This window comes from Equus przewalskii, chromosome 15 (genome assembly GCF_037783145.1).
Source record: "Equus przewalskii isolate Varuska chromosome 15, EquPr2, whole genome shotgun sequence".
NCBI classification, from domain to species: Eukaryota; Metazoa; Chordata; class Mammalia; order Perissodactyla; family Equidae; genus Equus; species Equus przewalskii.
In genome coordinates this window covers 64,921,696-64,993,784 of record NC_091845.1, presented here as the reverse complement: position 1 = coordinate 64,993,784, position 72,089 = coordinate 64,921,696, and the positions used below count along the sequence as shown (strand labels likewise).

General features: G+C 39.0%; 1 long non-coding RNA gene across 1 annotated transcript; it reads right to left on the bottom strand.

Annotated features, from left to right (window-relative positions):
- Positions 1-39,698: 39,698 nt before the first annotated feature.
- On the bottom strand, positions 39,699-50,597 carry LOC139076050 (uncharacterized). Its single transcript, XR_011527281.1, has 3 exons — positions 50,480-50,597; positions 41,187-41,378; positions 39,699-39,858 (listed from the first exon to the last, which is right to left on the bottom strand). It is a non-coding gene; the product is annotated as an uncharacterized lncRNA (long non-coding RNA).
- Positions 50,598-72,089: the final 21,492 nt, after the last annotated feature.

Below are 72,089 nucleotides of genomic sequence, written 5' to 3'. Positions count from 1 at the left end.
TGAAAGGTGAAATGATACAGGTTGTACGTTAGGAATACAGAACTGCTATAGTCCAAGTCTTGTATAGTTTGATACTATCGATTGAATGATGGGAAAATGACTTACTACTTTGCTTTGCTGTATTTAACAATACGACATTTCTTTTTGGTCTGTATGGGAGAGATTAAAACATTATGGGGGAAAATATCAGAGAATGGGAAGGAAAGTTTCAACATCATAACGGGCTAGGAATTCACATATTTAAAAGCCAAAATGCTTTATCCTTCAAGATCCTTTATGATCTTGCCAGTCTATTTTCCCAGCTGTATCCCATATTATTTTCTTTTGCATATAATTTAATCCAAACAAACCAAATGATTTACTATTCTTCAAATGCTTTATTTGTTTTTCTACCTCTAAATCTATTCTCATGCTGCTTTTTCCACCTGACATCCTCTGTTCCAAGGCTTTGGTTGTTTAAATTTGACTTAGTTTGGGTTCCCTGAGACTCAGACACTAAGATGTGCTGTTAAACCTAAGCGGGTTGTTAGAAGGTAAAAGCGGGCGGATGGGCAAGTGAAATAAGGAAGGAAAGTTTATTCTCAAAGAGTATGTTATCAAGGCAGCTTCCAGCTCCGGCAAACAACTAAAACATAATCCTACTGGGAAAGCTCTGGAAGCTCAGATAAGTTATTCCACTTTAGAGTTATCTCACCCATGGGATAAGGGAGCTACAGCATTTATACTCCAACATTCCTCAGATATTGCTTGAGAGTTGATCCTGGAAGCATGAATTCTAGAAAATTCACGCCTATTGAACAGGTGGCAAAGTGAGTTCCATCAGTGAAAGGATACCTCAACAAAGAACTGCCGGTGCTAGGAGTTGGATGTTGGGCCAAGTGGAAACAAGTGCTAACAGGGAGGTAATATGGGAGGCACTGACACCATTTGCTACGAAACTGTGCCTGAGGGTAAAGACGAAACATTCAGGACAAATGAGTATTTATTTAAAAATTTAAAAATAATACCTGATCTCTTATGTCTGTTAGGATAGGGTTGGTTATGCCACAGTTAAAAAGCAACCAAGTAGTAGTGGTTCAATGCCACAAAAGTTTGTTTTTCACTTATAGTTGACAGGGAACCCCTGTGGATTGTACTAACTCAAAGACCCAGCTGGCTGAATGGCCATCATCTCAAACATGGCCGATGCTGCATCCGAGGGAAAAGTGAGATCTTACGTTCATAATTAAATAGTCTGACTTGTAGTGACCTGTGCCACTTGCACTCACCAATGGTTACCCAGAACTAGTTACATGGCCCCAATCCACCACAAGGAATGTACATACCATTTACCATGTATCTAGAAGAAAGAAACAAATGACTAATGACTACCACATCGAAAGACTAACAGTAATTTCAGATGGATCAATGACTGAAATGAAAAAGTGGCCTTAAAGGAGTAGAAGAAAACATGAATGAGTTTTGCATAAATTTCAAGTGAATTTTAAGTAACTTACAAGCCTAGAAATTACAAGGTAAAGAGACTGACAAATTTAAATGCATAAAACTTTTTAAAGGTTTGATATGACAAAAATACCATAAAAAAGTAGAGTCAAAAGTCTAAAAACAATATGTTAACATAGAAGATTAGGTGCTAATTTTCTTGATATACTAAGAACTCCATAAGAGAAATTCAGTACCCAGAAAAAAAATGAGTGTGGAAACAGGCAATTCACAGATAATGGCATTCATTTGGCCCATAAACATATGACATGCAAAATAAAATATAAATTCTGCTTTTTCATCATCACCTGAGCAAAACTGCACAGGTATAATGAGACCCAGGTATTCTTACCCCGTGAATGGGAGTGCAAAGAGGTTCAACCTCTAATTTTATTTGTATTTTTGGAAGTATCCGAGAACGTTTTAAATGCACATCCTCTTCAACCTAGTAATTTAATGTGTAGGATTTTAATCTAGAGATAAACTTGAACAAATGCATCTGGATTTATGTACAAGTATTTTCAGTTAAGCATTATTTGTAATGGCAACACTACCCTCAAACAAGCAAACGTCCATAAATAGAGGATTAGTTAAATAAATTACAATACATACTTATAATGGAATACTATATAGTCATTGAAAAGCATGAGATAGATTTCTGTGGACTACTATGGAAAGTCTAGGAGAAGTATTAATGAAAAATAGAATAGCAAAAAAATGTCTATAGTGTGATCCTTTTTGTGTGTGTCTTTTTACGCCTGGAAAATTTGTGAAAGAGTACTTGAGAACTGTTAAGAGTGACGACATGTGGGCAAGGCTAATAGGGGCCCAGGGAAGTAAATAAGGGTTGTAGTGACATTAGTTATTTTTTGGCCAAGAACACTTACTCTTCCTTCTTTTATAAAATCATACCGTTCTCTCTCTTTCAAGTCACATGCTTTGCAGGGAGGTGCTTCATCACTGGATATTATGAGTTCCAAGCTGGCCCAATCAGAGTAAATCTGGGGACTTATTTGTGAGCTCCTGAGAATAGAAACTCTTTTCTTCTGAATGTGAGTCTGGACGAATGTACACTGGAGCTGCTGCAGCATCTGAATATTATAAACAATGAAACAAAGCACGAGGAAGAAGCCAAGCTTACATGTTCAGAGCGAGATCCATGGACATTTCAGTCAAATAAGAAAGGAACTAATACATAGATAAATCAACCAAACAAGCCTCTCTTTTTTCCTTAAGCAACTTTGAATTAGGACCCATCTAAGTTCTTTTCTTTTCCTTTAATATCCTTACATTCAGTTTGAATAAACATATGTTACTTTTGTAATTAAATGTATTTTATAAATAATAAGACTCTATTCATTTTATAATCATACTTTTCAAAGACATGTATAATAGGAGCCTTGTTTATATAAACCAAGACATTTCTAAATGTACTACAAAACAATTGTTAAAAAAAATAATGAGGTTAATCTATATGTATTCATATGGAAAGATGCTCCGAAAGCAGAAGAAAAATTCAGGTTCCCGAAAACCACATAGAGTACATTTCCATTTATGTAAAAGAGAAACTATTTTTATGTGCATCGAAATCTTGAAAGCTATACAGCAAATTAAATAATTGTTTCCAAAGTATTGAGTTATGGGAGGAAAATTCACTTCCTATTTTATATGCTAATGTTTGGAAATATTTTATCCCCGTCCTTAGGTGATAAAGTCCTAAGTATAAAGTCCTTCAGACATGTCATGTTTGAAGATGATCTCACTTTGCTCATATTAGGTAATAAATAAATGCTTGTAGAGTGAACGAATACAACAAAAAAACGGAAAAAATAAAATGAATTAAGAAGGGGATTTATCTCATAGAATAAGAAATGTTCAGCAGGTAGTCTGTGTTTGTTAGAGACAAATTTCAAATCTCACCAGCTCCATAGGCTTTCAAGAATTAATCAGTCACAAGACCCCTGTCCCCAGCACGGTTCTACTCTGTCCTTTGCAGACGAAGTTATTCTGAGAACAAGAAACATTTTATGTTTTGTTCCCGGAGATGTTTTTCACAGGGGTGGTTATCAGTTAGGATAAATTAAGGTTATGCTGCAGTAACAACTTCAAAATCTCAGTGACTTAAAACAACAAGATTTTTTTTTCTTGTGCATGCTGCGTTTCCAAAGCAAATTAGCAATGGGACCCTGTTCATTATGGTCACTCAGTAACCCAGGTATGGAGGCTGTAACTCAAAATGTGAATCCACCATCACAGTGAAAAGACAGATGACTCATGGCAAATTGTTTAATGGTTCGTCAAGCTGCCACCTGGAAGTGACACATATCCTTGTGTTTCATTGGCCTGTGCAAGTCACATGACCAGATCTCACTTCAAGGAGGCAGGGAAGTTCACTCTTAGCTCGTGCATACTCTGAGGAATGGTGGACAGGACTTATTTCTATGTAAAATCATCCATATTTATATATTTTTCAACATCTCCGTTTGGTCTTCCTTCTCTTGAAGCCTGTTTCTTATGCCCATATCGTAACCCCTTACCCACAAATTGCTTCCCAGAACACATTCTTCGTCTCACTCCATACCCACCATTGAGAGAGAGAGAGAGACTGCCCGCAGCTAAGCTGCCACTTATCTATTTTCTTATTCGTATTCTCATCTTAACATAGGAGCAAATAATTACAGTGCAAGTGAATTCTACTACTCTTAGGTGATCATACCTGAGGGTCTATTGGTTTCTTCACCTTAGGGCTATAAAGAGATCACCTTTTACATATTAGCAGTGGGTTAACAAGTTTCTTTAAAATGCTAATTCTCTTGACTTTTTAATTGCCATTTTCAGCAAATACAAAGCAAATTGGTACATTGCCATGTTCCCTTGGTGAGTAGGGGGCTCAATAAATATTAAGTAATGAGAATAGTTGCCCTGATTGTAATTATAAAGTAAATGCCTACATTTGAAAAAGTGGATCTTGTTTCATAAGCTCTGAGTAATAAGAGCTCTAATTTCTTTGAATTATCATACATGATGTAAAATATATAATTTATTGTGAAATTGGCTGCCCTAAATAGGCTCTGTTGTTATCTTTACTGCCTAATTTGAACTCTAGCATATATAAACTCCACCCTTATTTTTGGCATTATTCTAATATTCTTTATTTTTAAAAGAATATTTTTTGTTTGTTTTGTTTATAGCAGAGATGTCCTTCTACATATTTTCTGTTCAAGTGTCACTTATTTATAATAAAGCCACTTAAAGTTTCATTGGTAAATTCACACCTTTGGTAGGAATAAATTTGAAGCAACCTTGGTAAACACAAATGGAAGTCAAAAAACACTGTGTTATATTCTCCAAGAATAAATTTAACACTGTGTATACCAATAAAAGACTACATTCAACCATGGCAAGAATGACTACTGCTTCACTTGGATAGCAAGCTAATCCTTTGCAATGTTGTTTAATTGAAAGGAATCTATTTGTCTAACAGCATGAGAATGACTAATTAAATTATGATGTCATTATAAAGAGAATATTAGTATATTTACAAATAATTTAAATTACGGGACGGTGGAAAAGGCAAGAAAATGTATAAATTGTCAATTTGAAACTATTTAAAACATCATGCCTAGGAGAGAAATACAACAAATTGGGAACAGGATTATCTCTGAGTGCTGGGATTTGAAGTGATTTCTATTATTTTATATTATTCTTTTTCTTGTAAGTTTATTAATTATTTCAAACATTTTGAAACAGTAAAATCCATTAGTTTTATAATTAGCAAATTTTAAACTTTCTCTGTCTCCATCCCGATTCTTTTTGTTGTTGTCGGTTGGTTTTACCTGCACTAGGTCAGATATTTATGGATTCAGTTCTGGGCTTTTGAACCAAAAGAAGATCTTCAGAACAAGAAAGAAGATAATAGAAGAGAAACATGAAGATGACTGGCAGTTTGAGAAATATGAATCAAGATTAAGACTGAGCAGAGAGTTGGCTGGATGGCATTTAAGCAGATGATGGATTCCTACACAGAGCGCGATGGTGATCCAGGACATAATGGTCCCTCCATCATCATTTCTTAAAGGATTTTTAAAAATAAGTGAACGAATGGCCAATTATTATACATCTTCCAATAAGAAAAAATATTAAAGCTATAGAAAGAGCAATCTACATTTGGTATAAGGTGACTTAAGTTTACTTAAAAGATGGAAGGTATTGTATTGGCACCTTCCAGAAAGGGTTAGGGAGGGGTTAGAAAGTGAAAGGGACAATTGGGGTGCAAATTAAGCGTGACCGCAGAAAGACTTAAATTCTGAGGTTCTTTAAGAAATAGCCACAAAGACCCAACTCCAAGTAGTAAGGTTCCGAAGCCTGGCAAACTGAATGCATAGCAATAAGAGGATTGGTTTCTGAACTCTGGGATATTAGTTTTTGTATAAAATTGTTGTTTCACAAAGTAAGCATCACCTATGCAAAGCACTTTAGCTAGTCTAGAGAATGTCTGAAGTTAAATGATTATAATTTATTAATACCTCTGGAGAGAAATAGAGGCTTGGTTAAATTCCTTTGATCTACTAATGTTGGATCAAAAATTACTGATTATCAAATGTATTCTGAGTATCCACAGCTAATTTTCTTTCTACAGGTGTATCAGCAATATTTCCATCTTCATGGAGCGTACTATATCCACTGTGTACACAAGCACAGAATTGATCCTCACTATTTGTGGATTCTATGTTTGCAAATTTGCGTACTTCATAAAATTTATCTCTAGCCCCCAAAATCAGTACTTACAGCACTTTCAAGGTCATTCATGGACATGCAATATCTTGTCACCAGACACGCATGTGCCTGACTAAAGTTTAACATAGCAACGTTCTGCTTTCTTGTTTCAGCTCTCATACCGTATCATTTTCGTGGTCTATTTAGTGCCACATTTTTTGCAATTTTTTGCTTTTGGTGATTTTGCTGTTCAAAATAGCCCCCAAACACAGTGCCAAAGCACTGAAGTGCTGTCTAGTGTTCCCCAAAACAAGTAGTGACGTGTCTTAGAAAGAAAATTATGTATTAGATAAGCTTCATTCAGGCATGACTTATAGTACTGTTGGCCATGAGTTCAATGTTAATGAATCAACAGTGTATATTAAATAAGGTGTCTTTAAGGAGAAACACACATAAAACAAGGTTATGTATTACCTGGTTGATGAAAACGTTAGGACTAGAGGTTTGCAAGGACTTAACCCCATATTTTACCTACTAAAGCTTGTAATCCAACCATGTTCTCTGGTTGCATTCTTATCCTCTGCGTCTTTATCTTCTGAACCCCGAATCCTTTCAGTTTTGTTGCCTCCTTTCAGCTCTTGGGGCTCAGAAAATCTTGGCTCTTCTCTTTGTACCAGGCTCGACTACATAGGGCTTCATCAAGTTGACTGTGGGAACACACCTGTAGATCAGTTCTTGTTATTCTACAAGGTCTGAGAATTCCCTAACTCCGCCCTAGTTATCAGGACACTAATCTGCTCTGAAATCTGTAAGCAATAGATTGACATAAATAAAAAAGAATGACAATACCAAGTGCTGACAAGGATGAAAAGCAACTGGAATTCTAATGCTTTGCTGGTGGGAATGCAAAACGGTTTGGTCACATTGGAAAATGGTTTGGCAGATTTTCATTAAATTAAACACACTTATCATATGATCCAGACCTTCCAGTTCTGTTTGTCCAAGACAAATGAAAATAGTTATCTACCAAAGACTCATAGGCAAATGTTCATGGCAGCTTTATTCACAATTGCCCCAAAGTGGAAATAACTCATTTGCCCATCCACTGTTGAATGGATAAACAAATTGTGGTATATTTATACAATGGCATAGTACTCAGCAATAAAAAGGAATGACATACTGACACAAGCAACAGTATAGACGAATCTCCAAAACATTAGGTTGTGCAAAAGTAGTCAGATCCAAAAGATTATATACTGAATGATTCCATTTATACAAAAGTAGAAAAGACAAATCTAATTTGAATGGACAGAAGGCAGATCAATGGTTGTTGAGGCTAGGGATGTTGGTGGGGTTGGCTGGGAAGGAGGCAAGAGAACTTGCTGGGGTGATACAAATGTTCTATATCTTTGTTGTGATAGTGGTTGCATGGGTTAGTAAATCAGCCAAAACTCATCAAAATGTACACTTAAAATGAGTACATTTTAGTGTAAGTCAAGTATGCATCAGTAAAGTTGATTTAAAAGTAAACAAAGTAGAAGCTCAATTTACTTCTTTAGTCTCTTTGGGCTTTTGGTCCTCCCATTCCCAGGAAAAATGCATGGATGCCTTTGGTTTCTGGAATGGGAGCAGGGTTGAGAACTACAAAGGAAAACTTAATTAATATCTTCAAATTTCATAATCTTTATTCTGATGAAAGAGAGAGGTAATATGAGGAGAGATCCCTTTTTAAATGTAAGATATAAGATAATAGGTACAAATAGAGACACACATTAATCATCCAAGATCATTAATCATCCAAGATGATTAATGTGCCAAGATGTGACAAGTCATGTTAGGTGTTGGCAGTGCATTGGAGAGTAAGACATCTGACTGCAAACATCATGAGTGTAAGGACTTGCTTGTCTCTTCAGTGCTGTATTCCTGGTACCTAGCACTATATGCTTAATATATGCTTATTGAATACGTTGAATGAAGACATATTTCCTCTTATGATGGATATTGAAGTCTAGTGCAAGAAGAAGGCATAGATTCATGTTATTTTAATAGACAAATATTTGTGAGATTATGACACATTCAGTTCTATGGATGTAGAAAGGAGGAACAATTAGCCCAAACTGGAGTTTCTAGAAAGGCTTTATGGAGGGGATGATGTCTATGCTGAGAAAAATGAATACAAGCAAAACAGAAGAGAAAGAGTCGAATATGCCAGGCAGAAAAAAATAGACTATGCAGGGGCACAGGATTCACTCATTCATTCAAGAAGTATTTACTGAGCAGCTATTGTGTGCTAGGTACTGTTATAGTCACAGAGGACCAAGATGAACAGGACAGGAAACAATGACTGTCCTCTTAGAGCTTATATTCTGGTGGGGAAGACAGATAATTTAAAAAACACAGTCCTACTTAAATATAGAATGGCTTTCATAAGAGAGAAATAAAGGTAATGAAAATAGAGCAGAGTATGGGCCACAGAAAGTGATGGGGAAGGTTGATGTTTTAGTTTGTGTAAGGTTGTCACAGAAGGACTCTTTCCTGAGGGCTCTGAAGGAAGTTAGACAGTAAGCCATGTGGCTATGGGGAGGAGGAGCTTTCAAGGCAGATGGAACAGCATGTGAAAAAGCCATGAGCGAGGGCATGCCAGGCATGGGCAAGGAAGAGCAGGGAGGCCAGTGCAGCTGGAGAAGAGTGAGCAAAGAGGAGAGTGAGAGGAGACGAGATCAGAGATGTAGTGAGGTCAGGGTAGCACATCATCGAAGACATTACGAACCATGATAAAGAATCTGGATTATACTTAAGCAAAATGGGAAAACATTGCATAAAAGGCATGATATGAGTACATTTAATAACTATTACTCTTGCTTCTTGGGGGAGAAGAGACTGCAGGGACTAAGGGTGGAAGCAGGGACACAATTAGGAGGCTACTGCAAGAATCTAGCTGTGAGACAAAGAATTTCTGGAAGAGATTGATTGCAGTGAAGACAGTGTAAAGTGGTAAGATTGAGAAAAGTTCCAAAGGTAGAGTTGATAGGACTTCCTGATGGATTGGACACAGTGGTATGAAAAGAATAGAAGTGCCAAGGATCATTCCAAGGACACAGAAAACAGTATGGGGTATGAGCAAATGCAAGAAATCTGTTGTTGGTAATACCTAAAGGGTAAGGCAGAGTTGTGGTGGGATTATGCTAAAAAAAATGGGTAGAGACCAGTCACTCAGAGCCTTGTGTGCATAGTAGGAGGCTTGAACATTTTGTTGAAAATGGGGACTAAGTGAAAAGATTTCAGCAATGGAATGGTGTGTGTAAATAGCAGTTTTCAATGAGTCTCTCCAACATTAGTGTGTAGATAGGATTCAGGGACAATAAAACTGAAAGTGAAGAAACTAATTAGAAGGTTATTACAATGGTCTAGTGAAAGGTGAGGGACCAAACTTCAACAGAGGTTATGAAACTGCAGAGAGAGGAATGGATTGGGGGGAATATTTAAAAGGTATAAAACTGGGAGTATCTGCGAGTTGATTGAATGTGGAGGATGAGGAACATGAGAGAGTCTAAACTGACTCCTAGATTCTGCATGAGTGACTGAAAGTACAATCATGGAATTAAAACATAAATCAGAAATATAAGAGGAATATGTGGTTAGTTTTGTGGAGGAGAGTGATGAGCTCAGTTTTAGATCTGTTGAGTTTGCATTTCCCACGTATATCAAAGTGGATAGACCAAGAAGGATGTTGGGTACATGAACCCAAAGCTCAGGGGAGAGTTCATGGCTGGTGTCAAAGCAATGGAGGTCTAAGACTCACAGAAAACAGAGTAAGATTTGCTCTTTTGACTTCCATGTTATAAGTGGAAATGACCAGTAGTAACCTTTCTAAATAACTTATAATTATTATAGGACTATTCATCATTATAGAAATATCCCAATATAAAATTATTCCATCTATCTAGACTAAATTTCCGTATTCCTTTGGGGTAGGGGTATAAAGGTATATTATCTTAACCACTGCGTGAGTGCCTACAATAGTCCATTAGACATCTTGTAAGAATGGATGGTCTCCCTGTCCTTGGAAGCTTGACCTTCGAGCAAGTTAGAAGAGATGAGGGAAGTTGTGCACCCTGCCATGGGAGAAGTGCCATAGAGGTATAACAGCTCCATATTAGGAAATTTCTTTTGTCATGATTGGTTTCCCTGTGAGTGATATTATTCCTAGCCTTGATATGGTGTGCTATATACAACTCTTATATGTTGATCCTAGATATAATTACCACAAATGACGACTCTATTACCCCCACTCACCTGGCTGTAGTTTATACAGATGACGCAACTTAGGCAATTCTCATGTGTTGACATTGAAATGGTTCTGTGGCCATCTTTGGGGCTCAAGAGTCATAATTAATACATTATACAACTGGACATAAAGACTTTGAAGTTTTCATCAAATGGTTGATGATAACCTGGCAAAAGCCTAGAAGGGAAAGAATAGAGGCAAGATTGAAATCTGGGCAACACCATTATATGAGAACAGGAATAGCTCATGAAGGAGATTCACACGGAAGGATCTGAAAGAGAAGAGGAGAATCAGAGAGAGTTGTGACAGGGTCTACAAGGTCTAAAAAGGGCTGGCCCCTTTGTACCTCTCCAGACCCTTTATCAACTCCCTTCTGGATCGCTTGGCTTAAGACACACTGGTCTTCTTGCCATGAGTCGCAGTTAATCCTGTCTCTGAGTCTTTGCACTTGCTATTGCCTTTTCTCCTAGATCTTTACAAGTCTGATTCATTCCAATCAGTAAAGTCTCAGCTCATAAGTCACCTCTTCAGAGAAATATTTCCCGATAACCCTAAACAAAAATAGCTCTTCCATATTATTCTGTTATGGTATTCTGCTTTATTTTCTTCATATTTATTTTTTTTACTGTCTCTTTTTTTCTGCACTGGAACGTTGACTAAATGAGACCCAAAATCTTGTCTTTCTTGTTTATAGAAGTATTTCCATGGCCTAGGACAGTATCTGCCACATAGCAGGTGGTCAGTAACTATTTACTGAGGGTCAAATGTTTCCAGTCAAGGAGCAAAGTGCAAAGAGAGATTTAGGAAGAGTAAATGGGCAACAATGTCAAATACAGGAGAAAGATCTAATAAAATTAGAAGGTATCCATTGGATTTGACACAATCTTTGTCCTCAAAGGCTTTTGTTTATATGGCACAAAGCACAGACCCTGGAAATGTACAAGCCATGTAAAAGCAGCATATCACAATAAGATTAAATGGTACATGAGTGTTGAGGCATCAAATGAGTGACATTATAAATACTTTTTAATTTACCCCCAGCATAAAAGCTCAGAGGTTTACTCTGCTCTGGTCCTAAGCCACCCACTCATTGCTCTGGGAGCAGGGAGAATGGTGCTATTATTGAGCATTGTTTGAAGTGATGCCTTTGGTGCCTGTTGGCTTGCAAATAATTCAGTCATGTCTCTGTTTTCAAGAGGGTGAAGTGTGACTGTTTCAGCTTTTATTAAACTAATGTGGTGACTGTTGATCATATTTGTCAGTTGTAAAATTTTGATCAGCTTCATTTTAGAAAGAGATCTCTCACAGAATTTGTGATCATCAATATGAAAGAGAAGTTTTTGCATTAGAAACAGTTACTTGAATATTATTATTCAGCTAGATAATGGGTTTTGATTACGTAAATATGTCAGTTTTTTATAGAGCTCAACACATACTCCATCTGCCTTTGTAAATTATTTAATGTTAAAGATCTTGTATCATGGGTGACTATGAATGGGCAGGGATGGGGACAGGCAAAATCTGGTGTTCAATGTCATTTGCCCATGTAGGCACCTTTGAAGACACCCTTTGCCTTATCTGATCCTCAATGAACTCTATCCACAATGGCTGCCACATTCGTTGTCTCATTTGGACCTCAGCTGTTAGTCTACTTGGGTCACCATGGAAATATGTCTTCTACCATGAAGAAGTGATGAGTATGCACCATCACTTCAGGGCCAGGGATTCTTCTGCTATCTCTGAGACACACTTACCAAAGTCAATCATCTTTCCTCTCATCTGCCACACTACAGAGTGGGAAATTCTGATATTGTCTAAGGTTCTACGTGCCTAAACATACTCAGCCGTATTTTTTTCTCGTAAGTTTCACCTTCTTTGGTTCAACTTAGATTCCACAAACTTCTCCGGGGTTTTGTCCCCTGCTATGGGCTTAGACTGGGAGTATGGACAGTGACTTTCCCTTGGGAGATCACTGAAGGCTGCTTGCATTGCATTTCTTTTGCTCCTACTTCTATAACATTCAGGGAACATGGTTTTCTAAATTGTCCATGGGGACCTAGGGAAAGCTGTGTACTTTGTCATGATATTTTACCCTAAGTCTTCTGCTAGATTGTGACTGCCTTCTACTCCTCTATCTCATTGTTTAGGCTTTTGAATCCAAAAGCCAAGATGCAACTACTTTTTTCTTTGTTTTCTGCTGTCACATGCCTTCTCTGAAACAATTAGATGGGAACAGCCTAGCTGACTGAACCGTCAGTAAGCCAAAGATGTGGTAAGAGACCACTTGGGGTGCGTGGGTGGGATCATGCTGGCTAATATTTTAACATTATTATTCCATCACTCAATTAAACGTCAACATTTTATTTAAAAATAAGAGTTCTATGTAGTCAAATCATATAATTCCCTTTTCAATGAATCATGCTCTCCATGCATTAACAGAGAATTTAGTAAGAATTTAAAGGGAAAATTAAGGTAGTAAGGTAGAAGGATAGAGAACCTTTGATTCTTGGATTCTTCTTTGATTCTGTTACTGAGGTATTCTTTGCGTCCTTGATATGTGAATATTTGCAGAACGAATCTAATCTACCACCCAACCCCTGAAGAAATAATAAAGAAGTGCATAAGTAAATAAGGATCCTTATTTGGTGAATTTCATTTCATTCTCAGCCTCTTCTGGCCTCTGCCCTCTTTCAAAGCTCTGAAATCTCAACCCCCAATACGTACACACACTCACACAAACGTATATATGTACACATATACACATACACACACACACAGACACACGTATGCTGGAGAGTCATTTGGATTAACAAACTCCTTTTTTGGAGTACAAAAGCAACTCTGATCAATAGTATTTGTTTCCAAAGGAGTCTGGATTTGGAGGTTGAAGGGAAGACAAAACCAAGAGGAAAAAGAAAAAATAGAGATTTGCATCAACATGGATCCAATTTCTGCTCTCCTGTGTCCATTCTTCCATCTCCTCCTTCTCTATCTTTAGTAGGAGAAGTAGATTATGTTTCGTTTGAATAACTGAAACTGAGCTGTAAACAGTTTGGAGAGTCGGAGAGATGGCGGAGAGTTAGAGAGTGATGGAGAGTTAAAGAATATGAAGGAATTGGAGAATGAGGAAAAGTTGGAGAATGGTGGAGAATTGGAGAACAGCGGAGGTTGTTTCAGTTTTCAGAGAACGACTTGTTTCAACAGAGAAGTCATGAGGTCTGTGGTTGAGTTTGGAGAAGACCCTGAACCTCTGAGATTAACCTCTGAGATTGAAGTTGGTGGCTCTTGGGAGCCATAGGAGAAAAGCCTCTGAGATTTTAGAATAAATTAGTAATTACTACGCTGCTTATTAAGGCCTGAGTACTGAGGTATCATTTTCGTTATTAAATTATGGCGTGTTTCTTTGTAATGGACTGAAATCATCTCTGGAATCTGTGTTTTATGTTCTTGATTAGATGTTCCGTGAGGGCAGTGGTTGTACTATTTATTTCTTACAGTCCTACAAAACGTCACATGATGTTTGACTCACACAAAGCACTCAAGGCATGCCAATTAATACTTTTTTCCATGGAAGCTTAAGTGATTTTTCCCCTGAGTTATTTTTCAATGTATTTTGCTTTGTCTCTCTGAGTAGATTTTAAGCTTATTGAAGGCAGGGACCAGACTTTCTACTTCTTTGCATTTTCCTATCATGTCTAGTAGAGTGATAGGCCCAGATGTGGGGCTCATTTAATATTTGTAGATAGATTGAGTGATTGACTAGAAATTTCCTTGAGGTTCTGATTCAGGGAAATTAAAGCTTAGGTTGCCTAATAAAACAAACAAAAAACTGTCTATAGAGTAGTAAAGTGTCTAGATTTCTTAATTGTCTGACAATTTCACCAACAAGGATCTTTCATTTAGCAGACTGACTTGCTTGGTTGCTAGCAACAGAAACTTTATTCAAATTGGTTTTCACAAAAGGAATAAGTGAATTAATAAATTTAATAAAACCAAATTAACTCACTCACATAACTGACAAGTCCAGGATCTTGCTGATTTGATGCACATCTGTATCCAGGGGATCCAATGATGTCAACTCAATCAGTTCTGTCCTCTTTGCTGGTCTCTGCTTTCCTCTGCAATGCCCTCGTATTGACACACACATTTTTCTCATCGTGGTCCTACTGGCTTAAGTTTCCTTCTTATCCCTCTAGGTAAGGCCCAGTGCTGACTCTTAATCATTCTAATAGCCTGATAGAGTCATCTTCAAGACCTGAACCAATCATTCTGGCTAGGGGATGTGACAGAATTATCTGGGTCTGGGTCACATGTTCATCCCAGAGCCAGGTGGTGGGCTCAACTAGAGTCAGGTTGACACTAGGGGACGGATCCTTTCCCCACACAAAATTAGAACATTATTTCTGAAATAAAGAGAACAGATGCTATACAGGTAAAAGCCACAGTTATCTATTAGAGATCCTCTTTTTAGTTTTTCCCAAATGGAACCCATAGCTGGAGATATTTGTCTACTAAAAAATGCTTTCTTATGTAGTAATTTCTTAATTTCCTATTCCTCAAAGAAATTAATCTTTTTCTTGACACAATATTGAACCAATATAATTATAGACCAAAAAACCCTGAATGTTGCAGGTTGCACATGTGGTTTCTCTTGGATTTTTTTATAAATTGGAAATAGCTTTACAACCTTTACTCCTGTCCTTCCCTCCTCTAGCATCTTAGAAGACTGGGTTGGACACAGCTGCTAAAGTTTATTTTAATACAGTTTTTCAGACCTAACTGTGCATGAGAATCATTGGGAGTTATTAGGTAATCTGATGCCAAAGGTTCTTATTTAGTGAGCCTAGAGAAGGAATCAGGCTTTGGAGGGTTTTCTTGCAAACACTCTAGCGAGTCTAATGTGTAGCTAGAAATGGAGACCTCTGCAAAATTTGCTGCTTTTGAAGTGACTTTAAGGGGCTCTGTAAATCAGGAATGACAAACAGTGAACACAGTTGTACCTGCCATAGTTGCAGCCTGCAACTACCAACAGCTGCGCCATTCGCACCAGGTGTATCTTTCCCTCTGTCCATCACACCTCTGCAAAACCCAGCAAACACAACTGTAGTCAGCGGAGAGAAGTTCACAGAAAGGTTGACACCAATGTTGTGTTTTCCCTTCTGCTCATGTGCTAATTTTCTTTCCACATTTATAAACAGTGACTGGTTTACATTTTTGGCAGGGTTCTGCTTCTGAGTTAATACGCATTGTGAGTGCCAGTCAAACAAAGTTTTCCCAAGAACTTCAGCGTTGTTTGTGGTTTAGAGGTCACTCAGAATGGCTTAAAGAGTTTATCTGGGGTGTTGATCTTGGATTTTTTGCTTTTCCTGCAGAATACTATGACTTTTTCTTAGTTAGTTAAATACGTTTCTCCAAGAAGGTACAGGCTGTGCAATGCACAACTTTGTCATCTGATTTAATCTGTACGTGTTTACACTTTAAAGAAATTTAGGAAGAAATAAACAATGAAGCAGGGCCCACCAATATCAGTACTGAAAAGGGGGGCAGTAAGGTGATCTAGGGCAGAATCCACAGAAAATTTAGAAAACCATCAAATACATGTGATGTTTAAACTTGGGTGTCTCAATGATGCATCATCAAATGTGTTTCTGCTATGGTATGAGGAGAACATTAGGTATGACTATAGCTTTAGGATATGTATGATCTGAGCATCTAGGAAAAATTGGATTTAAAATATCTGTTCCATTATTTCCATAAATTGTTAGAATATTGTGGAAGTTTCATTATTCTGGCATCGAAGCCACACATCTCAGATTGTTTTCCTCTTAGCTACCCCTAAAATATTTGATTTGGGGTTTGGAAAATCAGAATAACACAAAAATAGAGCAGATAAGGCTGGGAGGGAAGTGCAGTTAGTAAAATTCAGTAATGATCCTGTTTTCAATTCAGAGAGACCCCTGAACTGTCTTATCACAGATTGTGAGAGGATTATAGGAAATTAAAAGTTTGGAGTAAATTAAGCTGTATTTGGATTTTCCCAGTCTCACAGTCCAAACTCCACAACAATGCACGGTTAACATTCCAGTTGATTCCATAAAGCTTGACTTGAGTCAAAGAGAAATTTAGCTTTTGAAATTGACATATGAACTGAAAGATAACCCAAGAATTTGCTAGTTCTTTCTGGTCTGAATTTTATTAGTTTTGGCCAAAGACATTACAAAATTTACCTGGCAAGAAGGAAATGCAGTATGGTCTCTAAAATAATTTGTGAAAATTGGAAAAGAACAAAGTTGAGATGAGATATTAAATGTAAGATGTGGTAGTATTTTAAAGGTGGTATCCTAAAGTAACTTATCACCCAAATAATAATTGTTTATTTCCTGATATAGAAAATGTTTGCTATTTAGCTATGCAATATACAATTATCCAGCCATGGGAATTAGCAAAGTCTGAGGGCATAATGAGTTAGAAATCAAGTATGAACATTGACTTTCAGGCCTGACTCAAGGGAATAATGCTTTACTTGCTGAAGATGCCAATGCGAGATGAATCATCCCACTAAAAAACACAATGTTTGAGAGTTCCAGTTGCTCCACATCCTCACCAACATTTGGTATTGTCAATCTTTGTAATTTTAGACATTCTGGTAGAAGTGTAATGGCATCTCATCATGGTTTTAATTTGCATTTCCCTGATGACTAATGATATTGAACATTTATTCATGTACTTTTTTTGCCATCTGTTTATCTTCTTTGTAGAAATGTCTCTTCAAATCTTTTGCCCATGTTTTTATTGGGTGTTTGAGTTCGTATCATTGAGTTGTAAAAGTTATTTATATATTCAGATGCAAGTCATTTTTCACATATATGTGTTGTAAATATTTTCTTCCAGTCTGTTGCTTGCCTTTTCATTTCTTTAGTGCTGCCTTTAGAAGAACAGGAATTTTTAACATTGATAAAATCCTATATATAAAAATCTTTCTTTTATGATTTGTGCTTTTTGGGTCCTATCTAAGAATTTTTTGCCCAGGCTAAAGTTGAAAAGATTTTCTCCTAGAAGCTTTACTGTTAAAACAACTTTGGAAAACCACATGGAAGGTGGTTTAACTTTCATCAATTAAACAATACACTTACCATACAACCCAGGAATTCCACTGGTAGGTATTTACCCAAGAGAAATGAAGACATATGTTCATAGAAAGATTTGAACACGTGTCTATAACGTCTTTATCTATAATATCCCCAAATGGAAACTACTCAAATGACCACCAACAGGTGAATGGATAAAAATGTGTGGTATACACATACATGTGGTATATATCTATACACAGCAATAAAAAGGAAATAAGCTACTGATACATGCAACAACTTGGATTAACCTTAAAATATTATGCTCAGTGAATGGAGACAGATACAAAAGAGTGCAAACTGTATGATTCCACTTATGTGAAGTTCCGGAACAGGAAAAACTAATCTATAGTGATATAAAACAGATCAGTGGTTGCCTGTTCCTAGAAGTATGGGAAAATTAGAGTGGGAATGGGCATAAGGCAACTTTTTGGAATAATAGGCGTGTTCTGTTTCTTGATAGTGATTTGGTAATATAAGTGTCTATGCTTGGCAAAAGTCCTCAACTGTTCACACTTAAATGTAATTAAAGGTATGTAAAATCAGGAAAATTTGATTAAAAAATACTGCAGGGTTAGCCAATAATAATATACTTATTGGAAACGCATACTCACTGATTGATTTTTTAAATGTGATGATTTTTGGTAGAATTTCCAGCTCTTAAACCTCCAGATCATGACATTATCATTTATATTTTAAAATAAGACATTTTCCTTAATAGAAATTTGAAAAATTCAGAAACGTTAAAAGAATAAAAAGAAATTACTCTGTCTCAACATCTAAACCCAACCTTTTCTCTACGCTTTGTAATTTTCTTTTCTGTATTTGTAATCACACTCTTTATTTAACATTTTACATATTACATGTAAGATACTGCTACGTTGCTATTTAACATTATAAAGATTTTTGCAAATAATTCTACAGTTTTTATAAATACGATTTTAACAGTAATATAGTATTCAGAGAAATATATATCGTAAATTATTTAAAAATATCTCCGCCTCTTGTACACTTTTCTTTCTTGTTTCCTTTTGAATTTTTTCCCTACCTAATGATATGATGATTACCACACAACAAATTCCCCACTTAGGCTTATTTACCCGGTATAGATTCCCAAACACCCAACATTATTACTTGCAAGCAAAAGATTAAAACTTGCCCCTTCTGCGTGGCTTTTCTCTTAGATTTCCACCCTAGAAAATCTTTTATCATGCTCACTTTCTGATGAATTATTGTTTTTCGAGGCAGGGAGCTAAGGAGAAAGAGGATTTTCACCTACTCTTCTGAATGTACTGCATTGCCTGAATTAGCCTCATCTATCTGTCAAAGTGCCCAGAAACCATGATGATAGGAGCTGTGGAAATAGATATCTAACATATGGGAACCTGCTTATAATTTCTTGCTCACAGCATTTATCCCACATACAGCATTTATCTTTAAAAGAGCAAGACTAATGAACCCGTATGTATTGTTTTCTACTTATAGCATATCCTCATTTGAAATACATCCCATGGAAAATAAAGCTCTGCTAATGAGTAAGGAATTGCAATGTTTTATAGTGAGTAGTGTCATAATGCCTTGGTGCAATTCTTGCTTTTGCCACTGACCTTAATGGGTCATTTTTTTCTTTTTTTAAATCAGAGAGGCAACTTATTGTCTGTAAAATGCTTTAATCATTTCTAATCTAGAGTACTGTGTAACTGTGCCTTTTAATAAAAATTAATCTTGCTTCAAGAAAATTAAGATTGGCCAAACAGATTACTTAGGAGGTGTCCTTTCGGGGAAGTTATTTTTGCATTGACAAAGGATTCATAATAGTGTTCCTAGAAATGTTGAACTTTAGTGAATTACAACCCTGGCTTGATTTACAAAAATTCAGATGATGATCAACTCCTTCAGTAATACATCTGTTACTAAATGATAAACAATGTAGAATAGTGGCTAAGCTCTGTTGTTTAAAAGCTGTGTGTTTTCTGGCAAGTTACATGACCTCTCTAAGTCCCAATTTTGTCCTTTGTAAAGTGCGCAATGAGGCAACTTGCTCATGAATTGTCATGAAGTTTAGATGAGATAATGCATGTAAAATGCATGCTTCATACATTGCGGGTACTCAACAACGCTCATAATTGTGGCTTTTTATAGAAAAAGCTGTACCTGAGAATAGTTCTATCACGCCTCACATTTTTGCTTTTCTTCTAATTTCCTATTCTTTGAAACCTCATCACTGGACACCTAGCTCAGCTCTCCGCTCTCCCCTCATTTTCAAATCCTGACACTCTCCCCTTGGGAGGTGAACCTCCCTAGAGACTCAAATTCTCTGATCAATATCCACTTCACCACTTGGATTGAAATCCGACTGCCTCTGAAGACCTCACTACTCAGCACCCCTCTCTTTTGGACAGTTTTTTCCTTTATCAGGACTAGAAGGAGACGTAATTGTCCTCCTCTGCAACAGGCTGCTTTCAGACCTATAAACTCCTCCATCTTCCACAAGCCCTGCATCTTTAAGGCTCAGTTCTTCTAGAAAGACCATCATCTTGTTCTCGTGACCATTGTTTACAGGTTTCCTCCTAGCCACTTCTCTTCTTTCATTAAATTTGGGCCTCAGTGTCTTCATTTCCTTTTACACGCCTTCCATTTTTTGGGAAGTTGCCTTCTTGGTCCCTTTACTTCTCTTTGAAGTGAACTTTTCTTCTCCACACATTCCAGAATCTCAAATGCGTATACCTCTTTCTCTGACCACAACTTCCCGTTATCTGGTACTTCCTACGTTAGGACATTCAATCCACTGACCCCATTTCTTACTCATAATCTCTCGGCTCATTTCTTGTTGTAACTTCCCTTCATTTCTACCTTGGATCTTGTGATCCGTTATTATAATTTCTTCCTTGCAATTATTCTCAATGCTCTTGTCCTCTCTCCCTTTGTTGTATGAACTTTGTAAAATTCCAAACTTAGGTCAACTTTTCTTACCTTTTCCATATGTGCACATGAAGAAGTACAACACAGCTGCGGAAGACAAATCGAGATGTCAGACCTCAAGCGGCTTCTCAACACTGCTCAATAATTTTACACTTAAAAAACATTGTGTACTATTTAAAAATCTCTTATACTCTCACCTCTTTTGCCCTTATTTCCGCTAATAACCTAGTGTTGTTTTGAAAGTAGAAACTGTAAGATGACAACTCTGTCATTTTTTCCATCATCAACAATGGTGATCCAAACCGACCGCTACAGCACCTATCCTTCTTTTTCTTACTATTAAAATGAAGCACATATCCTTTCTCCTTTCAAACGTTGGTACCTCCATACATACTACAGATCTCATTGCACTTTGTTCCTTTGCATTTTGCTGCACTGCACACCAATGAAAACTCCATGAGAAATTTGCTCTGGCCTGTGGAAATCAATGCTCCATCAGACAGCTTTATAAAGCTATAATGTGTGAATTAGATGACTGAATTGTATATTCCTTTTACGATCTCTTTTCTTATTTTTTTCCATCCCTGAAACCTTGGTATAGTTTGGTTTACATAATCTTGCTTCACCTCATTAAAAAAAAAAAATGAATCCACATGTGAGGCCAATAGGTCCTCTGAAACCAAGGTAATGTTAGCTGTGCTAATGTTTTGGCAATCTCCAGGAGAATGTAAATTTTAGGAAAGAGAATTCAGGATATAAGTCCAGATGCTTGTTACAAGTAGAGATATCTCCCTGTACTATCTATTGGAGGTTTGTGGTTCAATTTCCTTAAGGGAGCTGGAAGTTTCTCTAAATAGAGCTTCCTCACATTTCTGAAATTGCCTTTTTGGAATCCCTGAAAAATGGGAAGGAGTTCCTGAAACGTCTCAGTCTCTCCCTACTTCTTTCACGGTACATTGGAAGATGTCAGCTTGGGCAGGTAGAGTGTACAGCAGGTTTCATTGGTGGTAGTTGGGAGGAGGCGGGGCAGAGGGGTGCTCCTTGGCATTTACTCCACTGCACTGCTTGGCCACATTTCCCTGAGTCCCTTAGGGACATGCCTGTCTCCGATGGGGAGTCAACAGTTGGCACACAATTAACCAGCTAAAAAGCTGGCAGAAGTGGCCCCTGGGGGAAGAAGTGGCCTGTTGGAGGTCCGTGAGTGAAGAAGAATGTCACAGGCAAGAGCGACTCAGTGAAGGGGCAAAGGTGAGGGCATGAACCGCAGCTCCTCAGTGAGTCTTCATCCGGCAGCCAGCACGTTCCTGAGTCAAGGTGTGCGAGAGTTCCTCGTGTTAGAAAGGTCAACACTTTCCCAGACCACTGACAATTTAGTTAAAAGATAAGGTGAGGGGGTCAGTCAAAGCCTTTGCCACAGTTGTCAGATGGAACTGTGCTGAGGTTGCCCATAGAACTAATTTCCATTGAGTTCTTTCTAGACAAGTTCAATGTGGATATCTGAAGAAACCCCTACATACCGGTCTCTATCCTGAGGCAACATTTCAGAGTCTATTGAGATTAATGCTGTGGAATTGGGCAAACAAACAAATGAAAAAAGATAAAAATGAAAAGAGAAAAGGCGAGTGAGGCTCTGGGAATTAGGACTAGCTTGTGGACCAGGCATCCTGTTTCTGCGCGGCGTGCAGTGTGATCTGACAAGGCTGAGTAAGTGTGGTTTTGGCTTTGCTCTCCTGAGGCGTTTAACTGCATCATGCTGAGGTGGACTGAAACTTCAAGGGCATCCAGTGACATATTTGTTTCGTCACCGGTCTGCCCACTCCTGCATTTATCAGTGAGCCAAGGCAATATATATATTTTTAACTTCACACCGTGGTGTCTGATTTATAATTTCCCCAGGGCAATATTTTTTTACAGCGACTGGCAGGATTTTTTGTTCTTCATTAGGCCTTTTATTAACCCACTGCCAGAGCTCTGTATCTAACCACTCCCAGTGTTTCAGTGATCATATTATCAGTAATAGCATATTTCCTCTGGGAGATATGAATACCGTCTATTGCAGGTGGAAGGCTGGGAGGAGGTGGGGACAGAGTGAAGGAGGGTTCACGTTTCTTTTTGTGCCCTGCCTTCAGACTCTCCCCACTAAACCTGCAGATGTTGCTGACTAGAGACTTTAATGGTTCTTTAAACTCTGTCTTTATGCGTAAGAGAAGTAATTTTATTTGTTCAGAAAAATTTTATAAACCTATGACATCCTACTCTACAAAAAGTAGATTTGACTACACGTTTGGGGGTGCAAATTCCTGAGGTTTCCTTAAGATGTTTACCTTTACCAAAAAACCAAAGTCTGGATGGTTACTGGACGTGGATCAGCTTGAAAAGAGAGCCATGCTATGTAGAGGGGGTGGTTCCTTCCTGTCTGGCTGAAGAACTCAGATGAAAGGAAGTACGGAAGCCTAAAGCTTAATTATTATCATCACTGCTCTTCCATTTAGAGAGAAAGAATCTGTTCCAATTACAGGGCTAGCAGAATCCTCATGAGAGGTCTTCTGGTCTCTTTCCTTACCTTCAGTCAGGACCACATATCAAAACACTTTCAGAAGAGAATATACTTTGTTTCTAAAAGATTCTCAGGGGAAGAAATTCCATGTTTCCTTGGAATCTCATTTAAGCTCCCAACAGTATCATCTTCTTATCTCGGTATGAATATTTACTAGCAGAATGCACTTGAACAAGTCACTTAATCTCTTGGAATCTCATTTGTCAAATCTGAATTCTAATAATGATCTGTGGAACTAATTTTATTGTTGTGAAGATCAAATCAAACAACCCACTTAGAAGGGATTTTCAAACCGTGAAGTACTGTGCAGTGATAAGCTCCCATGATATTACACATAATTCCTATTCATGTAGCACCTCTCAAAATAAAATGCAATCAATGAAATATGTTGAAAACCAGCTAGCCTTCCCCGACTCCTATTACCTTACATGATAGAAGAGGGTCAAAGAACCTATGTTCTGTAATGAAAACAAAATATTGATGCCCCCACACTTAGATATTCTTTTGACTCCTTGACTCTAGTTTCCATGCCATCTGAATTATATTTTAAATGGATAAGGAAAATAATAACCTTACCCCTTTACCTGGGACTGTGGCTATTTGGGTGTATTGAATCCCTCTTCCTAAGATCTTCTTTCAGTGTGTTAGCCTGAGAAATAGACTGAGAAGTATCCCCCCAAGTATCTGGTGCCTTCTACTAGTAGCGTGAGATTTCATCCTCTGCATAATTTTATTTTACTTGGGTCTTTCTTATTGAAATACTGCCCCCCACCCCCAACATTCAAAAGTGAAGTCTATTGGGTTTGGATAGTATTTTTCTATAACATTTTATTTTTTCCCTCAACAGATTGTCCTTTGTACTTTGGCAGAGGCAAAGGGACTGTGAGCTGGGCAAAGCTCTCAGATGTATCCAGAAGATCGGTATTTAAAAAGGAGTCACTTGCTGTTAAAGCAAAAAAAGAAAGAAAGAAGACAGAAAATGGGAAAGGAACTTTTCATTCACTGGTTTGGGGTTAACTGGGCTTTAGATGCAATCACTCTGCGTGATCCGGAATGGTCGTGCGAGCATCACCAACAACTTTCAATTTTCAACTGAATGGACATCTCATTAAGCTCCTGGAACTGGTCAATAGATGTGTTTTCTTTGACTAATATCTTCTAATGCTTCAAGACATCTAGTTTGGTCAAGTATGGTACAAGGAAGACACAGAGGAGAGAGTTTTCAAAGTCCCCGTGGACATCCTCTTCATAAATAGAGAGAAGCTAAAAGTAGCTTCTACTCAACTAATTGAATTTAACAATCATAAAACTAATACACTGACTTAACAGCACTTAAAAGATTCTTCTCCTTTTCTCAAAAGGCAACTCTGTCATCAGATCTTTGACCGTGCAAGAAAAGCATGGCTCTAATTTCAAAGTAGAAAAAGTGACATTCCCCAAACAAGTCTAGTAGTCGTATGTTTACTTGTTATCCACTTAAAAAACTTTGAGCCCCTTTGTGCCAGACACTATGCCAATCCCTTCCCATGCATTACCTCATTTAATTCTCACAACAAACGTATGAGGTAGCTACCATTATGATTCTCATTTTTCAGAGGCTCAAGAGGATGAATAACTTGTTCAAGGTTATGTGGCCAGTAACTGGTGGGGTGAGGATTTGATTCATTTCTGTGGCTCTCCTAATTTTCTCTCTTAATCATTACAATAATATTATCTCTCTGAAGAGTTAAGTTACAGAAGACAAACTGAGTAGCAGAAACAATCTTGTCAAATTGCTTCATTCCCTTAATGAGTCTCACAGACTCACCACCACACCCTCCCCAACAAGTGTCCCCAAAATGTTTGTGTCACCCAGAGCTTTTGCCTTGGGCTGTTGTTCTCCACACATGCCACAAGGTGGCTCACTGTAGAGTGACCTCCCCTCTGAGTGTGAATTCCCAGAGGGTAAAAAAGTGTGGGAACAAATTGCTACTTCCTGGCCTATCGGATTTCACTGGCACTAGCTCATCCCTGTCTTAAAGAACAAAGGACCACACCTCGGCTGAAAGCTTAAAATTGTGCTCCTCTGACTCAAAGGGAGACTCATTTGAAGTGACCTCAAATTTCTAACAAGAGTCTTTGTAAGCACCTTTAGTCTCAAGAGACCAGATGCTTATTGGTAATTCTTTCTTCAAATGCATAAATTAAATCCAGAAAGAACTTATAAAATTTCAAGCAAAGAAGTTTGTGACTTGATTAAAAAACAACACACACGCACACACACCCACAACAACTGGCTGCCAGTAGAGAACACCTGGGTAGGTGAAAAGCCCCTCAAGCAATAGATGATGGAGTCTGTAAAGAATGTGGAGGTTTGCTAAGTTGTGATCAAACCCCTCCCCTTCCCCCGACCACCCCTCAAGCACACACGCACACCTCTACCTTCAACGTTTGGAGAATGAATTTTTTCAGAAAGAAAATTCTGTTCAGGCTGTGGAAGGATATCATGGGGTTTGCCCGTTGCTGAAGCTGAAATGAACTCTTTCACCCCGTTTAAATATTTAAAAACAGAAAAATCTCCTGATACAGGCAAATGGGTTGTGAAGTGCCAAAAAATATATCTGAGAATACATCTGCCTTTGAGATCAGAACTCCTGATTAGACTCTGTCCGTTTTGATTTGCTTTATTGCTCAAATGTGAGAGTCACCAAAATCCTAGCACACAGAATAACTCACACGCCCAGTGCCTCAGGAAAGGAGATCCCTTCTGGGTAAATGAAATGAATGTTCTGTCATTCAAATGACTGTTTTTGAGCTTATTTTGGTCATTTTTTCTCCTGGAGTAAGAGACAGATCAACTTAACCTGTGCATACTGGGTACAAATGATTAGTAATAGATACCAGTTGAAGAGGATAGGGTGAGCATGTAGACATAGGTCGGGTGTAAAGTCTTGGAAAGAGAAGATGAGAGGAATCAGATACTTTTCATCCATTTGACAATTATGCTTTGAGCTGACTCTGTGCTAAGACCAAATCCTATCCATTATTTTATTTTTCTTCTAAGAAAGAACAAACTGTGGACCATTGGTTCCCTGCTATAAGGCTACATTTTGCATGATTTGTTGCGAGATGTCTCTGTTCAGACTGAGAGGATTTGAGATAGATGGAAAGCCTAGAAAGAACATGATTGAAACTTTTAATTCATTGTCACTCCCTACTCAAGATTAGCCCCCACCCTTTATGTGGGCCCCTGGCCCCTAGATGACCTTGGATCCATATTGATTGTACCATAGGTAGCAACCCACCCAAGTTAGAATTGGAATTTAGTCTCAGTGTGTAGAACACTCACGAATTAACTAGGGAGTTTGGGACAGCCATTTCCTGCCGTGAAACTGAGAAGCAGGGAAGGACTGTCTGGAAAGAGAGAGAGAGAGAACCAGCAGAGATGAGAGAGGCAGAGTATTATGAATTTCTAGTTTCCAGTCTCAGATTGTCAAACTCCGTGAGATACTATTGTAGCCTCATAATAAAGTCTCATTGATTTGCCTGAGTTATCTTAAGTCAGTTTCTGCTATTTGTAATAAAATGTTTCTAATTAATACCCCTCTTTGTATATCTTTGCTGCTCAAGTGTCGGCCACAGGCTCTCTCAATTACTGAGTGTAGGAAAATGAATGGACAACAATAAAAGGATAATTATCAATCTTCCAAATATTTAACAGTCTATTTTACACCTCTCCAGTTAACCTCCAGCCATCACCAGATAAAGCTTTTCTGTAAACCTGTTTGCAGAGTTGGGGAAATTTGATCCAAAGACCCGCTTTACGGGGGAATCTGCTTGTTACAATGCAGATTCTGAGGTCAGCCCCCTACTGAGTCAGACTCGCTGAAGGTGGATCTAGAAATCTGCATTTTTAACAGTGCCCCAGATGATTCTTTAAAATGGTAGAGTTTGAACACGAATGGATTAAGTAGTTGACGGTGCAAGAATTTCTGTGATTGGTCCTGGGAAAGTGAATACACTTCATCGGTAACTCCTAATGCTGAGATGAGAGTCTTTCAACTTTTATTAGCGGGGCTACCTGAGCAGATCTCTTTCTTCGTATCCTCTTGGCTCAAGCATCCATGTTCACCACTTTGGTTTTTCCTTACCTCCCGGCCCAGATGGAGTTCTTAATTAGACAGTTTAGCAGCTTTTTGGATCCAAAATTCTGCAGTTTCTTCTGGAGGGGATTCACCTGTGAAGCCGTACGTGTGACAACAGAGAGAGTTAGTTTGTAGGTTCCCCGGGGGCCATTGGCAAGATTGGGTGTAAGTTTTGTTTAAGCTCTTTAAAGCATCTCTGGCACAGGACCAAGAAATGGGTGCTTAAAAAGGGGGAAAAATCAATGGGCCAATCAATATGATGAATATATGGCTCCATTAGCCACTTCCCGCTCTCTAGGATCTGCATGATAGTTTCTGCATTTTCTCTGTTGCAGGTTTTTGATGGAATTAGGGGAAGCTGTCACTGCTTTATTGAAGCTGCCTCATCTTATCTCAATGGCTAGTTTTGGACATTTCCATACTTCAGACGTGAGAGACTTAAAGAGCCTCTTGGATCAACAAGTCTGTTTTCCTTCCCTAGCACTCCTGAGAGTTTAAGACTTCTCCAGAGAGAAAATTCAATTGCTTCCAACCTACTCATTACCTGGTGACTTCACTGAGTGAATTCATTCCTTTGCCAGGCTGACTTGAACATTGACCCTGAATTCTTTTCCTAAAGTACCTTGTTTAGCCACGTTTTATGACTTGACTCTTGACTGAGACATATAGGTCAAACTGTTACTTTACAAGGGGAGGTTCACAAAGTGAATGCTTCTCAAGTAATTCTGGAAATACAATGAGCTAGTTAGTTTGCTAGCTTCCATGTTGAAAAATAATGGCTTTACATAGGACACAAGTACTCTCCAAAGATGTTTCTTCAAAACATACTTACTCTAGCCAAAGTAGTGCTGCTGAGAGAGGTTCCCTGGAGCAGGGGTACAGAAAGAAATTTCTAAACCCTAACCAAACTGAAAAGCGGGTTTTCAGAAATGTCCTCTTCTTTCAGAGAGGGGTTAGGTACATACAATGAGTACTGAGTCAACATTTGTTTTTTGCTAACCACTCAGTAAATTCTAACTGAGATCTTTTACTAAGCTGTAGTCCTAACAATGAAAGTGGGACCTGTTTAGCAGTTTACGTTTCTATTGTACAGGCGAATGACTTCCTAGCTTAAGTGACTCTGCCTTTATTAGAGGTTATTATGGTGTAAAGGGATTTCAAGTCCTTAAGGCTTATAAGGGGATAATAATTAACTCTTCCCGCCTCACTGTATTTCCCTGGGGAATACACAATAGACCCCATTCAGATCACTCAATAAACCTAAGATATGAGACCCTCTCCTCTAAGAATTCCTACAAGATGTGGACAGGAGAGAGGCCCTCTGGGGGCTTATGACCTAGTCCCTAAGTTGGACATAAAAAGGCGAGTAAAGAAAATAGACTAACGTGTAAGACTCAAACAAGGTGTTTAGATAAGGGCACTGTGCACATAATACATAATGAGGAAGTTGAAGAAAACTGAAGAGTCATCAAAAAAGTGGGACTTAAAATTGTCTAGGGCAGAGAGTTTGCTTACAGCAATAATAGATGTGATTGGAATGCTAGATTGGGGCAAAATGGTGGGTGGAATATTTTGCCAATGAAAGTTTGTGTTTCATTTTGTAGGCTATGGTAGGATGGTAATAGCTGTGCCTCAAGAGATCCAAAACTTTATGCCTAAAACACTGAATCTCCTTAAGAGGTCTGATAGTAAAATTAAGTCAAGAAAAGCAATTGAGTGGCATCTGGAGCCAGGCTGCCTGGGTTCAAATCCTGGCTCCATTGCTTTCTGGTTGTTTGAACTTGAGCAAGTCACTTAGCCGTCTATTGCATCATTGCCTCATTTTTATGGCGTTACTGTGAGGATTAAATGTGTAACTGTAAAGTACTTCAAATAGCACCTTGCTCTCGGTAAGAACTCAATAAACGTGAACTACTGTTGAATCAAAGGTTCCATTTCTGAGGTTTGGTTGTAATTCTTGTGTTGGACCCTGTGGCTCCTGGTGCCCTAAGTTGCCTGTAGTCCCTGTTACATTCTTCTAGTTGTTTCCAAAAGGACACAAAAGAACTTGATGTAAAATGTCTTTCTAAACTCTTTCTAGAAAGGAAAAAAGAAACAGGCTCACAATTGTTCACTCATAGGCACAAATGTCTTTTATAAACTAAGGACATTTTGCCTATACAGATGATTGGTTCAATAATAGGAGGATATCGCTAATGAATTAATTTTCTAATTATCCATCCTAGCTCCATAAAAGAACTGGTCTTTAGTAAGAATGTTGTGCATTACTCATAGTTGCCAAAGAAATGACAAAAGCCATAGAAAAGGAAGACACCTAAGGGACACGAAGGCCCAGAAAACAGTTAATAATCTCAGCTGAGAGCTGGGTTTGGCCTCAATATTAACAGTTACAAAATAAAAAGAGAGTGCGGGGCCCTGTCCCCTGTATTCCATGGGGAACTTCTAAGAGTCTGCTGAGAAAAAGTCCAGATCTCTCACAAGAGCCTCGGCACTTTGAGTTTCTGGAGAAAACTATACCCGCACCGCTAATTACTATCAGAAATAAAATAGAGCTGTAGGACCATACACTTCCCAAATTTTCATGAATTGACATTGCACTGAGATGCTTCCTTAAAAACACGTCTGAGGGAGTTTAGAACTTGGGTCCCCCACCCTTTGAAATAGAGTCTTTTTGAGAAGCTAGTCATACATTAATTCTATTGAAATATATGCTTCACTTGTTAGGGAAACAAAACAATTCGAATTCACTAAGGTCACACGAAACCAGGCCTTTGCTCTGAAGTTAAAGGCTCTAAATAGATCAAAACATTCTTTGTAATGCCCTTGAGTGATCCATTTATTGCACTTAACTTTCTCATTACTTAAATGCAAAAGACTAAAGTTGAAGAGGCCAAAACATACATTTGGAAATTTCAGAAAACGTAATAGGCTGAGAGAGATAATGCAATACTTCTCCATGAAGAGGAGAGCTTGAAGATCTCGATTACAGCTTCCCTACCCATCCCTCACACATTCAAATCCAATATATGTGCTTTTATTAATGCGTGAGTGCAGAGATATGCATAAATGAATATTGATAAGGCAGGATACTGTATATTTATGAGGTTTTATATGTTTTCCCTTTATGTTTTATTTGTATTTATATCCAGTGCTGCATACTGTATGTATGTGTTTATAAGTACAGCAGCTACAAAAAGAAATAAGATTTTAATCGATTTCATAATATTTTGCAACCACATATACACTGCCGTCTATTTCACTGATGTGTGTTGGTGTGGGGGTGGTGACATTTTCTAGGGGTCTCAGTGAGGACTTGTAATAAATATCTTAGTGCTCGAGCGAGATTTTATAAACAACCTTGTGTTATAATGCAACTGTATCCTTGAAATTTTACATGCATAAAAGTCAGAAATTTGGAGTTGTCATAGTAACATTAATTCTGGCCCTTTCCAAAAGTGCAGTATTTTGTCATATAGCATAAAATGTTAATACTCGTGCCTCTGTGACTCGGCAATGAGACTGAGTTACATTTGCCACGGAAATCATGCATTTGGAGAGCTGTACTGTCGACATTTAGAATCAGAGGCATAACATGTTGCACTAAATTCCCCTAATTAAAAAATACACAAGACAAAGTAACAAACTGGACAAAAGGGCAAAGAACAATGATTATTATTTTTGAAAAGAATTGAACAAATGGAAGAAAGAAACGGGAAGATGTTAAAACATTTGTTGAGAGAAACTTAGTCGCCCAGACGTGTTTATTCAAATACAGTACACATTTGAACAAAGGCTCTAGCGGCAAGGTTGGTGCATTTTGCCATGAATATACAGGTCTCTGTTTAGGATAAGCAACATCTGGATAAAATTCTGCAGCCAACAAACAAGGCAGAATGTCGCGTCTCTGTCCCTAGGGATCCACAAGAAGGAAATAACTAATCATCTTTGGGGCAGGATAAACAAATACCTGTCTGAAGACAATATCTGGTTGGAGGTGGTTTTTTGATGTTTTTTCCAGTTCTATGATTCTATACTCTCTAATAAAAGAAAATATTTCTCAGTGTGCATATAAAGCCTGAAGCTGGGGGCTGGACGCAATGCTGCTGTTAATTGCACAGATGAAGGTAAAAGACAAGTCTTATTTTTGGTTTCTATGCTGGAAGCCCAGAAATGGTAGGAGTGGGGATGGGAGGGGAGAGATGAAAGCGGCTTGTGTCTCCTCTGACTATCTAATGATGTTGGCAGCACCTCAAATGAAGGTCCTCTGGCACCAGAACTCCAAAGTGGCTTTACCTTGAGCCAGAGTTAACCTAAGCATATGAGGTCTTTCACAAGCACTTGTGCTCAGAGTGTTTTTGATTCCTACATTGGTCCCATCTCTTTAATTCAGGCCAGTGATGACAGTATAATACTACATCTCTAAATCACCTTACCCCTCTTCTCATCTCCTGCTCTTTGTCCTTCTAACGTTATTACCTCTCATGGCAACCTTCATATGTTTTTATACTCTTGTTACCATTTGAACAAGAATGTTTAGCCAGAATACTCTGAGAACCTATGATAATATTGATTGGAATCTATCCACATAGCTCTTTTCCTCCTCCAATAGAAAAAAGCCATACATTTTTAAGGAAATCCTTTACCTTTGTATATACGACATTCTCTAAAGTCTAGAAATCCTGGCTAGAATTGGTATGTGTGTTGCCTGGTGGTTTCCCCCTTGATCTGCAGAAGAAAGCTATTGTTATATTGATGGTCCATCGTATCATTGAAGGCGTGCCAGAATTCAGGGAATAATGTCATTTTAATGTCCTTTCCAGTCCAGTCTTCCCAATAACTCTGAGTTAGGCCACACATGATTTTGGAAAGGATACGTTTTTATTTATTTTCTTTTGAAGTAGTTCTGGTCCATGATGCTATGATAATTGTTGTTGTTATTGTTCCCATTTTAATGTTAGTCACCAGTTTATACCTAAACCAATTGCAATTTGGTTCTGCCCCCTTCACACTCCTGAAAGTATCAAAGGTCACCAGTGGTCACCTAATATCCACAGTCCGTGAAATGGCTTCATCTTTGCATTTCCTCATGTCTGTTACATCTCTGTAACAAACTGTAAACTCTGTGACAAACTGAATGGGAAACCGTTCACCAGTCTTTCTTCCTAAAATTCTTCCCTCCTTAAGTTATTTTTGGGATGTTTTTCTACCCGCCTCCTTTCCTGCTTCCCTTTATGGCTTTTCCGCCTCCTCCCCCCTTTAAATGCCACCTCTCTGGGATTCTGGATGTGCTCTTCCCATTACCCACTGCATTATTTCACCCACTCCCTCAGCTATGATTATCACCTATATCTGTGCTGTCCAATGGGGTAACCATTAGCTGCATATGGTTACTTAAATTTAAATTAAATACATTTAAAATTCAGTTCCTTAGTCACACTAGCCACATTTCAAGTATTTACTAGCTACATGGACTAGTGGCTACCATATTGGACAGCATTGGTATAAATCAGTTTCATCATTGCAGGATGATCTATTGGAGAGCATTGCCATGATTCCCAAACTGCACCTGAAGCTCTGACTTACAGTTAACAGGCAGATAGAGAAGAAAGGTGGGAACAAAGTTCAGCATTCATTTATTTTTGTGTTTTGGCTCACTAGAGACATTGAACTTTTGAGTTTGGAAGCAGTTGGTAGCAGCAGCTCTTAACCTGTTCTCTGCCAAGACACATAAGATGAATGACAACCACTTGAGCCCAGATTTTGATAGCATCCGAAAATATCTTGCTGGGAGGTAGTGCTCTACACTGATCTGAAATCATTTCAACTGTTCCTGATATGATAGCAATGGCCTGAGGCTCAGAGAAGATAGGCTGTTCATGGAAACCCATTTTTAGAACCAGTGGAACATCAGCTCCTTATGTGCGCGTACCTCCTGTGCTGACATTCCCGGACATTTTCATCATCCTTCCTGAAATCGCCCTAAAACAATCCTTCTGTCCCTTTTGTCTCTGCTTATGACGTAACCTTTTCCAGATCCCCCAGACGGGCCTGCAGAGTCAGCTTTGCTTCCTTCCGTTTCCTGTGCGCCATATTCATGCTCCCACCAGCTCTTGCTGTGTTCATCACTGTCTCTTGAATTCCTCCTCCCCTTCAGGCCCATGGCCACTTCGGAAGGTCAAGCCTTTATGATAGAACAGCTGGATGGTTGTAACAGCTCCATCCCTTTCGTTACCAAACCTCCTACCTTCCACTGACTGGGTAGCAGCCGTGATCGTTTTTCCCTTCTTTACACTATTTCCCTGGTTCCTCAGGGCCTACTCAAACTCCTTAGTCTGGCATTCTCAATGCTAACACCAATCTCCTTAGCCTGGCCTTCTAGTGACTTCAAATTACTTTTCCTCTCTCATTCATCACCTTTCCCATCCCACTACCATCTCTTTCAAACATTTCCCTCCTTCATGGTACACATCAGAAGCCATTTTCTCCATGAAGCTTTCTTCTGAGTTCTTACTTTTCACACTCTGGTTGATTGGGATCTCTAGCTCTTTAGCTGTGTCTATATCTTTATCAGGAGACAGCAAGCTATGGTCCTCAGGCCAAATCTAGCCCACCTCTTGTTTTGTACTGCTCATGAGCTAAGGATGATTGCTACATTTCTAAATGATTGAGAAAAAAAGCAACAAAAGAAAAAGAATACTTTTTTCGTGGAAGATTAGCCCTGAGCTAACATCTGCTCTCAATCCTCCTCTTTTTGCTGAAGAAGACTGGTCTTGAGCTAACATCCATGCCCATCTTCCTCTACTTTATATGTGGGATGCCTACCACAGCATGGCGTGCCAAGCAGTGCCACGTCCACACCCGGGGATCCGAACCGGTGAACCCTGGGCTGCTGAAGCGGAACGTGTGAACTTAACCGCTGTGCCACCAGGCCGGCCCTGAAAAAGAATACTTTGCAATACGTGAAAATTATATTAAATTCAAATTTCAATGTGCATAAATAAAGTCTTATTGGAAAGTAGCCATGACTACAATGGCACACCCTAGTAGTGGCGACATTGCCTGTATGGCCCACAAAGCCTAATTTACTTTCCATCTAGCTCCTTGTGGAAAAAGTTTGACAGTCTCTTATCTATATCCATCTTTACATCTGAATCTATATATAATTTTTGAAATACCTATAACACTTTGTTTACATCTGACATTATCACTTGGCTAGGTTCATCTGATAGTTGTTTGTTTATATGTCTTTCCAACCACCCGACAAACTGTAAGCTCCTCGAGAGCATAAATATTGAATTTGTTATTCATTTCTGTGTCCCTTGCTAGCACTTAGCACCAGACCTTGCACATAAATAGTGCTCACTAAATATTTTCATTGAAGTGATAAAATATGGTTTGGTATGCAAAATCACTTCAGGCTTAACTTTGGCGTGAATTATAGCACATTATAATACATACCCCTCCATACACTCAAATACACGCAGAGTACACATATACATGTATAGTTATTCATATCCAACAAATGTAAATATTTATATCTGCATGGTATTTAAAAACAGAAGCTTGCGATTTCTATAGAGATAAAATTGATGTAATAGCATGGAAATAGATTGAGATATTTATCAGACATGGACACATATTCCAAATATTTTATATTTGAACTGTCACCCATACTCCCAATTGAATCGCAGTGTTTTTCTTATCTGATATATGCTTAACCCTATTGTAAGTGGTGGAAACAATTACTCATTTGAGCTCTCATATTTTCAGCATATTTGATCTTGTCAAAGAGTGTGCCTTTGACTATCAGTTAACATATTTGTTGGATGGAGCAATAAACAAACAACAAAAGTGTGCTAGTTACAGGATGGTTAAATGTCACATAACTCTCGGTTTTGTAGTCCATAAAAATGTCAATGACCTACCTTTCAGAGAGCACATGCTTTGAGTTTTGCCACATTGGCAAAGAATTCAGCAAAGTAATTTCTTTTGGGCTCTTTTGGCCAAACTGTATATATTTTTTGAGAAAACTCTCAGAAGTTAGAGCATGAGTCCCTGAGACAGAGCCACGCTAGTTGACACCTGGAAAGCTTAGACCTGCATCCTTGGCCCCAGAAGATTTGTGGTCTAATCTCTGGAAAGCCTTGTAAGAGTGGATGAAGAAGGAGGCAAAAGGAGGGAAGGAGTTGTAGTCAGAATCCTCTGATTCGTGGGTATAGCTCACAATGTTAGGAATTGGATAGTTGGGCATGTAAGTATGAAGTATTTTGAAATTATTGGACTTTAAACTTTTGCTCTCAACTTTTATATTCTGCAGAGGCCTCATGACGAACAGTCGTTTAAGTCCAGGCATTAGCCAGACTTTGCCCCTTACCAACGCCAGATGTTATCCTTGTACATCATTCCCCGCCCTCATTGATCTGCAGAGTGTAGAGGCCGCCCATTGGATAACATCAGCTGTAGATGGCATGCGTTTCCCCAGGTTAGTGGGAATTTCATCCCCTCCCTCCTACCTCTACCCATGATAGTGTATTTGAACCCAAGGGAGTAAAAGGGGCATTATTAAAGGAACAACTTTGAATTCACAAAGCATTTGCTAATTTTAGTTCAGCATTACTTGTAATAAGAAAATGTTGACATTTCATAACTGATCTCACATTTATATCTGCCTATACAATGTAGCCGAGATTTGCTGATCTATGAAATCAATTGAATGTTACTATCACAATTATCAATAGCTTTTTAAAAAATATTTTGATTACACAAATAATACACTATTAATCCAGAGAAGATGAAAAGAAATTAAAAACACTTGCACACGTTCCTCTAGCCAAAGATAATCAGAGTTAAAATAATGGGCACAAGAAATGCTTTTTCATCAAAGCTCTAGGTATGTGTATAAATTTTCACGAAAATAGGATTATATTATACATATGGATTTTTATCTTTTAAGTTAATATTATACCTTAAACATATTTCCATATCACTTAATACACATTTAAATCATAATTTTGACTAACTGTGTGTTCCACTATATAGATATAACACAGTTTGTCCCTGTTATTGGACATTGTAGTTATTTCCCATTCTTTTGCCAACAATGCTATGATGAAATCATTGTGTATTCATCTTTTCACATTTAGCTAGATTGTTACCTTAGGATAAATCCTTAGGAATAAATTTGCTGATTGGAATAGTAGGGGAAATCCCAACTTGACATTGTAGCCATATTGCCTTCCGGAATACCTGTACCTATTTAGACCCCCAGCAGCAGTGAGAGCCCAGATATTATCATGGTAAATATTTTCCAGTTTGAGAAAGAAAAGGGTATCTCACTGTTATTGTCTTTTACGTTTCTAATATTATTCATGAGGTTAAATCATTTTTTTGTGTGTGTACAGAGACAATTTTCCTTTTGGATGAACCGTGTGGTAGTTAAGAGGGTATAGGCTTTGGAATTAGGATGTGTGGTTCCACTCCTGGTTCCAGTATTTACTAGCTCTGTGGTCTTGGGCAAGTGACTTATCTACCATGTATTTCAGCTTCTTCATTTATAAAATGGAGAAACCAACCGTGCCTTCCGCACCAGCTTGGGGTGAGGAGTAAAAGAGATATTTTATATAAAATACCTTAGCGTAGTTCCAGGAACACAGTAAGCGTTGAGGAAATGCTAGAGGTTGCTAGAGAGATTTTCAAAGTGCTAATAGCATCCACATGTGTCTTCCTGTGTTGGGATGGCAGTGAGTCAAGGGCTAGCTTTATGGGCTCAATCTGAATCGGTCTAATTTGATCTTAAGTCTAGAGAAGCTTAAGAACTTCAAGTGTGGGTACAACCTCAAGCTGGTCTTAGAACCATATCAGAGTCCCAGCAGAACCCTGGCGTGAGGGGAACCCAGGGTCTTTTCATATTGTATTTCAGAGATTAGACAAGAATTTCTTTAGAACCTGTGTATGGTTTCCTTCCATCAGGTCCTATAACACTTGCCTATACCTGAATCGACCCCTACTGTTTAGGAAAGAAACCCTGGCCAAAGAAGAAATTGTATTTGAGGAAGCGAAAACACTGCCAGAGCCAGAAGTCTACTTGGAGTAGGAGTCTGTGGGCTTGCTGGCAAAGAGGCTGAAGTCCTAGACTTGCCGATGGCCACAGAGCCCATGTGGCCATGGATATTTCAAAGACATTTCTTAATCTTGTGAGAACTTTTCATCCATCTGTGTGATTTTTGATTTGAGTGACCAGCTGCTTTTAAATAGACTAAGCATATGACACGGGCACTCAAGTACATCTTGAGAAGCAAGATGGAATTTACTCACTTAAAACTGCATTTCTGTCCTTCCTGCATGGTTCACCCCTAAATTATCTTTTGTCAAAGCGTCTAACATTGTAAGAAAGACTCCTGCCACCCATTTTTCCAAATAAACAGCACCTTTTCATCCCAGAGCCGGCTTCTTCAGGCTGACTATGGTTGCCTTTTTAGTGCAATTTAAATGTGGGTTGGTTTTCACTAGGATTGCAGGAGAATAAGAGAGGGAGAAGTTTCAAAGCATATGTATTGTGCCTTGCGGCACAGGTGAGAAAGTACTTCAAGGGGTTTTGAACCTGGATTTACCTCCGTTTTCTAGTGCTGACTGAAATGCAATCAATAAGCCCGCCTAGTTAAGAAATGAGTAATTTCAGAGATTCAGGAGCACTTCCTACTGGATCGGGTTATTTAGCACAGGTGTTTTAATAATTGTAATATATTGAAAAACCTCACACTGCTGGGTGGCCCTCACATTCACAGTGGTTGCCTCCTGCTTGGGCCCAATTCTGCCCTGGAAGACAAGGGGAATTGTGAGCCCGCGGTAATTTCAAAGCAGTGCCTCAGACTGAAATTGGATAGTGTTTGAGATCTGGCAGCTGCGACACCTTTGTCTGGGTTGAGCTTGAAGTCTGTGCTTTCTGGAGGCATTTCTTTGTATCTGCATTTACAATTAGCACATTGCAAAAGAGGGATGGAAGCAAGGACCATACACTGTGCGGGAATCAGAGAGACTCCCACATGCCACTCATTGCATTTTTTCCCAAGGAATCTCAGGAGCACATGAAGCACAGGTGGTAACGTGATGGAGGGGAGGGTGAGTGTAAGGGGGGTGATAATTGATGGGGGCCCGGAGTCCAGACCGCAGCTGTCCCCAGGTGCGCCCAACTGCATCTGTTCTTCTGTGAGGTACCACGCGGTAGCAGGTTTTGGATTATTTAAGCAGGGGAAACAAATCAGGAAAGTTAACAAAGCTCTCGGAGGAGGAAGGTGAGGAGGTGCGATTGCCACATCTGAGGAAGGAAGCTTTCAGGAAGGGAATAAATTGGTTCAGGGGGGTTGGCACCCAGTATCAGAGACACCCTCCCTTCATATCACCTGTGAACTTTGTGGTTCTGAGAAAGATGTGCAGGTGGAGGTGGAGAACTCATTGGCTCCACACTGTCCCGCTCTTTTCAGCAAGTGTTGGATTTTTATCATGCGGTGAATTTGTGTGAAACGTGGAGGGGAATTATAAAACTGAGATGAAGTTGTACTCCTTCTGTCTTCATTGGTTTTTTTTCCTTTCTTTTTTTTTTCATCTTTATTGGGACTCCAGGAAGGAAATAGAACTATCTGCAGCTACCAGGAATGTTCTTCCAAGCCAGTGTTCCCCCCGAGGTCTCCCTGATGCAATGATATTGGTAAAAGAAATAAATTCATTTACTGGATGTGATACTTAATGCAGGCCTGAGCCTGGAGTCCCACTGTCTGTCCTGAGTCAGTGAGGAGGAAGGCCAAATTGACAACATTGGGATGATGGGAAACCCAGGCTATTTGTCATCCACAATTCAGATCATATGATATATTTTGAGATTTCTCCTGACATAGTTTATATTGGAAAAGTCTTGAAAAGTCTTCGCAGTGTAACAGTAAAATCTGACAGTGAGAGAAGCCTGTTACTTCTTTTCTTTCTTTAATATATATAACTTTTCAAAGATAGTGTTAAGGGTTTACCTATTTTGATTTACGGGAATATAAAGACATTGTAAGAGAAGTTAGGTGAGAGTATAATTGGAAGTTTTCTTGCTGTCTCATGATGCTTCCTACGTTAAGTGACTTTGTCAGATAATTTCTTCTGTGGAGTGAGTGGCTTGTGGGGTGGCCATTCAGAGGAAGCGGTGCTGAAGGAGAGACATGGCGGATCCGTGCAAAGGGTATTCTCTGCACCTTAAAAAGTGTATGATGAAGAATGTATTGTCCTGGGTACTAACAAATTACTACAAAAGGCAAATTCTTCATAAGGAATTCTGATAACTGTTTACTATAATATTTGGGCTTGAATTACTTTTATTCTTCTGCATTATGAAAAATATATCAATTGACATATTTAGTATACGCTTTTTAAGCTGTGTGGAGAAAAATATAAGGCTCCTAATTCAAGAGGAATGAGAATAAAGCAAATAAAATCAGTCTATGGAATGCTTTGAAATAAACAGATTTACTTTAGGCCAAGAGACAACACTTTTGTTTTCAGTGTTACAACCCAGGCAGTTTTGAACATTTGGTGCCAACTTTTAAAAGGTGTTCTTCATTGATTCTTGGCTAAACTCACTGAGTCCATCAGATAGCATGCTTTTGGCTGCAAGTAACAGAATATAGTATTAAAAGTGGATTAAACAATGAGAAGAATTTCTATGCTCAGAAACAGGAATGTTGGAAGTAGACAATTCCAGAATTTGTTAAATCCGTGGCCCAGAGATGATGCTAATGATCAAAGTTCTTTCTGTCTTTCCATTCTCCCAACCTCAGATTGTTGGCCTTTTCCTTCAGTTTGCTTCCTCAGGGAAACAAGATGGTTGCTGTAGTCCTAGATACCGTGTCCTCACACAACCATGTGGAGAGACAGAGAAGAGGAAATTCTCCTTAAGTGTCTCTTTTGTCAAGGAGGAACATTTTTTTCAGAAGCTCTTTAGCAGATTGCCACCTAAGTCTCATTGGCCTCACTGGGGTTGTATCACAGCCGTTGCCTCAGCCAATCACTTGCAAGACAAATAGAATCACCAAGAATAGCTTAGATTAATTGAGACATTGTGCATATTAAATTTTGATACAACTGTTTTCGTTCTGGGACATTTCTATATGCAAAATCCACATTTCCTGATCCTAAGAGAATAACGTTAAATTTAAAAGATAATTATTATTTAACGAAAAAAGTTGTTTTAAAAAATCGTCTAGTATCATGACACTTAACACTATCCCTGCATTGAACTGTCAGCCCCCTGAGAGAAGGAGGTTTCCATCCTGTGTGACGTACCCCAGTGCATGGAATCATGCCTGACCAGTGGGAAAAGCTCAATCAGCATTTGTTGAAGGAATAAATTCCTGCTCCATATCCATCCCAGAGCCCCACTGGGTCCCTCCTTGTGTCCTGATTCTCTCATCCATGAACTTCTCTCTCTCCCTGATCCATCCTGAAGTCCCACCACGTGCCTCAACCAATATCTGAGCCTTATCCATTACTTCCTCCATTGCTGAAGTCCTGTGCATTTCTCTGCCCAGCTCCAATGTAACCCCACCCCCTCTCCAAAGCTTCTCCAGTTATTTCCAAGAGCCATTGATGGTATCTCAGGTGTCCATGAACATTTCTCCCACATCTCAAAGTCTGCCAGCCTGGTGATATGTCCCCTGTGAAGCCATTTGGGAGGGGTGCCTTGCTATGGCCACAGAGGCTGGTACTCACCCCCACCAAAAAAAAAGAATCACTGATGCTTGTACTGAGGGAGCTGCCTGCCAGCTCTCAGGTCTGTAAGCCCTCGCTCAGTCTATCAAAGTGGTGCTGGATTTCCCCAGGGGTTCTCACGGCTTCAGGATCACACAGTGATCTTTGCTCTTGGTAGAGAAAACAAGCAGGCTCCGTTTCTCAGGGTGGCACAGTTTCTCATACAATCACCAAGTAGGGCTTCTTACCTTTGTCGTCTTCCAGAGTTCTTCAGTTTCTTCCTGGGAGACTTAAAGCCCCGGCATGAGTCCTCAGGCTGGGGAGCAGACACCACAATATTGATTCTGTTTCTGTTGCCCCTTGTGAGAACTCAGTATCTTTCCATCCTCTCCTTCCTTCATTTCCTACGACACAACTGCAGGAATTCCATATAGCCTGGGCTGGGAACACCAACAAACACACTTGTAATTCTCCATTTTCTCCCTTCCTAGAGGAATATAAGGTGCTTACAGCACAAAGGCCTATAATGAGTAGAAGGTGTTAGAACCACCTGGAGGAAGGACTTGATCCCTTGCAATTTGGACGTGTCTCTCATTCCACAGTTCTGTGATTTGTTTGTAAGCAATGCTCGCGTGCCACCGTGGGTGCCCTGTACACGTCCTCTCAGTATTTGCCTCTATAAGCTCCCAAAGCTGCTTCTGCAAGCATTGCCACCTCTCTCCAGAAGGCTCTTCTTCTGGTTGCTGGAGGATGGGTGGCTTGGCCACACGGCAAGCTGAAGAGTTAAAGACCCTAGAAGCAGCTCTCAGCAGGCCGATGAGGAGTTGGCGGATAAACATCTGACCTCCTCTGCCCCTTAGTTGGATAATTCTGAGGGGTGTTCCACACTATCTCGCACAGTTCTCCAGGAGCTCTGGGTCTCAGTCGTCCAGAGTGATTATCTCCTTGATAATGCACACTTTATTGGCTTTTATCTCCTTGTTGTGTCACTTCCCCATTCCCTTACCAGAGTTTCCTGGGATCATGTTCCAGATACTCTACTTGCATTCAAATCCTGACATCAGGGTCTGCTCTGGGGGAACCAAATCAAGACAGACATTGAAGGATATCAAGTCTATCAGGGTTAATTAAAAAAAACCCTCACTTTCAAACTTACTTGAATTGCTACTGGTGTTATATCCCCAGACCAAATTCAAGGGAATTCAGGAGTATAATTTCTCTGTGTTAGTTTCGGTAAAGGGCATGAGATATTTTGGAGACAAAAAACAAGACAATGTGAACGTGAATATTTCCAAGAATAATACCTTGAGTTTTTAGTGACATTTTCTCCCTTGTTTATAAGACGTATTCCTACAATATAAATGTACAGGAGGTTTTCTTTAAAAATTTTGACTTTCTTATGTAGTGCTTCTGTTGTTGACAGTAACTCCAACTGCCTCTTGTTTGGTACTGAAGTTCATACAACAGACTATGAGCCAAAGTTAGTGATTAACTGTTTTGAAAGAATCTCCCAAAATACACTTGTTTGTAATATGTCTTGCTTTTGTGTCTCAGGTGTAAAATAAGTGGCATTTTATGCTCGATTTGCCTTTTGCAAGCGATATGTTACGTGCAGTGGGACTTAAGTGTCTTTGTAGGACTCATATTCAGAGTAGTCGTTCCATGCATTGCCATAATCCTGGTTTGCCCGGAGGAGAGGCTTTTCATTTCCCATCTCTACTTTTATCCGGGTCACCATGAAAATGCCCAACTTCCTCCTGGAGTAGACTGATTCCATTTTAAATATAACAATTCGTAAATTATATATTATCATTCTCTGACAGTAACCTAAACTAGATTTTCCCTTTTGCAGCTCTAGAATGACATTCTTAAATAATTCCAAGTGGTTTGAATAAGTTAACCTAGCTCTATTGCTTTCTTTCTTTTTCTTTTTTCTTTTTTGGTGAGGAAGATTGGCCCTAAGCTAACATCCATTGCCAGTCTTCCTCCTTTTGCTGAGGAAGATTGGCCCTGAACCAACATTGGTACCCATCTTCCTCTATCTTGTATATGGGATGCCACTACAGCATGATGAATGGTGCATAGATCCGTGCCCAGGATCCAAACCTGTAAACCCTGGGCTGCTGAAGTAGAGCATGTGAACTTAACCACTATGCTACCAGCCTGGCCCCTTCTGCTGCTTTCTTTTGGGGGTCTAAGTTGGAGATCAAAACAGCTTATTTTAACACGGTTTGCTGTGCCTTTATTAAATTATATACATGTAAATATATATATATTAAAAGTTATTTTAAATTAGATAATGTACACAATAGGTGCCCCAGTTATATGCTTAATTCCTGAGCATTACCCTCTTCCTGCCCATGGGAATGAACTTCTGACTATGAACTGAAGGGTTAGCTGAGATGCCCTATCTCAAATACCCAAATCTTTGACTCATGAAAAGTCCAGTGCCCACCTCTGGGAGCTTCAGTTGTCATGCTTGTGTCAGGCATGGAATTCTTACCTCCCCTGAATCTGTTCACTTTAGTGGCTTCTCTGGCCCTCCTTCTTAGGCTACTGCTGTTGTGTACTTAATTGATGCAGACGTTGAAACCAGCAAACAGTTAGCCATTGATGATTAAGTAGCTAGGAACTAAAGGTTTATTTCGGTTTTGCAATTACTGCTTATAGCTTTTAGTTGTTCCCCCGCCCATTGTAAACTGTGCTGTGTAGGCAATATGCTATCTGACTCCCATTAGATTCCTATAGCTAACATCTCTCTGGAGCCTGGGTCACCATGGTAATGGGTGTTTGAGTTGCTTTTTAGGAATTAGAACCCCTTGTCCACTTCGGGCTGGTTGAAACCACCAACCCATCAACTGGGCCCATGCAGATGTCCGATAGGTGACCTTTTGACATCAAGAGACTAAAAACTCCACCCTCAGATTACGCTAACGCTGCCATTTTGTAAGCATGCGTCCTAGGAAGAGGCATGGAGTCTGACTATGCGCAGATCACCAATTACCTCACCTCTCTTCACCTCCAATCAGCTATCTCCACATTTCAGACCACCTTGACGCCTTACCCCATAAATATCCCCGAGTCCCCGTTTTTGGGAAATCGGATTTGAGACTCATTCTCCCGTTTCCTCACTTGGCTGCCTTGTGATTAAACCCTCTTTCTACTGCAATCTCATTGTCTTGGTGTTTGCCTTTCTCAGTGACTGGCAAAAAAGATCCTGGTTCAGTAACAAAATGAGACACAGCCTCTGTCCTTGGTTCCAAGACTCCCCATGCTTCATCCAGATCACAGTTCCTTAAAATACTCCCTTTGTTGTGTGTGGCTGACTTTTTGAAGATTCAGGGCAATAGAAGGCATTTACATCACAGAAACACAATCACTTTATATTAGCGTTTTATTTTTTTATTTTTTTATTTTTTTAAAGATTTTATTTTTTCCTTTTTCTCCCCAAAGCCCCCCGGTACATAGTTGTGTATTCTTCGTTGTGGGTTCCTCTAGTTGTGGCATGTGGGACGCTGCCTCAGCGTGGTCTGACGAGCAGTGCCATGTCCGCGCCCAGGATTCAAACCGACGAAACACTGGGCCGCCTGCAGCGGAGCGCGCGAACTTAACCACTCGGCCACGGGGCCAGCCCTATATTAGCGTTTTAGACATCTTTATGTGTAAATGTAATTTAGATAACCCCCTCCCCTGGGGTATTTCCCTGCTCACACCTCCCTCCAAGGTGCTCTATAATCACTCTGTTGATTTTTCCTGACTCTCTTTTCCCCCTCTCATCAATCTCAGCAAATCAAGCTCAAATTTAGTTCATTTCATTGAGAAATTCAACTGGGCTTTTGTTCTCTCTGTTTCTGGGGGTCCATCTCTTCACACCTAAATGGCCCATCAAGGGATTTTCCTAAGCAAAGACAGTTCCCTCCCCAAGAGGAATTGTGATGCCAGCTCTTAAGATAATTGATTTTCCTTTTACCCTGCTACATCGTACTATTTCAAGAGCTTTGTCACTGGTCTTCTCACATCCTGCCTTGCTCCAAACCAGTCTCTGCATGTTTCTTAAATGTCAACTTGATCTTCTCAGTGATCTTCTGTTGAAAACCTTCCCATTGTTCTCATTGCTCTGTTGCTCAAAGCTTTCCTTCATGGTGCTGTCTGCGAGAGGGGAATAGCAGCCACAATAGGAATTTCTCCCAGAACCATCTCCCTAAAGAACAAAAGACTTAATCTGCGGTGAGGTAACAACAAGGGGTGCCTTAGTGGTGGAAGACGTTGTGGAAACTCATTGCAACCGAGGGAAGAGAACAGAAAAAACCCCTCTACCTCTGGGGGAGGGGCATGCATGCAGTCAGGCCCAGTATATAGCTGGGGGACGACCAGGGGAAGACTATGTAAAGCACCTCCCCCTCAATCAGACCCAGGGAAGCTGGCCTGCCTAGAATTGAGGATTAATCAGAGCATAAGACAATGCCCTCCCCTCTCCCTCACTCAATACCAGGTTAACAAATGTCAAGTTATAATAACAGTGGAATAAACCTGGGACAGCTGCAGGAGACAGATTCTCCCTGGAGAACAGTACAAAGGGAAGACCCAAATCCAAGAGGGAAATGGACTTTGAGGAAATAACTTCTGGCACGCCAACCTCAGTCTGAAGAAAAGAAACAACTAGCAGAATTTGAAGCCTGAGGTACAATGAGAGTAACCATAGCAATAACAATCTTGCACCCAGACAACTCCTGAGTAGGTCACACAGCTTCAACACCAAAGGCCTAGGAGAAGGAAAGATGTGCTAATCTCCAAGCATAAAAATTTTTTTCCTCAGTATTTACCATTTTACACCAGATGAGCAGCTTTCAACAAAAATTATGAGACACAGGCAAAGACAAGTAAAAAAACACTCAGAAGAGACAAGGTCATCATCAGAACCAGACTCATATATGACATGGACAGTGTGCTATTGGCAAAAAGACAAACATGTAGACCCGGGAACTAAATATGAAGCTCAGAGTTGAACTCACATAAATACAGTCAACATACTTTTAGACAGAAATGCAAAGGCAATTTAATGGAGAGAAGATGGTCTTTTCAACAAATGATAAAGAAAAAACTTGATATCCATATGGGAAAAAAAAAAAAGGCTTGGCACATACCTCAAACATTGCACAAAAATAACTCAAAATGGATCATTGACTTAAATATAAGATATAAAACTATAGGGGCTGGCCCTGTGGCCAAGTGGTTAAGTTCGTGCGCTCCGTTGCAGGCGGCCCAGTGTTTTGTCAGTTCGAATCCTGGGCGTGGACATGGCACCACTCATCGAGGCATGCTGAGGCGGTGTCCCATGTGTCACAACTAGAAGGACCCACAACTAAGAATATACAACTATGTACCGGGGAGCCTTGGGGAGAAAAAGGAAAAAAATAAAATCTTAGGAAGATATAAAACTATAGAACTTCTAGAAGAAAATCAATATGACCTTCGGTTTGGCAAAGAGTTTTTTAATCATGAAATCAAAAGCACAATCTAAAATCAAAAAAATTGATAAATTGAGCTTTATCAAAATTATAAACTTTTACTTTGTGAAAGACACTCTTAAGAGAATGAAAAGAAAGACCACAGAATGGAGTAAAATATTTGCAAATTACCTATCTTATAAGACGTTTGTATCCAGAATATATAAAGAAATCTTAAAATTCAACAATACAAAAACAAACAACTCCTTTTAAAAAAATGGGCAAAGATCTGAAGTGGCACCTCACCAAAGAAGATACATAGAGGGTGGAATAAGCATATGATAATATGTTCAATGTTATTAGTTTTTAGGGAAATGCAAATTCAGATCACAGTGGGAGTACATTACATTAGAATAGCTAAAACAAAACAAAACCAATAGTTCCAAATGCTGCTGCTAATGCAGGGCAACCGGAACTCGAGTCCTAGTGGAATGCAACATGGTGCAGCCACTTTGGAAGACAGTTTGGCAGTTTCTTATAAAGGTAAACAGGCACTTGTCATCTGATTTACCAATCCTACTTTTAAGTATTTAACCAAGTAAACTGAAAACATAGACTCACAGAAAAACTTGTATGTGAATGTTTATAACAGCTTTATAGATAATTGCTAAAAACTAGAAACGCCCAGATGTCTTTCAATAGGAGAATGGATGAAGAAACTGTAGTAAATCCATAAAATGGAATACTGCTTAGCAATAAAAAGGAACAAACTCTTGATTCATGCAACAGTATGAATGAATTTTAAATGCATTTTCTTAAATGAGAGAAGCCAGATGTAGAAGTCTATATGTTGTATGATTCCGTTATATGACATTCTGGAAAAGGAAAAACTATAAAAATGGAAAGCAGATCAGTAATAGAGAAGTGGAGGAGGGTTTGACTACAAAGGAACAGCATCAGGGAATTTTGGAAGTGACATTCTGAATGGTATTATTATGGTAGATGTATGATTTGATGATATGATTTGACTGTACATCATCAAGAATGAATTTTGCTTACGCAAATTTGAAAAAATAACCAGGATGTCAGTGGGAGCCAAGACAGAATACAGACTGTGACAAACAAATGCATGATATAACCACTAAAAGTGATGAGGAAGAAAGAAGCTGACCCACATAACTTTGGAAAACAGTATTTTAACTAGATACTGTGAGCCGAACGACCCAAACTGTACACAAACTATTTAGTCCAGTTGATAAATTTGCCTCCCACAGGGGTATGGAGTAGAAACTCTGAAACTACTTTGTAGGTATACTAGGACTGAACAAAAGAAATAAATGTATATTGTGGAAAGCAAATGGAAGATTTCTCATTACCAGAGAAAGAAGTTCATAAATAAGCAGGGGGAAGGCTAGAAAGAACCCTGTGGTTCCAGATAAGATTTAGAGATGTCAGAATGAACTCAAGTTTGTTTTAATGTGTATACATTTAGAAATAAACATAAATATAAATACATATGTGTGTGTGTGTGTGTGTGTGTGTGTGTGTTCATTGGTTAGTATACATTCTCTAGGAGGGTCTAGTAGTAGTGACACCCCGGTAGCAGGAAACATACTTAGCTCCCAGAACTTGGTTTCTGAATACCATTCTCCAATAAAAGGAATCAAATCTCCTTGAAGAAAGGGCTGAGGCAGGGAAAATAGAAGATGCGACTAGAGCATCTTGTGCTTTCAAAAAGTAAGAAAGGGAGGAAAAAAAGTCAAAACCATACAGGAATCAGCAAACTTAAAGATATTCCAATGACTAAAGCTACAATAATTTGAAGAACAAAAATAAATATATTATTGGATTATAACCCAAAGGATAAAATACATATTGATGAGTCCATGTTTGTATAAATAAATAAGATAGGACACTTCTTCCTTACAGAGAAATTCCTCCTAATAAATATAATTAGAATCAGAGAAATAGAAAATTACCACTAGAACATTATAGTAAAAATTTCTGCAGGCAAGATATGCTGATGAATGCTAAAATTGGTGGGCAAAAGTTTAAGGAGAAAGTTTTGCATCACCAGAAGTTACCTTTCTCTAAAATGTTTATTGATTACTGTGCTGGTTGTAATCATATGTCCATGAATTCTTTGATACATCTCCCTCCAGGAGGTGGAGCTTATTTCTTCTCCCCTTGGGTGACAGTTGGACTTAGTGACTCACTTCTAATCCATAGAGTAGGGAAAGGGAAAAAGCAACTATGCAGTGGAGAAACCTGGCAGAAAACTATCTTAACCAAGTCATCATGGTTAACATCACCAAGAACAAAGCATATTGATATCACGTACCTCCTTATCTGATGCACTACAAAGGCCCCTCACCTCTGTAATGTTCTTCCCCAATTTCATAATTTCAGTCTAATCATGAAAAAATGTAGACAAACCCAAATTTAACCTGCAAATTGTCTGACCAGTATTTTTCAAAATGTCAAAGTCATGAGAGACAATGATAACCTGAGGAACTGTCACAGATTGGAGGAAACTAAGGAGACACAACTAAATACAACATGGAACTCTGGATTGGACCTTGAAATGGAAGAAAGGACATTGGTGGAAAACTGGTGACATCTGAATAAAGTCTACAATGTAGTTAATGGTATTGTATCAATGTTAATTTCTTACTTTCGATCATTGGACCATGATTACGTAAGATGCTAACATTAGGGGAAGCTGGGTGAAGGGTATATGGCAACTCTGCACCATCTTTGCAAATATTCTGTAAATACAAAAATATTTCAAAATAAACAGTTGTTTTCTAAAAAGGAAATATAACATTTTTTCAAATTTTGCACCTTTGATATCATCTAAATGTCAGCTCTTTGCTTCTTGGTCCTCAGAAACATCTTCAAAATGACTACAATGGGCTACTTTCTTTTTCCCAGAGAACATTGATCTTGCCCTTTGAATAATCTCAGCAGCAATGGTAAAAATAACAACAGTAGTTTCCATTTATTGAGTGCTTACTACATTCAAGGCCCTCTGCTGAATATTTTACCTAGATATCCACTCAATTCAGACTCTTACCAGTCCTATGAGGACATTCCATCCAATGTTATAGGTGTGGAAACTGAGGTAAAGAGAAGTTATGCCAAAGGCTGTATGATAAGCAGAAGTTGAACAAAATAGGATACAAACCGTTTAAAGACGCTTGGCTTCACAACCAGTGCTAATTATGACAATAATTAGAGTAATTAATATTTGCTATAGCATCAACTAATTTATTGAGTGCTATTTTGTTGAACTGCCTGTGAGGTAGTCATTTTTATTGTCTTCCTTTTATTGATGGGGAAACTGAACTCTGGAAAGTAAGCACCTTTCTAGGATCCAGAGCCAGCGAGCATGAGACTTCCCTCCCTTCTCCCATAGAGCTGGCCTCATTGTCTTTACAAAGATGTGTCTTTTCCTTCCACAACTGCCGAACTCAGGGGCTATACCGTATACATATTTTAAAATGATAAAACTGTGTTCTGACATTCATCCTGATTTCAAATTGCTTTAAAATCAAAGTGATTTAAAAATCCTTCCTGGTAAGTGCCGTGAGGCCCAGACTGCAGCTGTGGGAACACCACTGGGTCCCTGGATGTCATGTTAAGTGTCTCACATAATATTTCACATCATGATGCCACCTGAAATCTCCCCACCTACCAGCCTGTGTTGCAGGCAGTTTTTATCAATATAAACAGTTAGTACTCTTTATGTCACAGAGCCTTCCTTTCAAAAACCAAACAACAAAGCCATCCTGCAGAGGAATTTTCTTCCTACTTCCACACTCTGAAGTGAGCCCTAAGGTAAAAGCACCATCAAAGGCTCTCTCAGAAAAATAAATAAATAAACAAAGATACCACAAACAAGACAGGATGGCAGGAGGATACATTAAAAGTACTTTTTAGAGTTAACCAGCAGAGAAACTCCTGAGGCGGTAGGATAAGGATCACGTTGCCTCTGCTGAGGGTTCCCTTTCCAGCTTACTGCTTTCCAAAGTTGAGTCCTTGAGCTGAACATCAGGGAGCTATTTCGCACAGAAAGGGGCTGTTAAACTCACACTATAGCTGTCATTGATCTAGGTAAACATGCCTGGAGTCCCTCATCTTCATCTTAGTAGGGATGACTCTCCCGGAAAAGATTAGCCCATGGCCAAGTATAAGAAAACAATGGTACCATGTAACTCGGCAACCAGGTACCATGAGGCCAAGAACACTGAGGGTTGATGAAACCAGATGGGAAGGCAAAGCATCATGGGTATTGGAAACAGAACATATCTGAAAGCAGAACAATTAGCTATTGTTCACAAGTAGGGCTGATGAGAGCCTTTTTCAGTCCAATTTCTTATTTAATACCTCTCATTTATGAGTAGATAGGAAGGGAGTGTTTAAATGGAGGCAACCACATATAGCAGCAATATCTGTTTAGTCATTTAAAAAATATTTACTAAACACTCACCATGTACTAGGCATTATGCCAGATGCAGGAGTAGAAGGAATTCTAAGACATAGTCTCTGAATTTGAGGAACTCGTAGTCTGGTGGGGAAGACAGATTTGAAAACAAATAATTGCAATTCAGTATGATATGCCCCAATATAAAGGTGGGTGCCAGCTTATCAGAAGGATCCACAGAGGGTGGAATTTCCTTTACTGGAGGGAAGGGGATTCCAAGATTTTTTATAAAGATTTTTTTCCATGGAAATAGAAGTTATTGGTGTTCAACAATATTTGGTAAGATAGATTCATACACATCTGCAAGGGTGGTGTCATCTATTGTGAGACATAAAATTAATTTGAAATTCAGTTAACATTAATCTCATATTTACTGCTTCTTTTTGGCTATTTAACATAATTAAGCGAGCTCTTCTACACCATTAGCCTCCTAGACAGGTAAAAATCCTCCTGATCACCCCTACCCCATTTTTCCAGGCTTATCCCCAAATGCTCCATGTTTCCCCCTACGCCAAAGTGCCCATGCTCCTCAAATGTATTTCTCTGTGTCCTATCTCTGTGCTTTTGCATATACTAGTTCTTCTTCCTGGATTGTCTTCATAAACGCCTAATAAAATCCAATCCCCTCCTTTAGGGGTTCACCCAATATCACTTCCTCTGAGAGCCGCCTGTTGGAAGTTCGTCTTCCTCTCTGAACGTCTAGAGTGCATTGCTTTGGTCTCCTTTATCTCTCACACTTCCTCGGGTGACAGTTCTTTCTGCCTCTAAATTACACATGATTGCAGATCAGGTTCCATGTGACTTTTCCAGGAGCCAGCACGATAGCTGGGACATTGAACGGATTCAGCACATACGACAAATAAATGCACTTGTAAAAAGAGATGACGACAAGCGGCTAGAAAACTTGACTTGACCAACCGTAAGCAAGTCAAAAACGCCCCGCAAAGGGACAAGATACATTCCAGAAGTACCCAGCAAAGAAAGGAGCACGAAGACGTTAGCGCCTTCCCAAACATCTGGTGAAACCCAGTGCGGGCGGACTTTGAGGGCATGGAACTTGTGCAGTCACACAGGACCCCATGACTGGTTGAATGCTCTACTATCAACATCGCGAACCTTAATAACTCTTGAATAAGGGGCCCTGCATTTTCATTTTCTCTGGGTCCTGCAGGTTATGTAGCTGATCTTGGATGCAGTTTAGGAAGTAGTTTCAAGATTCAGAAGAGTTAGTAAGAGCTAGTACATACTGGCTCTTTTTATAACCTGGAGATTAACAACTGAAAGTGCCAAGACTGTCTGCATTATGTCCCTGCTGAGGTCACAAAGATGCTATTTCCTTTCTGCTGTGGATCTTTTTTTTTTTCCCCCCAGAAACAATGCTGTGCCTCTAGTTAGCTGTGGGGAAATGGACGTAAGGTGGTATATTAGTTTGCTAAGGCTGGTATAACAAACTGGAGGCTTAAACAACAGAAATCTATCTCTCACAGTTCTGGAGGCTGCGAGTCCAAGATAAAGGCAGACTTGGTTCCTTCTGAGGGCTTTAAGACAGAATTTGTTCCATGCCTCTCTCCTAGCTTCTAGTAGCCTTGGGCATTCCTTGGCTTACAGATGGTGTTTCCCTGTTTCTTTACATCTGTATGTGTCTGTTTCTGTGTCTAAATTTTCCCTTTTCATAAGAACACCAGTATGTTGGATTAGGTCTCACTTTAATGACCTCACTTTTACTTGATTGTCTCGGTAAATACCCAATTTCCAAATAAGGTCACATCTGAGACACCAGAAGTTGGACATATCATTTTTTTGGGGGGGGGGGGACATTATTCAACCCATAACAGGTGGATTTCTATCATACAGAATTATTTTTATATTAAATTCTCTTTTAAAGATTTTATTTTTCCTTTTATTCCCAAAGCCCCCCGGTACATAGCATGTATTTTTAGTTGTGGATCTTTCTCGTTGTGGCACATGGGATGCCGCCTCACTACGGTTTGATGAGCGGTCCCATGTCCAGGCCCAGGATTCGAACTGGTGAAACCCTGGGCCACCGAAGCGGAGCGCGTGGACTTAACCACTCGGCCACGGGTCCCGCCCCCTAAATTCTCTTTTAAATAAGGTTGAATTAAGTCCCTCATTTTGCTGTGGTATTATAAAGGTACTATGACTTCCCTACTCCTTTCCCTTAGAATTTTACTATTCAGAGGACATTAAAATCTCCTTTCTCTCATCACGTACAGGGGTGTCATTGGGATGTTTCCCCCACCATCAGCTTCGCCTTCACACTAAGAGGTAACTGCTGCATCAGGTTGACTCCCTGGCTCATAGGGTTTAGCCATGTAAGAAGCACAGCCTTCTAGACGTGCAAGGGACCCTAAAGGTAGCTTAATACAATATCTTTATTTTACTAGTGAAGAAATCCAAGTCCAAGAGGTTAAAACAATTTGCTGTAGAGCCGTCAGCTATTAAAGTAGAAGTGGAATCAAAGGCATGGTGCTTAACTCCGAAGCGGGGAGCTTTTTAGTCTATCACAAATAAATTCTAAAATCTTTAGGTAGAAAAGTCCTCAGATACACACCACTTGTATTACCTCACCAGTGCTTACAACAGACAACGGAAATGAATCAACCAGGTTGGGTGTCACTAGTAGGGAGTCGTGGCAAATTGAAGAACACAAGCCGTTTCTCTGAAAGGCGGGAAGAGAGCAACCATTTCTCAGCCCAGCTGCTTACTTGTCCTGTGGAAGTATGTGCTCATTTTTCCAGGTCTTCTGTTACTTAAAGGAAACCTAAGAAACTGGATTTTTATTTAGAATTTTGCAACTTTTAAGTGTGGGCAAAAAAAAAATCAAATTTTAAGAAGCACTGTAAAAGCCAAATAAAATCCATCAGGGGACTTGGCCAATTGCAAGCTTCTGATTCATATCTTCTCCTTTCCTCTTACTCATCCAGTAATCTGTTTACACCTTGGATGTTTCGAGATTTAAGAGCACATCCTCAGAAACAAATGGAATCACCTTTGGCAATATGTATTCAAGGCTTTCTGTTGGATTTCCCCAGGCTTTCCTTTAAGGCTTTCATACCCAGAGTATATACGCCATTGTTAACTTTCAGGGCTGGTGTGTAACAGTAGCAAAGTTTGTTTAATTAGTAATCATCGGGGATATAGGATGTGTTTGAATTTCACAAAATGCCAGAAAGGTTTTATGAGAACGACGAAAATTTCCCAGTTTGGGTGATGGTTCAGGAATCCCACTCCTTGGAGGTGGACTTCCGGTTCAAATGTTTTAGGGCTAGGGCAGTCTAATGCCTAGTGTGATACTGTTCGTACAAGTGGTTTGTCATAAAATAGTGTCAGCACAGAGCTCAAACTTCATGTACTTATCTTCTCCTAATTCTCTGGAGCAAAGCGAATCTTGTTTTTAATCTCTAATTTAACTGACAGAGACTGAGTGAATAAATCTGTTTATTCCTTTAAAGAGCAAGTCACTCACTCATCCCAGCACAGAAGCCTGTCAGTTTTACATTCATCAATGACCCTTCCCCTGGATTTTCTACCTGTATAAAGCCATGCCTCCTTGGTCTGTCTGTCAGTGCTGTTAGGGTGGCGTGGGGGTGTTTTCCATATGGAAAGAATGACTTTTGACCTTTGAAGCGCTTGATCTGAAGGTGGCATTTCTTAGACAACTGATAATTGATTCTTTTCCTCCCTTTCTTTTCCCTTATTAGGCACGCAGGCGCGCTGGTGGTGTTTTCCATTCTTCACAGTGCAGAAATTGTGTGGAAGACAATAGGCTTGTTTCTAATTTGGTGTTTCCAAAAGCTTGGCAAAATAGAAATAAGTCTGTATTCAAAAGTTGAAAAAGAGCCTGTAAATAGCAATAACTGAAATTTGTGATTAAACAATTAACAAAAAAGAACCCTATGAAATCATTAAAAGTATAAAGAAGGAGGCGCTTCCTGCTTTATCATTACTGGGTTTGAACTGTTATTATTTAACATTGATTGAGCACAAGCCATGCGGGAGCCATTCTGTGAACGGCAGAGGAGGTAGAAATAGTCACTTCCCAGTAGTAGTCCCGTTGGCATTTCTCCCTAATAAGAAAACCTGAAAAAGTTTTAGGTAGCATTCTATGAAGACACAGAAACAAGGAAAAGGAATCTGGTCAACATGATTATTGGGAACTACGGTAAAGAGAACATGGACCTTCGAGCAAAACAAACAAACAAACAAAGTTGAGTCTGAATCTTGTCTTTTCTCTAGTCATCTCTGGGAACTTTAGCAAGTCCTTTATTTCTCTCAGTCTTAGTTTCTTCATCCGTAAAATGGGAGCAATATTATATTTCCTATGAAGTTTTCATGGGAGTTTATGATGATCCATGTAAAGAACATTCTAAATACTCAAGGAAAGACAGCCATTTTATTATGCTACTGTCTTTTTTATTGCTACTGTCTTCATTTATAACCATCTCATTGTTTTATAATATTGACTAATTCTAAGGATATTTAAATGTCATAAAGAATTTGAAAAAGAAGAATTTAAAGGGATCAGGGAGAAGTGAACCAGTCAGTTAGGATTATGTTATTTCATTTGGCTTTAAGCCACGCAAATGTTCAGCTGCCAGTTAAAAATGTACCACCTGCCTTCACCCTCTCTTTCATATATTCTTTAAAGTAGCTGGTGGGGAAGATATCCAGCTATACTTAGAGCATGCCTTTTAATTTGCAGTTTTGAACATCCAGATTCTACAAGGAATCCTGGTTCTGGACCCATCAACAAGGAAGACGTTTTAAGGCCAACATCCAACATATTTAAAGGGAACACTGCTACAGACAAATGCGTTTGTGATATAGTTTACTTGGGATTTATCTCTGTTCAAGTAGTGATATTATTTTCCCTTATGAATAATAACAGATGCGAGCAGGAGATTATGTAAGAATGGCTTGGTAGAGATAAGGATATTTTCACTTGTGAGCGATGAAACAAGTTAGAGGAGAGCTGGGAACAAAAGCACTCTCTGACAGTAGGGAATGTATTTGATGACCTAATGCAAATATTATACGCTTCTGAAAGTGCTTGGTATTACAAGTATCATTTTGTGGTGTGCACATTTGCTATTTTATTTTAATACACACAATTAGCACTAGAAGTAGACAGTGCTATGGTTAAGAAATTACATAAACATGGAAGATGTAGCTTAGTGATCAGGACAAAGCAGAGGGAGCAGGCATGCCAGGTACTCCGCAGAAGGGCTTAAATGCCCCATTCTTCTCAAAGGAACGCAGCCGGCAATACAGTAGAGTTCAAACAGGCAAGAAAATTGAATGTGGCCACTTCTCACCAACAAATAGAATTTTTGGCATATGTTTGGCATATGTTTGGCATTTGACAATGTTTGGCATATAGTAGACACTCAGTGGATAAAAACCTTTTTATTAGTCCCTTTTCTTTCAGGAAGTATGATATTATTGCTGGCTAGTGGAGTGTTAGAGACTATTTATTGAGTACCTATTACACACCATGAATATTCTGATGAAAAGCCTCTTCACTTGGATCACAGCACTTAAAAAATAAATTCTTCCTGGAGACTCACTTTCCTTGGGTTCCTGTGATGGCTTTTATAAAGCTGGCTACACTAAGGGAGCTTTTCAGATCTCTCCTATGGCCTTCATCATTTGCTTCCTAGGGTCAACTGTCTAGCTGGGGCACGTCAGGTTGTCAAAATAAAAACAACCAAACCCAAACAAGAAATCCCCAATGAGATCCTACCTCAAAACAAAGCATTAGTAATGTGAGAGACCCTGAAGGGCTTCAGACTTGAAATTTTCCACCACGGTCTTTGCGTGTCATTTCCCCTGACAGCTGTTCCTTTCCACTCCCTCTTACACACAGTTTTAATCTTTAACTGTTCATCTTCATCTTTTTTGATAAAATTTAGATTGCCCAACAATGGGGTGTGGGCGGAGGAATCTGCATTTTAAACAAGCTTCTAGGTTGTGCAGAGGTTGCTGGTTCATACACTGCACTTTGAATAGAAGGAACCAGGAGATTCTGTTATTAGGATAGCAATTCAAATAATAGGTTCTTAAGGTTGCGTGGCTCAGGGGAATAATCCATGGTTCTGGCAGATATTGAACCCCTGTTATTTGTAGCATGAATTATAACACAGTCATTTTAAATATATAGACGTAAAAGTGAAAAGTCCTTTTGAGTAGGTGAAAGCTTTAAATTACCGTTTGTTTTGTTGACTTTCCTCAATCATTGTCCAAAATGTGAGTTTAAGACAACAACAATAACAACAAAATTTTATAACTCAGCCATCGGTTGTTACAAATAGATTTTCTATCCCAGGCTTATGAACCATATTGTTAATTGACAATTAAGAATGATGTGCATCTATTGGGCTAGTTTTAATTAATTCTTTCCTTTGGCTGATCAGTAAGTTTCAGGAGTGAGCACAAATGTTTATCTAGAGGCTGAAGAGTGTGTTTACAGTTCTAATGAAGAACTAGAAGGTCATCATGTCTAAAGGATGTTTGTGTCAGTTTTTGGGAGAATTGTAAAGGAGTGTATTATTGTGGGATGGATAATGGTGGGTTCCTTCTACACTTAGCAATTTCATAGCAATGATACAGCTGTGTACTATGGGAAACCACCCAAACACTTGGCAGAACTAGAATACCAATGGTTCATTTCTAATTAAACTTGTTTATTTTTTTCTTGGTGCGTGTATGGCCTTATTTAAGTTTCGACTTCTTTCTGGGATAAAAAGAATGAATATAGGTAAAATATAAAGTCTACAAAGAAAGGCTATTTTTAATGTTCTAGATTAATATTCTTTTGAGCCTTCTCCCCCTTTCTTTTCATCCATCCTCTCATATCAGGCACCTAATAGCTTATCTTCTCTCCTTCCTATCTTTTATGCAAGATTCTTAGGGAATAACCTAATATCAGCTATTGGAAGTATAAATGTAAATCAATGTTGCTTTGCTAAAGCATATTTACATTTAAAATTTTATTTTCATTTGATTTGGAAAATGATAGCCCAGTTGTTGGAAAATTAGACATTAATGAGCTGATAGGACCTGAGGAACATTGTAGAGCTTCTGGTTTGAGCATGAAGTGATCGTGGGGTGTGAATTTGCTTGAAGACTAAAATAGCCCTTCCAGTTGGCTTGGAAGTTCTTTGGGACTTAGTGAACTTTATAATTAGCAGACAACTGATCAATACCATGTGTTCCAGTTTGCCAAGGACTCTTCTTCCCCTTTACCCAGAAAACAACTTAAACTTGAGAAGGATTATTCAGATTTCAAAACGAAGACGGATCACATCACATTGTACCTAGCAAAAATGCTTTCTAATTTTCTACTTTCTCTCACTTCGTTTTATGTTTGGGTGTTTTATTAGAAAATAGTTGCAGGGATAGGAAAAAAGACTAAAGAGAGGAAAACCAAGATATGGTAGTTTTTTCTCATTCATTTATTCTTTCAACAAATATTTATAGCATACCTAGAACTAGATAGTGTGGGGGCTACAAAAAGTAATTTTTTCCCTTTGAGGGGGACAGAACTAATTTTTTAACTCATCTTAAAATAGGAAAGTCCTCATAAAAAAAAAAAGATTTAAAAAACCCCACAACAACTTTCCATTTGGACAATATCTGGGCACCATGTTGCACAACCCTACAGAGTGACCTTTGCATGTAGCTGGTCCCCATTGGAGTTGAGTAGCGCTGGACCTGCCAGCCCTCGGAGGTGGCATGCTTACTTTAGGGGCGATGAAAATGAATGACTCTTTGTCTTTAAAATGCTTCGCAGGATATTTTTTCTCCTTTGTTAATGTGATAGCTACATTCCATCTCACCCCTAAAGCAAATTGACAAAACATTCCAAATTAATCTAAATGCTATAAAATATTTTCTGTTTAAAGTTCATTTTTCATGGATTTTGCACTTCATATGGAGGGAAAAGATGAAACAATGAAGAGGGGATTTTGGAGTAATTTCTATCGACTCTAGATTCCCCTTATTATAGCTTTTAGGGCTATAACAGGCAGATCTTATATCCCTGATTGGATGGAAGCTGTTCGGCTCTTCCCTCCAGACAAAAATTTCTCTCTCGAGTCAAATATTTGCCTTCTCTTTTTGCAAACATGATTTTTTTTTTTAACAGAAGCACAAATTGAGCCAGTAAAGCAAAAGACTGAGTAGATTCTCTTCAGTCATTGAAAACCAAAATCATCAATGCCTTTCATTATGCCTTTTTTTTTTTTTTTAACAAAGTCACGCCCAACTAAAGGTGGGCTGTTTTAGTTGGGCCAGTGCGGACACACAGCCATCAAAGGGTTTCCTGAGTAATTAGTTATGTGAACGCAACCATCACATTCTGAGATGTGTATATATCTATCCAAGCAGAGGGGAAATCGTGTAATTAATTTTGAAGCTGTTATGATGTTTCAATTGATTTGGATCAGAAAAGGAGAACAATTAAGAAGAATCAGAAAACAATATCCCTTTTAGTATTCTAAAGGGAAGGAAAAATTAAATAGGAGTTTAATTGAAAAAGTCTGATCTATATGAGAGAAATGGAATGTTGTGTAAAAGGAATCCTAAGTTATTATAAGAGCACTAATATTGGGCCAGCATCTTGGGCAATAAAAGTCTAAATTCTAATGACCACAGAGCCTTCAGTAGAGTGGGAAGGTCGGAAGCCAAAATATTAAAATTGTTTCAGGCACCCAATTAACCCAAAATTTATGCTTGAGTAGCATCCTTCTGGAATTATTCCATTGGAAAAATATTATTTCATACTAATTCCTAGTACAAAGTATGAAATACTGTCATCATTTTAGTCATCCCATTGACCTTTTTTGGGCTACTTTACTTTCTTCCTGTGACCCTTTAATTATAGAAATTGAAATAAACATGCTTGTCTTCATAGCCCAGATCCTTCTGAAAGTGCCATAACTTATTTGTTTAACAGAAAAAGCATTTGGATATGTTCCCAGGCTAATAATATAGGGTAAAATTTTTAAAAAAATTTAAAAACTTTCAAAACAAGCTTGCATATAATTGCTAAGAATCACATGGCAGAAAACATTTCACTATCTCTATATACATTTATCAATTCCTCATTAATTAACTGATTATTTATTGTGTCCACTGTGTTTATAATCTTACTTTCTACTGCTGGTTCATCTAGTCTTGCTAGAAAAAATGCAAGGATTTCCTTGTGTCCACTGTACTCATAACTTCCTTGTGAGCACAGATTTTCAGGAAAACCAACTGCAATTTTGGAAAACCAAAAACCGTGTCTCTTGGAACTCTGCTTAAACAAAGAATGGTGAGGGCAATACAGACAAGAAAATATATATTATATCAACCACAAGTTTTACTGCTTAATAGTTTGATTTAAAAATAATGGCATGCCTATGAATTATGGCAAAATTTTTGACTTAAAGAGAGACTAAAATTAGTATTCAATAAATTTATTCAAATTGTATAATTCATTTTCTTCTGATAAGTATAGTTGCATGACTTCAACTCTACTCATGATCCAGTTTATTAGAATGATTCTTTACTAATCATCTAAGAAAATTGGAGTGGAAAAAGAGAAATGGACAAAGGGTTAGGTGTTATGTAGACGACCAGTTCTGGCTTTTGGTTAGATGAATTTACAGCCAGGAGGTAGAATTCTCCTTTCCTGTGAGTTTGGCATTTTGGTTTTCTTGAATTTAAAGTACTTCCTATGTTTCTTTTCCTTTTGAAAGATTGGCTCTGAGCTAAGATCTATTGCCAATCTTTTTTTTCTTTTTCTCCCCAAAGCCCCAGTACATAGTCGTATATTTTAGTTGTAGGTCCTTCTAATTCTTCTATATGAGTTGCCACCGCAGCATGGCCACTGACAGATGAGCGGTGTGGTTCTGCACCCTGGAACTAGGCTGGGCCAGCGAAGCAGAGCACACCAAACTTTAACCGCCAGGCCGTCAGGGCTGGCTCAAGTACTCACTATGTTGAGAGAGCATTTCAGGCAGGCCAGATAAGATGAAGAGTCACTTCTACACTCCAAATCTGATGTGCTGAATTCAGTGTGTAAGGAGAAGCAGTAGGGCCTGGTTAATGGTTGATATAGGAAACAACCTGTTAGAACATGCATAATTGTATCTGTTTAAAATGCATTCGATAAAAGATCCAGTCTTATTCTCCATATTAAAGTACGCATAAACTGTAGCTAATTGAGAATATTGCCTGGTAGTGCATCTTTTCTCAACTCTTTTCCAACCCTCTTTTTTTCTCCTCCAATGTCAAGAAGAAAAGTCAGTTAAGAACAGCTTGTGGTGCACTCTGGGGGGATTTCATGTGCTTTCACAAACTATAACCAACATGGGCAAACAAAAGGCACTCAGTATGTACAAGCAAGATTTGATCGATATACTTAGAAAAACTGGAAGTGTTCTCATGTTTTTAATCCATCCGCTCAGCAACCTTTTCTCCTTTCTATCTGAGGATTGTACTCTCTTCAGGTCTTTCCTAGCTACACTACAGAGAGATGATTTTTATGGCCTTTCTTGAAAGTAGAGTATATTGTTGGGTGGCTGTCATTTATCCTATAATCATATAAAACTTACTCCTTAGACCCTTTCTTCTCTGGAAAGGAGCTGTTCTGAGGACGTTTGCATTTCAACCTGGCGATAATAAATCAAGGTGACATGCAGCCTAAATTGCAATCTTTTCAAAAAAACAGTAGCATCTTGAGAAGGGCAAGTTTGGGCTTCCTCTAATTACATAGTAAAAGAGACTCTGGGTAAAAGATGCTGGGAAACCCATGTTTCTTCCTTCCAATCACCCCTTGCCTTCCTGCCCCTTCTCTGAATCACCGTGTGAATATCCGGCACAGGCCTTCTTACCTGGTCGCTAAGGCCTCTGTCTCCTTGGCAACTAAACTTTTCGAAGATTACAGGGAAAATGTTTCCTTCAGCCCTGGAGCTGTTTTAATGCTTTTCAAATGTCAGAAGAAAAGATTCTGCAGTCCCAGGGGTACTGGTATGAATGGGGCAAAAGACAATATTTAAAAACAATGTAAATCAATTGTGGCAAAGCTTTTGAATGTTAGAGGAAGGCTCCCCTCTTTGGCTGCCCCAAGAGCGTGGGATATGGGGCATCCTGCTTTCCTCTACCAGCCCATTTTCAAGGAAATGGAGATTTGCTTTTACAATTGTAGGGGGCAAAAAAGACAAAGGAAGTTGGGTCACAAAAGCACTCACACTGATTTTCATCTTGAGTGCAAAGGAAACGCAGTTTTTACCATTTCCCTATTACCGATTAGATCTTCCGCATGAGCCTCCACATATCAAATACCAGGTTTTTTAGAGTTATCTTTATCTCTAGTCTGGACATTGTCTTTAAGTAAGTTGGTTTAATGGAGAGGATGTTTCTTCAAATTCTTCTTCCATCCCCAGACCCCAAACCCTTTTTCCCCCCAACAGAACAGCTGGGTACAAGAGAGGGGCTTACTGTCTTCTTGTGGTGGTGAGGAGAAAGATTCTTGGGGTTTTGTTTAGTAATCTTATTCTTTTTCTGGAATGGTGACCTCTGAGGTGTGACTGGTTCTGTCCCTGCTGGCATCTACTGCTGAAGGATGCCCCCCTGGGCTTTGGGTACTCGGCTCTTTCTTGGTACAGCTAGCACATGGTCCCCTTTGCTGATTTGGCATCATTTGGGCACTTCCTGGTGTTGTGGATACCCCTGAGGGACAGCAACAGCTCTCACACTTCAGCCCAAACCTGCTTTGCAGCCCCCTGCTGTACATCCCTGGCCCCTTTTCTCATGCCCCGATGACTCAGCCAGACTCTAGACTGACACCCATATTCCCCTCAGACCCATGTAGAAACATCTGGGCTCCAACCATGCCTGTGAGAATCAAGCTTGAGTCTGGAGAACTAAACTCTGACCCTCCCTCTACTTAAACTATCCCATACCACCAACACCACTTTCACACAGCTGACCCCAGACTGGTGAGCCAGAAGTCTCATCCCAGAGACCCAAATGTGCATCAGGGTGAAGGTCCCCTGATGTCTGTGTTCACCTCAACTTTGTTTATCACACCATATCCTACCTCAACTCCCACCCACCTGCTCTTATGGATAGACACCCAGAGAGCAATCTTCGAATCCCATGCTCCTTCTCCTTCTTTCTTCTCTACATAATTTCCCCATATCTTTGAGGGACAAGATCTCTTTTCTTTTCCTTTTTTATCTGCCTAGGCCTTTCCTACCTTACACTTTTCTCCAACTACAAATTGGACAAATTGTGGGAGAGCCAGGATGGGTGGTATAAGATGGAAATTTCCAAATCAAGGGTTTTTCAAATATTATACATACTGACCATTGTGCGCAACCAAGATTATTACCGGAGAGCATCCAGGGGAAGGAAGCAGTGCAAGAGAGCAAGAGGGGGCTGAATGCTTTAAGCGTGGTAAGGAGAAGCAGCATCATTAGTGGAGAAAGGGGTGAAGACAGCAGGGATAGATACAGGTCGGGTAGTTCCACAGGATGGTGAATGGGAAGAGGAGATTTTAGGGTTTCCTTGAGGCCATCTTGGAATATGCCAAGCAGAGAAGAAAGAATATGGGAAGGAAGACAAGATTGGAGATGAGAGAGGTTGGAGCACATATTAAGTTGGAAGGAAGAGGCTAGCACAGATCTGGAAGGGGCAACAAAGTCTGGAGGCAGGGGGTCCAAGAATAGGGTATGTAAGCAGGTGGGGATCAATGAGATCAAGCCATGAGGAGCGAAATTCTTTAAAATTGGGTACGTGGAGTCATTCTCTTGATGTAAAACTTACTTAAGGAGGGTGACTCCTTAACAAAATTTGACAAGACACACCAAATCCAAAAATACCCCTCTTATAGGCAGTAGTGCTTAGGGGGGGGTCTATTAAAAATGAGTTTTATTACCATTATTATTTTTTTTATCTCAGTCTGGATCCCATGCAAGCAGGCCCATATTTGTCGTCTCAACTTCAAAGTCCAACATCAGCAGACAAACCATCTTATTCATCATTGACAACATCAGAGCACCATGATTAGTGCTTCTTAGGCCCTTAGTATATTTTTGCCAAATGAATGAATTGATGAATGAATTCATTACTCCAGTGAGTGCCCAAAGAATGGCTGTCTCTAGCCCAACTAAATTTATCCTTAAATATTATTCAAATGTACACTCCAATTCATTCTTGGTTAAGAAAGGAGTTGATACGTACAAAGTCATTTAGGTAAATTAGTCACAGAAAAAAAAAGTCAAAAGGCAGAAAGTAGACTAGAAGTGACTTGTTAAGACACCCCTGTGAGATTCTCTATTACCTTGGCAGGAAAATAACAGCCCATCATCAATACAGGTAATTGCTGAAGCACATTGATAGGAAAGGCATCTTAATTAAAGATTCTATTGGAAACATATGTGAACCAATCCAATTTCTAGGCCACGGGGCAATAATAACCTTCTTATCTAATATGTTTCTTATTTTTACGAGCATTTATTGTTTGGAGCAATACTGTCTAATTGGACCAAGCACAGGGGAAAAGAACATTAATGCTATTTGCTCTGTGTTTGCTACAGCCTTTGAATGGGAATGTGGCTGCAGAGCACAGGGGTATGTAAAGCCTCTGTGCCACTTGACTTCTAGAACATCTGAAACAAAGACAAGAAGTCCTGGCTAAGTCCACTGGATGTAGACCTGGGTGCTGTTAACATATTTGCATTCAGATGTTGGTGCTGACTCAGATCTCTCTTGTTACCCAAACTTCTCAGACCGAGTAGCCTTTTCTTAATGTCACTGAATCTCATAAGAGAGTGAAAAATACTAAGTGTTTATCCATGGATGAATGAATAAAGAAAATGTGGTTTGCATATATATATATAATATAATAACATATATATACATATGTTATTTAGCCATAAAAAAGAAGGAAATCCTGCCACTTGCGAAAACAGATGGAACTTGAGGGCATTCTGCTAAGTGAAACAAGCCAGACAGAGAAAGACAAATACTGTATGATATCACTTATTCGTGGAATCTAGAAAAGCTGAACTCGGGGAAATAGAGAGTAGAATGGTGGTTGCCAGAGGTTGGGGGCTGGGGGAAATGGGGACATGTTGGTCAAAGGGTAGAAAGTCCCAGCTCTAAGATGAATAAGTTCTGGGCATCGAGTGCACAGCATTAGACTATATTGACTATGATTACCAAAACTGCATTATTTACTTGAAAGTTAAAAGAGTAGATTTTAAATGTTATTGCCACACACAAAAAATGGTAATTGTGTGAGAAGATGGAGGCGTTAAACCTATTGTGGTAATCATTTTGCAACATATATGTGTATCAAATCATCACACTGTACATCTTAAACTTACGTATGTTATAGGTCAATAATATCTCAATAAAGCTGGAAAAAATAAAAACTTGTATGATTTGTGAAAAGAAAAAGAAAGTAAAAAGTAGAATTTTAAATACAATATAAAAATAAAAAGTCAAGGAGAAAACTGATATGTCCATTAGAAGTAATACCATATAAATCTTTAGCAATGTACAACTTCTTTCATTTGTAACAAATGATTAAACCTCAAAATAAAAATGACTAGGTATAAAATGCTCTAAGTTTTGGCTCAATTCGTCTATGAATTAAGATTTTCTGAATACTTTACTCAGTTTATATTTTTGAAATGGAGGAAAAAAGATTTCTCAATTGAAAACCATGACTGGTTGCAAAGAGTAGTTGCTGTACGTTCAATAAACAGTTCTGACTATGATTCAGTGTATTCTTAGGGGGTTTCCATGTGACAGGACCATAGATACTTTGTGGCTTGTCTTGTTATACTGGTTATTGGTAGATAAAAAGTTCTCATCTATACTATTGCTTTCACTGTATTCTTTTGTAATATTGCACTAAAAACAGGTTGCTATTAAATAATTTGATAAACTATGGGCTTATTTGATTTGCTATATATACAACTATTGTCTATGCTATGATAGCACCAAAACCAAATCAATGGACATTTTCTTAAGAAATATCTTTTAGCAAAATAATTTGGGGCTGGCCTGGTGGTGTAGTGGTTAAGTTCATGTGCTCTGCTTTGTGGCCTGTGGTTCAGATCCTGGGTGTGGACCTACACTCTGCTCATCAAGCCGTGCTGTGGTGACGTTGCACATACAAGATAGAGGAAGCTGGGCACAGATGTTTGCTTAGCAACAATATTCCTCAAGCAAAAAAAAAAAGAGGAAGATTGGCAACAGATGTTAGCTGAGAGCCAATCTTCCTCGCCAAACAAACAAACAAACAAACAAATAAATAAATAAATAATTTGACCTGTCTGTGGTAAAACAACTGTATATCAGAGTGGGCGTAATATTCTTTCCAACCAATTGCTTTCATTAATGGTGAAATACAGCCATAAACATAAGACTGCTTCCCGTTGAGTTCTCTCAACCATTGCTTGTCTTTCCTCTCAGCGTTCTTTTCCATTTTGCTGAAGATTTCCTCTTTGGTCCTTTGCCACCTTTGTTGACATCTTTGTTGGAATCCTCTTTAGTCTTTTGTTTGCTTGTTTTAGCTCAGCTGGCCTAGAGGGCAGGACTGGAGTGGCAAATTGGGATTGGCAGGGTTAACATCTGCACCTTTTTATTAGTGGCTTGGTCTTTGGACGAAGTTTTGAAGACTTATGAGAATAGAAGCCAGAAGATGCACAATCTAAGCCTTTCAAACAAAGCCTTGTTGAGTCCTCTCTGTCACATGCGAATTATGCTAAGGCAGCTCTGACCACACCACGACTTCACAAGTGGAGGGGTGATTGAGGTTGAGTCTTCGCTGATAGGACCTGGTAGGTGGTTCTTTTAGCACCAGTTAATTGAGACACTTGTTTATTTGTGGCTAACTTTACCACCATCCATCATGAGATATTCTTGTGTCAAATTCTTTTTGACTTTTTCTGGCAACCCTTTAATTATTTACTACCGCAGAGATGTTTTAGGGCATGGAAGAGTGGGGGGAAGAAAGCTGACATATCTGAACAAGTGAGTAATTTATAATGGAACTAAAATATTCATAAAATGACAGCTCAGATACTTCAATTAACAACATCCATTCTATTTCCATTTCAAGTAGTAAATTGAAGCCTATAAATAATGTTTGTTTTACAATGGATGATTGTAGGGTAAATTTGAAGTCACTACTTTTGTGCTCAGTTGATCTCTTTAGATCTGGGGTAGGAAATGGACTTGTAATATACATCACTATAAATAGTAGAAACGGGAAATCTATTTAGTGAATTAACTTTTTAATCCAATGATTCTTAAGAATTTCCAGGATGACAGGTCACTTATTTCACTTGGTTACTCGATGACATTTTGCATTGGTTTGTTATTTTTTGTGTGTTTTAGAGAAGGGAGAGATTGGGTGCATAGAATTGGATAAATCAAAATCCTTAGTTTATTATCTTTTCTTGTGGTTGGTCTTTGTACAGCTCAGTTTGATTTAGTTATATAGTTGGTTAATCAATTATTTAAATTATGCAAGCAGTAGTTGCACAAGTTTCAAAAAAAAAAAACAAAGCCAAACCTTGATGATAACATACATCTAACTATGTCCCCTCCCCACCAACTTGTTCTCTCTCTTTTCTTCATTGGAGGGGAAATCTGATGTCAGAAAAAATAAATGATTTACCCAAGGTCACATTCTGGGTAGGAGTAGAGATGGATTTCAAACACAAGTTTGAACATCCTAACCATTAACTTATAAGTTTAGAAAAATAGTAGTTATGTCAGTGATGTTTCAAACAAAAAAATGAAAGGCTTCATGGAAGAGATGACACTTTATCTCCTTGTCAGCAGAAGAATTATCTATTACACAATAGCTAACAATGAAAAACATCGGTAAACATTCTGTGAGTGATAAGCACTTTTTGCAGACACGTAGCCTTGGTTATCTGTAAAGGCAAGATATATAATATAGGAAAAGGTAATAATAGATAAATCTGATCACCTACAAAGCCATGTGTACATATGCTGGTTGCATTTGCTGAGCACTCTTAAACCGTTAATCTAACATGCCTCATATGTGCAGGTTAAACCTTCCATAGTTATGTGCCACGTATGGTTAAAAAAATTATCACCAAGAGTCCCATTTTACATGTCTGTCCAAGTAACATGTCCCTTGGATGACTTGGCTTTTGCTCTAACAATGCTGCCAATTTCTTGAAATGTTTTTGGAGCTTCTTTTAATTGGATTTTCACTCGCTGCTATCTTAAGAAATGCCTAGTAAAACCAATGTCATTATTTTAATGTTCCATCTACCCACACCACTACCACCCTGAATAACATCATTTGTTAGTACATCAGTCAGGATTTTGAGCTGGAAGCAACAGAAACTGACTCTTACTGATGTAAGCAGACAAGAAATTTATTGATAGAAAATTGAGTAGCTCATAGATTTTCTGGGAATGTTTGAGAACTAAGCTTTCAAAACAGGCAGATACTCAGGGTATCCACGCAGTTAGAAGCAGAGCTCAGATAATTCCCATGATCCAGCATTGGGAAAGCACAACTAATTATGGGGTGCCACAGTTTCTACCTCTGACACCATCAGCAGTAGACCCTGGCTGCTGCCATTGGCATTATGTATGTTGCTGCCCCTGCCACTGTGGCCAGAAATAATCCTCCCCTGTTCCTTGTTCCCTGATCTATCAGCTCTAGATTCAAAATCCTGGCTGGGTCCATCTAATTGACTTAACTGCATCACGGTCCTATGATTTTCAGAAGGGCTGTGAAAAGGAGTGTCTGACTTCATCACCTTCTTTAGTATTTGGTGACTTCTTTTCCCATATGGCAGAGATGGAGAGAGGCTCACAAATATTTGTGTTCATCCATAGTGTAGAGTTGTTTCTGATGGCTTCTTGGCCAGAGTCTATATTTCTCAGGCCATCTTGGATTTAGAGATGGCCATGTGACTAGCTCTTTTGAATAGAATGGAAATGGGAATGCTGGTGTCACTTCTGGGCTGATGAGATTAGGAATAGTTGAACCTGTTTTGCTTTCTCTTTCTCCTTCTGTAGGATCTTATGTTGAAGACAGTGGGGGCCCAAGATGGAAGAAGCCTGGAATTCTGCATCCAGAGTGGAAGGCCAGCTGAATTCCAGCCTTGGACTATTCTGTGAATGAGAAGTAAAGTTTTGAGATTTGTGGGGCTTACCTAGTACAGTTCCTGGCATTATTTTTTTCCTGTGCTTCACAATCAGCCCTTTTTGGTATTAATTATTGGGCTGGCTTGTGAGAGAGAGTGATACCTATAGATCATTGAAGGTGTGAATGAATGTACCTCTATAGGAGGCAAAGAATCAGTTTATTTGTACTTAAGGATGAGGACCTGGAAGAAGATACATGGCATCTATTAGAACCAGGCCCAAAGCTTCTAATCTTTTCCCTGATGTAATGCACAGAGTAAGCGGCCCAGGCATAGTGGTACATACTCCTTGGGTTGTGTTCTGTGTTGTCCTTACTCCCAAACCTCAGATATAATTGTACCTAGGCTTAATTCTTAGAATGACTTTGAATCTGCTCTAATATATATGTATTTAAAAAATCAACTAACCTCAAATTTTCATACTGTAATGAGCATTGATAGCAAATCACTTGCAACGCACCTCACAATCAGTAAGTCAAGACCCTGAAGTTAGTACTTTTCTACAAAGCTACTGGGGAACAAGGATAGGATTCTTTAGTTCTAGGAAAAGAAACTTCATACTGCCGTGCATAATTGAGCCTATAAAAAGCTCTACCCTCCAATGCACACTTACTCTTCTCTATCACCCTGAACGAAACCTTCCTCCACCAAATCTTTGGAACCCTTTTGTGACTTCATCTTTCCTCGTAAATCTCTCCCTGTTTTCACTTTGGCTATATATCTCCTGCTTATAAATGTGACATGAAGCCTTGTCAAGCTTCACCCTCCCCAACTACCCCATTGGCTCCAAGCCAAACATTTTCCCCAAAGAACAATCCTATCTACACAGAATGTTCCCGCCTGCAGAGGATTCTCCTTCTGAGTTTCAAATTCTAATATCACTGGCTCCACTGTTTCTTGTTGGCAGGAGAAATGAGGTTTTTCTCGAAGGTAATTCTAATTAAGCTCACGAGCTGCATTTTACACACCCTCAGGAGAATACAGAGAGAATATACTCTGGGGCCACGTTCCCGTGGTGTCATCTTCCAGGTGAGTAGCTGTGTTGGGGAAGGTGAAGCTGCTCTGAGGTTGGTCACGAGACTGGGAGGTGTTAGTGTCCTGGTAAAATCTTCTCCAGAATAAATCAGACTCTTCTGATAGACAGTGATGGCATTTTATGGACCATCAGAAGCCAACAGGCTCTGTCTTCATGGTATTGTATGGGCGGGCTGAATTATATCCTAATAAGCCAAGGATGGGATGGTGTGGTGGACAGATCAGGGAATCCGGCTTTTGGTTCCATTCATCTCTATATCTCCCCAAATTCCTGAAAACATTAAAAAATAACTTTTTAAATATTTTGTCCTAAGCTTCTTGGAAAAGCAACTCTCAAGCTTCACAGAGCTCTGTTACCCAAGTTGTCCTGGAGTTCACAACACCGCCCCAGGCATTAGAGAATGGAGAGCAGATTGGGAACATTTTTCTTTCCCACAAAGGTAGTTTAAGTCCTTTAGGACCGAATCACTGCCCTCAAAGATAAATTTATCAATTGAAAAACCTGGGATTCCTCACTGAAGACCAAGATTAAGGGATCCTTCAGGTTATAGGCTTCTCTTCTAGAAAATTCATCTCATGAGAAATGAGAAGAGAAAAGTATCATGCCAGGGCCATGTACCCGGGCGGGACCTTCAAGGTCCACTGCTTTGGCACTTTCACATTTTCCTTGCTGTCACAAACGTCTTCATCTCTCCCTTGCCAGACGTGTTACTCCCTCTAGCAAAATCTGGACGGACTAGAATGGGGGACACAGAGCTAGCAAAGGACCTAGGAGAGTGGCGAAAGGAGGAGGAGCAGGACCACGTTTTTACCAGCTCTGCTAATCATGGCTCCTCCCTTAATGGTATTTTTTTTCAGTTTTTTTTGAGGTATAATTGACAAATAAAATTGTAATCTGTGTAAAATGTACAAGCTGATGATTTGATACATGTATACATTGTGAAAGGATTCCCCCCGAGTTCATTAATACATCCATCATCTCACATTTTTACCTTTTTTTTAGTAAGAACACAAGTTCTACTCTCTCAGCAAATTTCAATTATAAAATACAGTGTTATCAACTATAGTCACCATGTTATTATACTTTAGATCCTGAGACATTATTCATCTTATAACTGAAAGGTTGTACCCTTTTACCAACCTCCTCCTATTTCCCCCACCCCACCCCCTGCCCCTGGCAACCACCATTCTACTCTCTGTTTCATTGTCTCACTGTTTTTTTGAGATCCCAAACGTAAGTGACACCATGCAGTATTTGTCTGTCTCTGTCTGGCTTATTTCACTTAGCATAATGCCCTCCAGGTTCATCTATGTTGTTGCAAATGATAACATCCATGTTGTCACAAATATATATATATATATATCTCACATTTTCTTTATTCATTCAACTGTCAACAGACACTTAGGTTGTTTCCATTCCTTGGCTATTGTGAATAATGCTGCAATAACCATGGGGATATATATCTCTTTGAGAGAGTGATTTTGTTTCCTTTGCATAAATATACTCAGAAGTGAGATTGCTAGATCATAAGTTCTAGTTTTGAGTTTTTGAGGCACCTCTATACTGTTTTCCATAGTGGCTGTACCAGTTTACATTCCCACTAACAGTGCACATGAGTTCGCTTTTCTCCACATCCTCACTAGCATTTGTTATCTCTTCTCTTTTTGATAACAGACATTGTAACAGGTGTGAACTGGTATCTCATTGCGGTTTTGATTTGCAATTTCCTGGTGATTAGTGATGTTGAGCACCTTTTCATGTACCTCTTGGCCGTTTTGTACGTGTTCCTTGGAAAAATATCTATTTAGGTCCTTTGTCTATTTTTTAATTGAATTATTTGTTTTTTTTGCTATTGAGTTGAATGAGTGCCTTGTGTATTTTGGATATTAACTCTTTATCAGATATGTGGTTTGCATATATTTTCTCCAGTTCTGTATGTTGCTTTTTCATTTTGTTAA